Source organism: Rutidosis leptorrhynchoides, chromosome 9, assembly GCF_046630445.1.
Source record: "Rutidosis leptorrhynchoides isolate AG116_Rl617_1_P2 chromosome 9, CSIRO_AGI_Rlap_v1, whole genome shotgun sequence".
NCBI classification, from domain to species: domain Eukaryota; kingdom Viridiplantae; phylum Streptophyta; class Magnoliopsida; order Asterales; family Asteraceae; genus Rutidosis; species Rutidosis leptorrhynchoides.
In genome coordinates, this window is record NC_092341.1 from 245,685,588 (window position 1) to 245,757,676 (window position 72,089).

Here is a 72,089-nt window from a genome sequence, read left to right on the forward strand (position 1 = left end):
TAGCGAGTAGTTATATTTTGTGCATGTTGTGATGTAGTTGTTACGCTGTCTGAATATACAAAAATTGTGTAATGAGATATTGTTGAGATGATTTCCGAGTATGATTAAACTCAATCTCTTTTTCGACTAATAGAACGTGGTTATCGGCTCTGTGATTGGGAAGTCGCGAAACCTGATTCAGAGTACACTATCTGTGTCACCCCTTGGTAAGACACCTCTGCCGGATACATAGGGTGTTTGTCAGAGGCACAACGGTTGTAGTTAGGAAATCTACCTGACGGATTCCGACAGAGGTTCTTTCGTAATCGAAACCCTAATTAATACTAGGAGTACAAGGCCGGCCTCAGGCTATGCTAGAGTAGTCACTACGCATGTAAACATAGTATGTATATCGAGGAGGCACAACAGTTGTAGTACTCTAGACCTCTGCTATGTATGGCCATGGAAACGACCTCACTGTTGAAGAGTACATTACACCATAACGCGGATTGGAACCGTTTGAGGGAGTCTTTAGTAATAGGAACCGTTTGTTTGAACCCATAAAGGATTGGAACCGTTACAATAACCGAACATTTACATGGAGACTACTGCCTGGCCATGAAGTTCCTTTATGGTTGATTTCTTTTAAATAAGAACCTAACTGATCTTTATAAACCAATCATTAACGAAAGCATCGGAAACATATAATGTCTCTCAGATAAGGGATACCCTCTACTTTAGCTTATGTTTAAGAAAGTTTGGGCCAAGTGGATAGATTAATACGCTGCCTTATAAGGTCGCTCATAATAAAAGAGCCGTCTAGTGTTAACAAGTAGTTGTGTTACTCTAGCGTCGAGGGAAGAGGCGTTGCTGCCAATTCAGAATCTTCAAGCCTAACATTATGCCCAGTGACATGTCAGTCCTCTGACAGGGGCGGTAGGACCAATACAACGGGTAAAGGGTTATCAACTATTCATGAGCCATCATTACACAACTCAGTAATGTAACTAATGAAATCATAGCATGTACATCTTTAACCTTATTTGAAATACAATTTTAACCTATCTGTATTTATTTTATCCTGTAGAAAATTAGAAAACTCAAAATAGAAACGCAACTACTCCTTGTTAGTTATTTTTGTCAGGTTTTAGGTTCGATTCTGTAGGCTTCCTTAAAAACGACCCTAGGTCATACTTCCCTTACTCACCCTAAGGAGTAGTAGATTTTGGCCCCGACCTTATAAATTTAAAACACGGGTACATCCCCGCTGGGAGACCTCGACTGACGGAGTGCGGCCCGACGACACTGCACACTAAAACATAACCGTCTGTTTTGGCCACATCACTCTCCATATAAATAGAAAGACTTGGAGAACTTTGAAGACTTGGACCTCTTGCACGCTACAACTCAAAATCATCAGAGAATCACAAGAACATAACATTCATACATATGTTTGTGATTAGCAAGAGAAGTTTTATAATCTCATTGATTATAAAAGGGGTGTTTGTAAACTTACTTTCAAATTCTAATCTTTGTAAGTTTGCATAGTGTTGTAATAATCCTTATAATTGTCTTAGGATTGTCATCACTAGAAAAGGGTGAGTCTTTGTACTTTATAAGTAGCTTAGCTATTTACTTCCTCAAAGGGAACTAGGAATTTGATTAATCTCATTGGAGATTAATACTTGTCCAAGTTGAAGACAAGTTGATCTAAGTTGGAGGAAATCTTTCAAAGGGATGGAAGTATTAGGTTTGTTGTCTAAGAAGAAGTACAACGCTTGTAAATTGGATCTCCACCGAATCTGGAGAAAGGTGCTTAGTGAAGCAAGAAATCTCGATTAGTGAATCGGGGAGTGGAATAGGTGGATTAGTGAACATCCAGCCGAACATCTATAAATCCTTCTGTCTATTCACTTTACTTTACATTCCGCACTATTACAAACATAAACACACCACACATTGGTTTGAGTTGATTAAGGTGATTGATATCTACCACAATGACATGGCCGAAATGGACAGTTTTTATCTATGCGGTGTTGTTTGGTCGCACAGCATCAGAACTAGCTGATCAGGGTAGCAATCAAATAGTTTTAAATTTAAATTTAGCGGGGCCTAAATCGTACTACTCCTTATTATGAGTAAGGGAAGTATGACCTAGAGTCGTATTTTTAAGATATCAGTAGAATCGAACCTATAAGTAACGCTTAACATAATCCTAAAGTAAAGGAGTAGTGGTTGTTACCTAATCTTGGGTTTTCTAATTTATAAGATGAGTAAGGTATATACGATAAAATTTGTAATTCAGATAAGGTTAAAACAAGCGCATACTATGATTTCATCAGTTATTTTGTCGAGATTATGGAATGTTGGCTCATGAATAGGTATTGACCTTGTATTCATTACATTGGTCCTAAACGCCCCTGTCATAAGACATGTCAGTAGGTAATGTGTTAGGCTTGAAGATTCTGAATAGACAGCAATGTCCCTTACCCACGACGCCCGTGCAGTCTGACTACAGGCATACACGTTCAGATGGCTCATCTAATTGAGCGACTCGGTTGGGTGACATATTAACATTCCACAAAGGTATAAACTTTCTTAAGCATAATAGAATACAGGGTTTGCCATATCCGATAGACGTGATGTGCTTTGATGGTTTCTTTAATGATTGGGTTTAAAAGATAGTTAGGACCTTAAAAGAGTTCAACCATAAATAACACCATGGCCAAGTCAGGTTTATCTTTCATGAACACGTTCGGTTATCCTAACGGTCCAATCCTTTATGTATTTAAACAAACAGGTCCTTAATTTACCAAGAATCCCTCAAGCGGGGTGCAATGCTTGAGACCGCGTTATGGTGCAGTGTACTAATCAACACTAACCGGGTTCCATGACCTTACTTAGCAGAGGTACAGCTTACAACAACCATTGTGCTGCAGCACGCACGTACGAAGTTTATATGCTTGGTGACTACATTAGCATGGTCGAGGACCGACAATGTACTAGGGGTCAAGTCAGATGTTCCACTACGAAAGAGTACTCAGTCAGAATTCAAGGCTTGGTGGACTTACTACAAGTGTTGTGCCTCAGGTCAAATTTACATTATATCTGATAGACTTCTCTTACCAAGGAGTGACACATATAGTGTACTCTGAATTGGGGTTCGTGACTTCCCAATAACAGAGCCGATAACTACGTTCTATTAGTTGGAAAAGTGATTGAGTTTAAAGCATAATCGAAAAGCATCTCAACAACATACACAAACCATAACTGACTACATCATAGCATACACTAAAGGTAACTACTCGCTAATCATGGCAACAATATCACAAAGCATAATAATGGAAGACATTATATAAAGACAAAGGATAGAAGTACCAGTAGATTAAAGGAGTTCCGAATACAAAAGTGACAACTTCAAACTCCAGACCGCTCCTAATACAATCATTGGCGTTCTTCTCCGGGTACTAGGTTTCCCGCACAGAGTCGAAGACCTTGAAAGTATGACTAATATTGTAGAAAGAGAGAGAAAGAAGTGAATTGAAGTGTGTGTTGGAATGGATGACAAAGACCCTTTAAATAGAAGTGAAATTGGCCTGCAAACAGCTGGCAGGCCGTTTGACAGGCCGTTTGCAGGGGCCGTTTATCCAGGCCGCCTGTTTCTTGTGCCCATTTACCTGGGCCATATGGCAGGCCTTTTTCCCTTATGGCAGGCCATTTGGCTTGCTGGTTTGCTGGAACGTAACTTGATTTGTTGTCTTTCACCGTTTTCGCTCTAGAATCTTGGTTTTAGCTCCGATTTGGTTGATTCTTTTTGCTCCATCTTCGTATTCACTTGTTCTTCAATTTTAACCGACGAAGCATGTATTTTGGTGATAAAGCTCAGAACTTTATTGTTTTTGGGCCTCAATACCGGGGTGAAAACGTGACTTTTTAGCCGATGTCAAATATTCCACACTTAGACTTTGCTTGTCCTCAAGCAAACTTCTCATTTTTACCTCGGGAAATTTTTTCGAAGTTTCTTTTCCAATAGCCTAAGCGGTTTACTTTTTATTATCAGAGCGAAAAATAAGGTGAGTTATCTTTGTTAGGGTTGAAACTATCTCTGCAAGCATGCGAGGAGATTACATGACTTAGGCTAACTTTCACGGGTCACTCAAATCACACATGTGCAGGGTTCCCTATAGATCTAAGAAATGAATTCACTCATAGCCATTCATTTTGCACCTATCGTCATAGGCTTGATAAAGACTCAAATCCTTGCTACTAAGGTGATAACGGTAATAACCATAGCTTCTAGATCATTTGTCAATTTGGAATGATGGAAAGGAATTTTGGAGTAGTGGTGAAGTTGTTTTGAAAGGGGGTGAGAAAAGGATAATATAGTCTTTTCAAAGAATTTTATTCGAAATTTCGGAAATATAAGATAGATAGGAGTGCTGATATTTTTGAGAAGCACTTTGACTTTTTCTCCTTTGGAGTGATAGGCGTTTATGGTCAAGTTCTTCTTCGGCGTTTCTCTTTATAAGTTATGCTCCTTTTTCAGAACTTTGAAAATACACTTTTTTTTTGAGATTTCATCTTGAGAAACTTTTTGCCGGTAAACTTTTTCAACACCTTTGTCGTGATACTTGATAGGTTTCTAACATCGGGTTTTCGGAAGGATTCTCATTTTCTAGATTTTTCGAGTGATAGTAAAGATGATGTGGATGAGTTAGTGTGGTAGAAGTAGTGGAGGTGTGAAAGGCTTATTTTTGACATATGGCTAGCTCTTCTAATTATACACGAATCACATTTTATTACTTGAAAATGCAGATCTAGAGCAAGTTCTGATTCTGAGTACAACTATCGGCACTCTCAATGGAAAATAGCGAAGCATTAAAGATGAATGCTGGTCTTATTTGGGTGTCTCACCATAATCAATTTAGGTCGATAATGCCTAGTCATGGAATGCTCTATTAGAGATTCGGTTTGTCTTAACAAGATTTCTACCTTACTTAAGTCTTAGTTTTATTTACAAACGTTTTAGGTTTTCGAAAATACTTTTTCGGAAAGGCGTTGTCTTGTTAAAATTTGAAATTTGGCTTAAGAGCTCGGAATCTTTGTAATGGGTTATTTAAATATAGCATAAAAAGATTATACCAACATCACACACTTAGATGAACATTATCCTCAATGTTCCTAGTGTATCCCACACTTAGGAGTTTTAGTTGAAGGTTTGGGAATATTTGTCTAGTGTTTATTTGGGTTGGAATCCCACACTTAGTGATAAGCTAGGATGTGGCATAATTAAAATTTGCGCTAGTAATGGGAAGAAAGGAGTACCCCTAGCGGATGAAGATAGGTTGTTTTAGCAATCTTGGAAGTTACGCCCTTTATTGATTGGCTCATTTGTCATCCTTTATTCTTCTATTCTACTTTATTGCATGGGTTGCCTCCCGAGAAGCGCTTTTGTTTAAGTTCGTTGGCTCGACTGTAATGATTCCTAAAAAGTAGACATTCCCTTCTGGTAGTTGTAATCGTGGTCTTCTCGAGGGAATGTGAGTCTTGGTGGATAAATCCTGAGAAAGTGTAGGACCAAAAGTGGTAGAAGATCCGGTACTTCTCTTGAAGATCGTCCGAAAGATAGGTAATGTGCAATTTTGGCTCGTGACAAATCTTGAAGTCTGATGAGAATATGATCCACGGCTCTGTTGATTGATCCATGAGCGTCAATAATCCAGGCAGTACTGGTGGTGATTATTTCTCTGATAGGATGCTCATTTCAGAGGTCTTCAAATAATGTCAGAAATTGTATTTTCAGTATCTTAAAATCTTCTAGAACGGTGATCTCCACAGTAAGAGTCTGTAGCCTTGCACAGATTTACTAAGAGGCGAAGCTGAAAAGAAGTGAAGAGCAGCCCTGACCCAAGCATTAATGTCACCGTCTTTGAGTATATCTCCCGACATCCCGCTTTGAATGTGAAACTAGGATCCGTGGATTCGTGGAAGATACGTGTTATATGCTTGGTAACATAGGTGGCAATGTTGACTCGGTCTGGTTCAAGATGTGAAAATGGATTGTTGCGTCTTCCTTCTTTTGCTACTACGTCTTGTAATTCCTTGATAATTAAAACAGCGTGGAGATCAATTGTTACGTAAATCAGTAGCCTCTCTGGTGTGCTTTCGAAATTATCTCTTTCCAAGAGAGCGAAGAAGCTGTGAATATCTTGGATCATTTGCAAATCAGAGTGATAAGTCAGGCGTCCAGTGGAGAGATCCATGTGCTTCCTAATGAGAGTCAGTAGTGTTCGTTGATTTGCTGAGAACGGATGTGCAGATCCGGCTAAGGCATTGTAAACCTTAGAGTAAATGATCTTCTGATCTCGATAATATCTTGTCTTGAGAATTGTGTGAACCACTGAATTGTGCTCTCGTTGCCTTTCTTCGTGGTAGATATGATCGTGAAGAGTGTTGATAAAGTCTTGAATGCGCCCTTGTAAGATTTCAAGATTATCGTCTTCTCTCTGGAGATAGAGGTTGTACTCGTCTCTGATAGCCGTGATCCGTTCTGTTAAGCGTAGTGTGAAATCAATTGTTGATTTACGGATGGCTTCGAGAATATCTTCAAATTCATCGGTGTTATTGATGAATGTTATCATGCCGGCGTGAGTAGATATGACCGGAATCCAATATGAAAAATAGTTCGGCTCCTCCTGATCTGGTTCGGTTGGAGAATATGAGTCATCCAGAATGTCTTCGTGTTGCTCTTTCTCGTCATCATTGGTATAATATTCTGCTGAGGATTTGTTTGATGAACTGGCTTCTTCAGTATTCTGGTTCTTCACTTTGACACTTGCAGGGTCAATCTCTATAACTTTAATTTCAGCCTTCTCAATTTTCTTCTTGAAACGAATAATTAAACTATGATCCTCCGCCTCAAGCCTCATTAATTCTTCGTGGCATTCCAGGCTTAGAGAGCGTATCATCGATGTTTCTTTTACGTATCCCATTTCCTCTTTCTCCTCAGATTCTTCCTCTTCCTCTATTTCTTCACTGAGATCCTCTTCTTCCATTTCTGGGTCGTCAGCAGACTGTGATTCGACACCCATCTTGATATCATCGGCTGGTGGTGGGGACTCATCATCGAAAGTGATCCGTCTAGTGGAAATAGCAAACATCTCTGCCTGTCCAGAAAGATCGGTAGGTCGGTTAATTTTGAAGGTGACGCTCTCCCCATGTGATCACAAGATCAAGGTTTGATTGTACACATCAATGACAGTCCTAGCCGTATTCATGGAAGGTCTTCCTAACACTATTGGTGTGTGTATGTCTTCCCTAATGTCCATTACTACGAAATCCGTAGGAGACAAGAATGTATCGACTTTCACCAAGACGTTCTCAACTATGCCCTTAGGATATCGAATTGTGTGATCGGCAAGCTGGATTGTCATTTTGGTTGGTGACAAGTCTCCTAGTTCTAATCTCTTGTAGAGAGAGAGAGAGTAGGGGATTAGGTTGATACTTGCTCCTAAATCTGCTAGCGCATGAATGGTTCCAGACTGGTAAATTGAACACGGGAAAATGAATCGGCCTGTATCTCTTAGCTTTTGAGGTAGAGAGTTTCTGAGTAATGCCAAGCATTCTTCACTAAGTGAAATTTTTTTGGAATCTGGTATCCTCTCCTTTGTAGAGAGAAGCCTTCGGATGTATCTCTTCTGATTGGGAACTTTGGACATGGTGTCCAGGAATCTTCCATCAAGTTTGAAGGAATCAAGCTTGGATGGTTCCTCATGTAGGCTTCCAGGGTAAGGTACACGAGCTGGGTATTGAACGTAACAAAATGAACCGTCAGGGTTTTTGTGCTCAACTTGATATTCTTCAGTGGGTTACAGGTTGGTACAATTAACACAAGCCTAAGCCTAGTTAACCTGCTGCGGCTGCGTCTTGAATTCTCCGAGTTGCTTGGCAAGAGATTCCATCTTATCCGTGAGGGATTTGATGGCCTCCGTTTGATTATTAAGTGCGGAGATTGGGGCAGATGATGAAGTTGTTTCACCACTGTTCCAGTCATGATGATGCATTGTCATGTTCTCGAGCAACTCCCATGCTTCGTCTGCAGTTTGATTCATTAGATTTCCTTGAGTTGTTGCATCGATCATCATCCTATGATTTACCGTAAGAACATTGTAGAAGGTACATATTTAGGTTGACCATTTTAACTGGTGATTAGGGCATTTCTTCAGCAGGGTTTTGAATCGCTCGAATGCGGTGTAAAGAGATTCATCATAACTTTGTTTAAAGTTAATGATGTAATTCTTGAGCTTGGTTTGTTTAGAAGGAGGGAAATATTTGGTTAGGAATTTAGTAGCCATCTCCGTCAAGGACGTGATGGAATCTTTTTCCAATCCTTCAAACCATGTTTGCGCATGATGAGTGAGAGAATAGGGGAACAAGTATGGCCGGACTATATCTTGTCCGATCCCTGGCTGTTTGTAGGAGTTTGAAAGAGATATGAATTTATCAAGGTGAGAATTAGGATCATCATTCGGTAATCCATGAAATTGATAGCCATTTTGGATGAGCTGTATGATGTGATGCTTTAACTCGAACGAGTGTCCTTGAATCTCCGGAAATCTGATCGGTCCTCCTCGACCTTCAATCGAGGGTTTGGTGTTTTCTGCTAAAGTAACGCTTAACGCCATTTGATTTCTGATTCATTCTTCTTTGCGTGCTTTAGAGATTATTGCGTCTGGATCAGGTACGAATAACAACGGCCCTGGTCTAGATCGGGTTTAGGTCGTACACTGGGTATGCCTTTAAAATTTTTAAGTTTTAAGTAGATAAGCTAAGTTCCTAATTTAATCTAACGCAATCTAACTAAGGTAATCTAAAGTAATCTAAGGTAGTCTAACTTATCCTAAGGTAATCTAAGGTAATCTAATCTAATTATCCTAAGTTTAATTATGTTTTTGGTTCTTGCTACTGATTCCCTGGTATTTCGATAACAGAGCTTCGCACGAACTATTCAACAAAACAAGTGGTCAGGCCGACTACGGAGAGGCATGATCCTTTTGGTTCATATATAATTGGAGACAATTTGGAAAATCCAACAACCAAGTCCGTGTATAATTGTCTTTCTTAGACACTACTGAATGCTTGTGAATAAGTTTGATAAAAGCAGTATTGTCTGATACCAGTTCCCCGGCAGTGGCGCCAAAAACTCTAATATCTACCACAATGACATGGCCAAAACGGACGGTTTTTATATATGCGGTGTCGTTAGGTCGCACAGCGTCAGCACCAGCTGATCAGGGTAGCAATCAAATAGTTTTAAATTAATATTTAGCGGGGCCTAAATCGTACTACTCCTTATTATGAGTAAAAACTATTGTACTCCTTACTACTCTGTATTTTTAAGATATCAATAGAATCGAACCTATAAGTGAAGCTTAAGATAATCTTAAAGTAAAGGAGTAGGGGTTGTTACCTAATTTTGGGTTTTCTAATTTATAAGACGAGTAAAGTAAATATCTAATTTATAAGACGAGTAAAGTAAATACGATAAAATTTGTAATTCAGATAAGGTTAAAACAAGCACTGATATGCGTAAAACACACCTAATCTTATTGTAATATGATTACGAATTCGTTCACAGGGAGCAGTGTTTAAGATTCAAACAACTAATAGTTATTCTAAGAAATTGGGGTTTTTGATTTGAATTTAAGTAAATCAAAATAGTAGCAAAAGAAAATTAATGAATAAACCAGATGGGAAGTAGTGTCCACTTTAATGCTCAACAAATGACTAGGATTGTTCTTTTATTAAACCATTTATTAAAGGTCTAGGTAATTAGTTCATATCGGTCTCACGAAATCAATGAACTAAAGGCATAATGAATTCAATTTACTCACATAAATTATCATGCAAAGGTCCAATTTACCATGTAAAATTAATATAGACTTTCTTTTAGTTAAACTCACGTAAAACCTAGGCTAATGGGATTACTCGGAAAAGCCTACACGATCGTGTTATCACAATATCAATTTAATTACCAATTGCACTCACATACAATTGTCTAGATCTAAAAGATGAAGTACAAGTATACGAATATTGATAAACTCACATAAATCATATTCAATAACCTGTATAATCAAATAAACGATATATAGATGAACACAACAATGGATCTTTCAAGAAAGCACAATTAATTAAATATAAACCTTAATAAATCACAAGATAGAACAATCCCAATTCATAAGTCTTACATCAAAGTGAACACAATAAAATTTTAGTCTAGCATGGCAAAAGAAAGAACAATTAAACAATTGGAACAAATAGTGTTCATTATAAAATCACTAAAATAATGAAGAACTAGGGTACCAATGATTAATGATTGATCTAATCTTCAACCTTGATGTTATGATCTTCAAAATTGGTGAAGAGTGACTCAAAAACCTTCAAAAATGGCCCTTCTAGCCTCTGGATTCTTCAAACAATCGATACCCTCAAGTTGGGGTTAAATGGGGTATTTATAAGGCTGAATTTCTGAATGCTGACAGACCCCGCATTGCGGGCGCGATTCGGTTATCACGGTCGTGATTCGATTACGGCCGAAATTCTGTTACGGCCGCGATCCCGCTATTACAGTCACGATTGATGCTGTTTCGAAAAATGCTGATTTCTGTTAATGTATCACGGCCAGGATCCACTCTATTACGGCCGGGATCGACTCCAGACTCAGTAAAACTTCATTTTCTCGCGTTCAATCATACTTTAAGCTCAAATATCACCAATACTTAGCAAAAAACAACCAAAACATCAACCCAAAGACCTTTGGAGCTATATTCATCATTTTATCTCAATTAATCACCAAAGTCTTCACATTTCTTCAAATAAACAACAATAAAGAACCAATATCGCAATGTCAAATATGTATAATTTGAGCGATATCAAATCCCCCACACTTGAACCTTGCTTATACTCAAGTAAGTCTATCTTCAAATAATATAAACTTATGTAGAAACAAACACACTCGAACAAGTCTTCATAAATTAGAAAATCAAGACATACCGATATCATTCTTCAAGAGCAATAATTCCATATCGTGTAGTCTTCAACATAACAAGCACAAGTTTCAAGCCTTCAATCAAATACCATCTTCAAAACAAATCATGTGATTACCAAATAGCTTCATAACCAGAATCAAGAGCACCACGTACGGAACCAAGAAAAATTTGGCCTTAGGGAAAACAAGACCTTAAGAAAACCATTTTATATTTTAAGAACGGGAAAACTAGCTAAGGTTTTAAACAAAACCAGCTTTCCGGAAATTTTGATTTTTAAGGTTATGTGCTTTCAAAGCCATCTCGGTTTTGAGACAGCCGCACGGACAATTGTTACCCCGGTATATTATCTAGGATAAACTACTTTTCGGTGCAAAATCGATGAGATAACAATTGTCTTAGGCTCAAAAAGGCGGTGTGCATACAAGCCTTCCCGGTTGTGGGATAGCCGCACGGGTAGTTGCCAACCTGGTATATCACCGAAGTGAACTACCTTCTGGTTCGAAGGCGATGAGAAAGCAACTACCTTGGGTGTAAATTTTTCGGTGGTTCTATTGCACGAAACCTGAAAGACTTTACTTTCAATCAATGGTCTTTTGAAACAAACTTAACTTGCAAGACTTTAATTACAAGGTTCGGAAGACTTTACTTCCTAAAAACAACATGGGAGGACTCGATTCTCCCGGAAGTGTTTAAACATTTGGTAAATTTTATCTAAGGTCCTTGGACCCCACTTCCCACGCATCTAGCTTTTATGATAGTTTTAAGAAAATGTAGAAAGCATATACTACATTTTCGTATTTTAAGGGTTACCATGGATTTTGATCATGGCGTACGTCGTCTAAGAAAAAGCTAGCATGAAGCCATTGCTCTTACATAAAAAGATAGCACGGTTGAAGCTCAAGGCTCCTCTTCTCACAGTACGATACATCGGTGTTACACATCATGAAATGAAGTATTAACCAATGTCAGTATGAAATGATGTAGATTAAGAAGTCTCCTACACCAAGTAAGATGGGCATTCGGAAGACTTGACTTCCTTTATGGATGCACTTGAATCATCCTACAATTTGGATTTTTTTAAATCCTGGAAGACTTTACTTCCTTATTACACACACACTTACGCAAAAGAAAATAAAAAACACCAACACCATTGAGGTACCTGCACAATTTAACTTACAATGGTGATAACAGTTGCTTCATAAAACAATCACACTTGGCTTTTGAATGAGTCAAAAATTAAAATTTCCCAATTTTTCAACAATTTTAGTCAAAAATAAGACTCAAGCCAAGTGTATTACATCCGCGAGAATTTATATCTCTCCCCCCACACTTAAGATCATGTAATGTCCTCATTTACATGAAATCAGATAAATAAGTATAAATTCGAGAGGACAATAGAGTTAATGGGAAAAACATAACCGGATGTAGAGCAATATAATCGCGAAACGGAGTAACAGATGGCTCTGCACTGAAGGCCGTTCCTCGATTGTCATCACATTTGCTACCTGCAATGATTAAACAAAAAACAAAAACACAAAAAGAAAAATATTTTTAGATTTTTGTGTTTTTCAAATTTTTAGGTTTTTTTTTAGTTTTAAAACACACTCTATATACAAATTATACATTGTGAAAATTTATTAACGAGTCTTTCCCGGATGGTATGCGGTTCCATCCTTCAACCCATAGGAACCACAACTAACACTACCATCACCAATCATGCTTAACAACCAGTCATCCGCTACTTTCGACTCCCTAGTCAGTTCCCTCAACTTTTCCTTCTCTTTTTCAGATAATTAGAAAATAATCGGAGTCGTAACTGTTCATCTTTCTCATTTATCGCTTTCTTAACCCGCCCGAATAACCTTCTCATAGACCTATCAACAACACTATCATCGGGCGGTTTAACCACATGTTTTTCTTTAACAACTCCACCCCCACACTTAGGCTTTTTACTAGTCTCAGTTTTAACATTATTATTTTCACTAGCAAGAACATTCACAAAATCAATGTGTGTGGGTGGTGGTTTAACACTAAACTTGGTTTGAAAACTCAAAGTTTTACCTCTATCCCTCAAAATCAACTTACAAGTCCTCCAGTCTGTCAATGCACCTGCAGTTGCTAAAAATGGTCTACCTAAAACAACGGGTACAACCTTATCCTCTGGCATATCAACAACCACAAAGTCAGCTGGGAACTCTAATTCACCTATTTTAACCACCAAATTTTCACCAATCACTATAGGTTTACTAATCGACTGGTTAACCAATCTAACTCCAGTATTAGTCGACTTAAGCTCATTCAAACCCAAACGTGAATAAACAGACAAGGGTATAAGATTAATACTCGCACCTGAATCAGTTAAACACCTAAAAATTTTAGAGTCATCAATCCTACTTGGCACTTTGAATAGCCCGGGATCACCTAACTTTGGTGGCACATCACTCTTTTCCAAAATAGAAGCACATTTCACTTCAAGAAACGTGGAGAATGCCTGTGCATGCTCACCCTTCTTCGCCATCAAATCTTTTAAAAATTTCCCATAATTGGGCAAACCTGCAAGAACATCAACCAAAGATACATGCACACAAATATTATGATTAGTATTAATAGACTTACAAACAGTGTCCTTTGGTTGCTCAGATTGAATAGCTCTCGGATACGGAATAGGCGGCTTGTAAACTTTCAATTTAGGTGAAGGTTTCTGATGTGTGCGAGGTGTATATGAAATAGTATTATTTTTTACTAGGAAATACTATTAAATACGATACAATTTTACACAAGATATTTATTTATTTATAGAATGGATATACCTAAACCTTGCTACAACACTTATAGGTAGTGTACCTAATCGTATAGTAGTGTAGATTTTAGTAAGTCCGGTTCGTTCCACAGGGAAATCTTTTAAACAAAGCTTAACGCTATATTAGTTTTAATTTATAAAAATACAAATATATGTAAGTACTATTATTATTATAAAAAGGGGGGTTTTTACCGTTTAATGACCGGTTTGTCGATTTTTAACACTTTTAGTCGCAGTTAAAACCTAATGTAAAATATTAAATAAATAAAAGACTTAATTTAAAGTGTAAAGTAAATAACGATAATGAAATTGCGATAAATAATAGTGCGATAAAATAAACTTGCGATAATTAAAAAGTACGATAATTAAAAGTGCAATTAAATGCAATGAGAATAAATAAAAGTGCGATAATTAGAAGTGCAATTAAATATGAAAATAAAGGAATTATGCTTATTTAAACTTCCATAATCATGATGTTTGACGTGTTGATTTTAGTTTATTCCCATGGGTTAATTGTTCTTTGTCCTGGATTATTTAATATGTCCGTCTGGTTTTTGTCCATAACAGTCCATCAGTCATAAATATAAAGTGCGAGTGTCCTCGTCAAATTATCCTTATCTCCGAAGTCAAATATTCCAACTAATTGGGGACTTAAACTGTAACAAGGTCTTAATACTTTGTTATCAATTATGCCAAGTGTCCTTGTACATAATTTCACCCCTGTTTTAATAATTCCATAGACTCTTAATCCATTCCCGTGTCCGGTTAAATGAACGATTATTCGTACATATAAATATCCCGCCCATCGTGTCCGATCGAGTGTATATGGTTATTTATAGGGACGTCCAATTGTAAATCTTTATATTAAAATTAACAAACTATCATTTAGTTAAACAAATATAAAGCCCATTAATAGCCCATAGTCTAATTTCCACAAGTGTCGTTCTTTTGTCCAAACCCCAATTATGGTACAAAGCCCAATTACCCAAATTTAAATATTTAGCCCAACATCATGATTACTTTGTTTTAAATAGGCATAATAATAACTTAGCTACGAGACATTAATGTAAAAAGGTTGAACATAACTTATAATGATTAAAAATAGCGTAGCGTTACACGGACAGAATTTCGACTTACACCCTTACAACATTCGCTAACATACCCTTATTATTAGAATTAAAATTAAACTTAAAATTAAAATTATAATATATATATATATATATATATATATATATATATATATATATATATATATATATATATATATATATATATATATATATATATATATATATATATATATCGTATGATAGAGAGAAAGAAAAAGATGTGTTTGATGTTCACCAAAACCGCGATTTTTATAGGCATGTCAGCTGCTACAGGGGCTCATGTGATCGCATGAGCTTTACTCCTCTAGGCCATGCGATCGCATGGCCAGCTGGAGAGGCTCACATGTCTTTATTTTTTCTACCGACGGATTTATAATATAATATAATATATATATTAATTTTAAGAATTAATTATATATTATATTATATTCATGTGCATAGTTGACTTGTAATTTTTAGTCCGTTGCGTCGAGCGTTGAGAGTTGACTCTGGTCCTGGTTCCGGATTTTCGAACGTCCTTGCGTATAATTTAATATCTTGTATTTTGCGTTTTGCTTCATGTACTCTTGTAATTTTGAGACGTTTCTTATCACTAATTGGAACCACTTTGATTGTATTTTGTACTTTTGAGCTTTTTTGGTCTTTTGCATCTTCAATTCGTCGAATCTGTCTTTTGTCTTCACCTTTTATTATTCAAACGAATATCACTTGTAAATAGAACAATTGCAACTAAAAGCTTGTCTTTCTTGAGGGATAATGCTATGAAATATATGTTCGTTTTTAGCATTATCAAATATTCCCACACTTGAGCGTTGCTTGTCCTCAAGCAATATAGTCTTGAAATATACAAGAATCACTTCTTTATTCTTCACACTTTGTACATCAGTGATTTCTATACGGTGGTATAAACAATGGTAGTAACGATGTGGTTTACAGTCCCACATGACTATAAAAGTTTAGATCCATTAAGGAAATTGGATCTTTATGAAAACATTTGATCTTTTGAAAATTAAATCTAGCTTTTACCCTAGATAAGTTTTCCGGGATAACCCTTCACCGGTGTTTGCAAATTCTTTTTGTGGGTTTGGTGGGTTTCATATTTGAAATTTTTAGCTCAAAACTTAAGGTTTTGCGTCACCCACTTGCTATCCTTGTATTAGGAAAGCAACACGTCCAGTATACTTGCTCCGTATATTACCTTTTGGTAAACTACCGTCCGGTTGTAAAGGAAAGCGTTGAACAAGCAACTGTTAAGGCAATGTTCCCTGACATGCTTTTAATTATGGTCTATAACGTATCGGATGCAATTACTATCCTTTGGAGGAGCAATAGTAAAGCTCACCCTTATAATTTTCTGGTCTGGCACAAGGTCCTGTCTTTGACCATGCTATGCAACCACCGTTCTTACGGTTGACACCCGATTTGGTTCAGGTGACCTAATGAATTCCAGGTGAATTCCTAGGATTTTACGTTCAATGGTAATGAACGCATTGAAAATGGGTTTTCAGAAAACAAATCGGTTTGCAATTTTGATCAAAATATTTTCTCGTTCAAGCTCGAGTTTAGATATCATCGAATTCCATGAGTTTGTAATTCTCAATCTTTAAGGTCAATCTCTAGGATTGAGTAATATCAGGCTTAAAAGCTGATTTTTGATCTTTAAAGGAGATTATCCTTTCTGGGGGTCTGATTCATTATTCTTATCAAGCTAATTTGCACAGTGTCCTCTCCATTTTACGAGACAGATCCTCTCATGGTTAGGATAAGTCTGACCACTTGGTGACCCTGTTTGATGCTGAGGTCCGCGGATTTCCTGCCAATTTTAGAGATGACTTTTCTAGATTTTTTGTCAACCTACAGCTGGTCTGGACGACAACTTCATGACCTAAATCAAGAAGCGCGTGTCTTTTTCGGAAGACTTTACTTCCTTTTAATGATGGAATTGATTCATCGTGTAGATCCATCTTTCTTTCAAATATATTACAGTAAATCGGGTAAAACCGATTAAAATCGTCCAAAACAAAAGTATCTTCAGTTATTTGTTACAAAAATATGTAACTTATGTTTTAAATAACCTGGTAAAATTTCCCACACTTGGCTTTTATTTTCTTTTATTTGCCTTTTTATTGTCCTCTATTCCATTTTAAATGAATTCTAACATTTTGATTTGTTTCTCAATTTATGTCCTTTCCAAGGTAACAATAATTTCGGTGTTAACACCTAGTTTTATCGTTCATAAATATGTATAAACATGATTTTGAATTCATTTAATTGAAAATTTTGAAAAATTTTACTAGAATTGGGTAGTCAGTATATAAGACTAGGGCTGTTCTTTATTATCAGAGAGCACTAGATTCTAATACAACTACTGCGTTACTAGTATTTTTAATGGTAACCAAGTGTATAAGTTAAAAATTTTAAAAATCCGAAAGAATTTAACCCCTTCCCACACTTAAGATCTTGCAATGCCCTCATTTGCAAGAAATTAGTAACAATTTAAATTATTGAGGGTGATTAGCGTAGAAAAATAATTAAATTTTACCAAAGTTTCCAAACATATTGGCGTTTGTTTGCTGAATGATAAATGGTGCACATCATTTGTTCATTCCGTCTTGTTGTTACATCACATTTGTTTTTCGTTTTGTCGTCAAAAGTACTAGCTTTTGCTGAACTTAATGCCAGTCTTTGAAAATGCGCTGTTTTACCCTGTTTTATACAATCGACAATATACATACAATACAAATATAAACATGCATGGTAATTTGAAATGGGACTTAAAATCCCACTTTCATACTTTCAAATCCTAAATGGGAAATATTAGTACACAATATTAATAAAAATGATAAAAATTACACAAATATATCCAATAACATAAGTTTAAACATGAATAAGTAAAAAAGATAAAAACATAAAAATCATAAAAATAACTAATGGAACCAAATCAGTCTGGATAGGGGTTCCAGTTCATTTCGTCAGGTGGGTTCCATTGTTGGTTATAGGTGTTCTGATAGGCTTGGTTATAGTCATACCGGTTAAAGGGTGGTCAGATGTCGGGGTTGTGTGGCGGAAAATGAGCAGGTCGAGTAGGCACGTAATTATTTGGTACCTGATATGATAGCTGGCTCATGATTTGGTGCTGATGAACTAACCAGCTATCGTGTTGGAGTCGCCTATAATCCTCGTATACTCGCTCGGAGTTCCACTGCTCATACATACTATGTCTGGCCGCGTTCGTCATTGCTTCCTCATCTATACGAACGTGGATGTCAAGAATAGTATCTAAAAAGACATCCCTAATGTCTTCCGCTTCCTCCATTTCCTCATCTGAGCCTCTCTCTACCTGAGGATGATTACCTTCATAGGGAACTGCCTGGTTGCCTCTACTCTTCAATACCTTAGCACCCGCATAAACCCGCAATCCTATGGTCTCATCCTGTTCTCTACAAACCTGTAATGGACCCCCTTGGTTCCTATCAACACCTAAATACTCTCCAATGAGAGTAACAAAAATACCTCCTCCTATTATACTCCCGTCCTGCATTCCTTCTACCATTTTAGATAAATAAAAACCAACACAGTAAGGGATATTAACAAAGCTTCTCGGGTCTCGAATACACTTTAGGTAAAATAAATCATGTAAGGTCATTTTCTCCTTATTGTGATCTCTCTGTGTAATCGAGTTAGCCAAAAATCCATGAATTACACGAAGCTCAACTTTGTTAATATGTAAGTAGGAGTGTTTTCCTCCCAGTGTAAAAACATTATAGTTTGACATACGCCTCCAAACGGCGTTATCGTCAAAATTCCTATCTACCCTTTCACCACGATAAATCAAATTCATACAATCGGGTAGTAGCAATTCACTAGGAGTGTAAATCTGTAATGCCTTGGCCATGTCCATCATTGACATTCTGCACATCCTACCGCCAAGGATAAGTCTAAGAAAACTTCTATCATCTAACCTATCTACATCTACATTTAACGCTATATTACTCATCAAATCAACACACCATTCCTTATATACAGGTCTACGAATGGTGAAAAGACGTTCCCAATCTGTAAAAGAAGAACTGCCATACCTTTGAATCAAATGCTGTCTAACACGGTCAGCTAGATGGACCGTTTCCAAAGGATTCCAATCAATTACCCTCGGCACCTCTACCTATTTTGTTACCAATTTAAATTTATTACTTTGATATGCTGGGTAATCTCTCCATCGTCTATCGAATCTCAGATTAGGATGCAACGTGTGTTCAGGAATCGTTGGGTATTCTACAGGTGGATTCATCGGAAATACTATGAATTCATTAACAAACTGTAGCGGATCATAATAAGGTATATGTTGATCAGGCTGTTGTTGTGGTTCCTGTTGTGGTACTTGTTCGGGTTCATATTGCATTTCTGGTTCTGGTTCTGGAGCTGGAGCAAGTTGTCTAGATGATGATGATCCTGAACCTCCAGTATCGGCTCTCTGCAAAACACATTAAACACAAAATTTGTGCATCCAAATATGCATTAGTGTTAGCAAAATAACAACTTAAATTAACCACAATAACATGTTAAATCAACTTAAACTTATACACATTTTCACAATTTTTACAATTCTACACTTTTTCAAATAAGCACATATGAAAATGTAGACAAAGTTCATAAGCATTTAACTCAAATAACATGTCAAAATAGTCAATACTAACAATTAAACAAGTCTCAAATGGCAATTATATCAAATTAATCATGTTCATGAATTTTGTACCTAAAAAGTCCACTTTAATCTTCAAAAATCATGTTTAGGATCAATGTTTGGATCATTTAGCTACCTAAACATGTTACACTACTCAATTTAGCAATAATTCATGACAAAAATCGGCCATAACCTGTTTATATCAAAAAGCCCCAAATTGCTCAAGAACACAAACCCTAGATTTCTAAAAATTTTGAAGTTTTTGGCTTCAAATCATGTTAAATAGCATCAATCTAGGTTATACATGCATAAAATACTACCAATTTAACACTAATTACACTAGAAATTAACAAAATTGCATTAGGTAAAATATTGGTAATTATCACAAAAACTGAAAAATTTATGAGTTTAGGGGTGTAATTTTTACCTTCTTTGAAAAGCTTCTGAACAATTTCATGATTAGAGCGAGAAATTTGACGAATTACGGTGAAAAATTGCGAATTTTAGAGGTGATTTGGGAGTAGGTTCGTATATGTGTGTGTGTTTTGTGGACAGAACAGCGAGCTGTTCTTTTTATCAATCTGGCCTGAAATCCAGCGCCATGCGATCGTATGAGGTTGAGTGTAAACCCCATGCGATCGCATGGGGGTCCGGGTACAGTGTTTTGGCCCTTTTTTTTTAAAAAAAAAAAACTATAACTTATAAAACATATAATTAATAAAATTTTAAAAATTTGTTTCTTTTTAGGATGAGGGCGTTTCGGATCGTTGTCCTAGTCCGTCCATCGACAAAATTTTAAAATTTGTCAATTTTTAAACGCGGTTTTAAAAGTAAAGATTTTTAGATTTTTTAAATGTTTTTGGCATACTTTAATTCAATAAGATTAAAAATAATGATAATAAAAGTTCTCGTCCCTCCCTTCGGTAGAGCAATTTCGGTTCAATGACCTAGTCTTCAACTCACGACGAATTTTAAAAATCATATTTTTAACTTATCGAAATAAAGTAAATTTTTGTTTTTAAATTCACACCAAACTTAAATTTAAAAGGCATAAAATTAAAAATTCATATTATGAATTCACACCAAACTTAAATTATATTTTTGTTTTTATACATACAAATTTATATTAAAAATATTAATTCTTCAAATATTTACAATTTAAAGAAGTTTACAATATTAATTTAATATTTGTATATTAATTTTAAAAACAAAGTAAAAATAAAATTAAAAATCTTTTTGATCTTTCATCCCACTTTAATCAATCAAATATTATCAAAAATATACGCCCCTCTTTTCAGTAAAGTAATTTCGGTTCATAACCTAGTTTAACTCATGACGAATTTTTGAAATATTTTGGGTTGATTGATTAAAGATATTTATACCTTAAGAATAAACGGTAAATTTCGCAGTGATGTAATAAATTTTTGTATGATATCAATAATTTCGGTTGCAAGACCTAATTTTATTGAATACCAATTTAATACTTTATAGCGAACAATTTAGCGTTTATTATCAAAAGGTTAAAAATAAAAATAAAAATAAAAACTGTACATACTTACCTGTGAAATAGATTTCTTAGTGATATGCTCTAGCTCACTCATAAGATAGTCGGACTAATTGGTTTTCCATGGCTACATAGGCGTAACCTCGAGCATTCAACGTTTTTTCTTCTAAACATATGAACGGTCTGTCTCTGCATAGAGTAACAAATTCGGAATTGGAATATGTCTGATTCGTCGAGCATTTTCCTTCGTGTGACCATTTTCCGCATTTGTGACATCTTTCAAGGTGTCGTGCTCTTCTTTTCGCTGCGGATTTTGATTTTCCTTTACCAAATTGTAACTTATTATTTTCGCATCTGGATTCTTTTCTTACTCCGTCCAATTTACCTATGATTAATGATACTATTTCACTTGGAAGGGTGTCATTATTACGTTTAGTGATCAAAGCGTGTAGCATTAGACCATGGTTTAATTCACAGGAAGTCTTCATTTCGTAAAACCTAAAAAAAATAAAAATTCAGAATGGGGGGAGAAGACTAGTTCTTTAGGGTCTGCTAGGGAAAGACCATTCGGGTTCCATTCTCGAGAACTACACGAAAACAGAACATCTAACTCTAACAGAAATACATATTATCCTTAAAAGACTTGATTCTCCCTAAACTTAGTTAGCTGTGGTATCGAAATTGTGATTAACTTCGTTGTCGACTTCCATTGGACTATCTATGTAATGTTTAACTCTGTGACCATTAACCTTAAATTCAATCCCATTTGAATTTATTAATTCTACAGTTCCGTATGGGAAAACTCTTTTGACTATGAATGGTCCAGAGCATCTTGATTTCAATTTTCCAGGAAATAGCTTGAATCGTGAATTGAAAAGAAGAACTCTGTCTCCTTCTTTAAATTCTTTTGAACTTCTGATTCTTTTATCATGCCATTTCTTCGTTCTTTCTTTATAGATTAACGAATTTTCGTATGCTTCATGTCTCAATTCTTCTAATTCGTTTAATTGACTTAACCGTAGACATCCAGCTTCATGTAAATCAAGATTACATGTCTTCAAAGCCCAAAATGCTTTGTGTTCAATTTCTACTGGAAGATGACATGCTTTTCCGTAAACGAGTTTAAAAGGTGTGGTTCCAATTGGAATTTTGTAGGCTGTTCTAAAAGCCCAGAGTGCATCCTCTAATTTCATGGACCATTCCTTCAGATTTGATCCTACGGTTTTCTCTAGAATACGTTTTAAAGCTCGGTTGGTATTTTCAACTTGTCCACTTGTTTGTGGATGATAAGCAGTGGAGATTTTATGAGTTACTCCATATCTTTTAAGAACCTTCTCAAGTTGATTATTACAGAAATGAGTTCCCCGATCACTTATTAAAGCTTTCGGTGTTCCAAACCTTGCAAAAAGACGTTTTAAAAAGTTGACTACAACTCGTGCATCGTTAGTTGGGAGACCTTGTGCTTCCGCCCATTTAGATACATAATCAATGGCTACGAGAATATATAGATTATTATGAGATTTTGGAAATGGACCCATAAAGTTAATACCCCAAATGTCAAATACTTCACATACTTGAATGACATTTTGTGGCATTTCATCACGTTGACTTATTTTTCCGGCCCTTTCACATGCATCACAGGATTTGCAAAGAAGGTGTGCGTCTTTGAAAATTGTAGGCCAATAGAATCCAGCATCGTAAACTTTTCTTGCTGTTAGTTGAGGCCCATAATACCCTCCTGTTGGTCCTGTGTGACAATAGTTTAAGATTTTACTAGCTTCATCTCCGAATACACATCGGCATATTATTCCATCGGGACAACTTTTAAACAAATGTGGATCTTCTCAGAAATAGTGTTTTATATCACTAAAGAATTTCTTTCTTTTTTGGTACGATAATCCTTTTTCAAGGAATTCACATACTACGTAGTTTGCATAGTCTGCAAACCATAGAATTTCATTATAATCTATCTTCAATAGATATTCATCAGGAAAGTTGTCTTGTATGGCTGATTCATTTAGAACTTCTAATTCAGGATTTTCAAGACGAGAAAGATGATCAGCGGCGAGATTTTATGCTCCCTTTTTATCTCGGATTTCAATATCGAACTCTTGTAAGAGTAAGATCCAACGGATTAATCTTGGTTTGGCATCTTGTTTCAAAAACAGGTATCTAAGAGCAGAATGGTCGGTATAGACCACCATTTTAGCCAGAACGAGATATGAACGAAATTTGTCAAAAGCAAAGACAATAGCAAGGAGTTCTTTTTCAGTAGTTGTGTAATTTGTTTGTGATCCTTGTAACGTCTTACTAGCATAATATATAGGTTGAAATCTTTTTTCAATCGTTTGTCCTAAAACGGCTCCCATTGCAAAATCACTTGCATCGAACATAAGTTCAAACGGTAGATTCCAATTTGGAGTTATCATGATTGGTGCATTAGTGAGTTTTTCTTTAAGAATATTAAAAGATTTGATACATTCATCTGAAAAGATAAATGGAGCATTCTTTTCTAGGAGTTTATTCATAGGAGTGGCAATTTTAGAAAAATCTTTTATGAAACGTCGGTAAAAACCGGCATGCCCTAGAAAACTCCTAACTCCTCTAACATTGGTGGGATGTGGAAGTTTAGCAATTACATCTACTTTAGCTCTATCCACTTCAATTCCTTCCTTTGAGATTTTATGACCAAAAACGATGCCTTCTTTAACCATGAAATGGCATTTCTCCCAATTAAGTACTAGATTTGATTGTTCGCATCTAATAACCATTCGTTCAAGATTAACTAGACATGATTCAAATGTATCACCGAAGACTGAAAAGTCATCCATGAAAACTTCCATGCATTCTTCTATCATGTCGTGAAAAATCGCCATCATTCACCTTTGAAAGGTTGCAGGGGCATTGCAAAGTCCAAATGGCATGCGTTTGTAAGCAAAAGTACCATAAGGGCATGTGAATGTGGTTTTCTCTTGGTCTTCGGGTGCTATTGGAATTTGAAAATATCCGAAAAAACCGTCAAGAAAACAATAGCAACTATTTCCGGCTAATCTTTCCAACATTTGATCAATGAAAGGTAAGGGAAAGTCATCTTTTCTGGTGGCGTCATTTAATTTTCTATAATCAATACAAACACGCCATCCTGTTACAGTCCTAGTAGGAATAAGCTCATCTTTCTCATTTGTAATGACAGTCATGCCACCCTTCTTAGGCACGCATTGAACTGGGCTTACCCATGGACTATCAGAAATTGGATAAATTAAACCTGCATCTAGCAGTTTAATAATTTCTTTCTTAACAACATCTTGCATATTAGGATTTAGTCTTCGTTGACGTTGCACATACGTTTTATGACCTTCTTCCATAAGGATTTTATGTGTGCAATACGAAGGACTTATTCCTTTAATATCATAAATTTTCCATGCAATGGCTGGTTTATGAGCTTTTAGCACAGAAATGAGCTGAGATTTTTCATTTTCAGTAAGAGAAGATGATATTATTACAGGTAATTCAGATTCAACATGTAAATAAGCGTATTCCAAATGGTTTGGAAGTGGCTTTAACTCTAATGTCGGTGGTTCTTCTATCGATGATTTATATCGATATATGTCTTCTTCTTTTAGAATTTGAATTTCTTCTGTTGTTGGTTCATATCCATTAGCCATAAGTGTAGCTAACATTTCAGTTTCATCAATTGGTTCAGTTCCTTCTCCTAAAGAACATTCTTCTGTTCCTTGTAATTCTAGAAATTCTTCTAACAATTCTGCATGTGATTCTATAGTTTGAATATAATAACATGTATCATCTGCAGATTGCGGTTGTTGCATAGCTTTATCAACTGAAAAGGTAACACTCTCGTCCTCTATACTTAGAGTCAGTTTCTTACCAAACACGTCTATTATTGCTTTAGCCGTGTTTAAAAATGGTCTTTCTAATATGAGAGGAACTCGAGAATCTTCTTCCATGTCCAGAACAACAAAATCTACTGGAAATACTAAAGTACCAACTTTAACTAGCATGTTCTCCATTATCCCTCTAGGATATTTTACTGATCGATCGGCTAGTTGTATGCTTATTCGTGTTGGTTTCAATTCTCCAAGGTCTAGTTTAGCGTATAGTGAATACGGCATTAGATTTATACTAGCACCTAAGTCTGCCAATGCTTCTATTGAACTAAGACTATCCAGAAAACATGGAATTGTGAAACTTCCTGGATCTGATAATTTTTCTAGTATCTTATTCAACAGCACTGCAGAACAATTAACATTCATAGTAACAGCCGAGAGTTCTTCCATTTTCTTTCTATTTGTGATTAGATCTTTCAAAAATTTAGCATATCTAGGCATTCCTGAAATCACATCAATGAAAGGAAGATTAACATTTATTTGTTTAAACATATCCAAAAATTTCGATTGCTCGGCTTCAAGTCTCTCTTTTCTCATTTTACTCGGGTAAGGAAGTGGTGGTTGGTATAGTTTAACATAAGGTTTATCCTTAACTGTGTTATCTTTATTAACCTTTTTAACTACCGATTCTTTTTCCTTATCTTGTTCAGGTTGTGGTTCTTGTGGAGTAGGAATAGCTTCATCAGAAATTACAGGTATTTCAGGTGGTTTAAGTGTAATACCACTTCTTGTGGTAATAGCTTTAGCTGTTTCATTCAGGGGGTTAGCATTTGTATCACTAGGTAGACTTCCCGGTTTTCTTTCACCTATCAACCTTGCTAGGTTACTTACTTCTTGTTCCAAATTTTGAATAGAAGCTTGTTGATTTCTAAATGCTTGAGCATTTTGTTTATTGGTTTGTTTCTGAGATGTGAAAAACTGTGTTTGAGATTCAACTAGCTTCATCATCATATCTTCTAAATTTGGCTTTTTATCATTGGTTTGTGGTGGTTTGTTTTGAAAATTAGGTCTTTGCTGATTGTAAGTATTATTGGATACTTGTTGATTACTAGGACCTTGTTGGTTGTTGTATGGAACATTTCGGTTATAATTCTGGTTTTGATTGTAGATCGGTCTTGGCGGTTGATAATTATTCTGATAATTATTTCCAGGCCTTTGGTTTAGATATGAAACATTCTCTCTTTGTTCCATTGTTAGTTCAATACTGAGACAATCTTTTGTCAAATATGGTCCTCCACACTGCTCACAACTAATTCGTATTGAGTGAATATCTTTAGTCATCTTTTCCATTCGTCTCTCGACAGCATCTATCTTTGCGGAAATGGAATCTAAGTCATGGCTAGAATCGGCTCTAGCTGCTTTAGATGATCTAACGATATCTTTTTCTTGGTGCCACTCATGTGAGTGGGAAGCAGTGTTATCAATAATTTTATAAGCATCAGTTTATGTTTTCTTCATAATAGAACCACCAGCTGCTATATCTATGTCTTTTCTTGTAGTGATGTCGCATCCTTGGTAGAATATTTGTATTATTTGACAGGTGTCTAAACCATGTTGCGGACATCCTCTCCATAACTTTCCAAATCTTGTCCATGCCTCATATAGAGTTTCATTTGTCTTCTGTGTGAACGTAACAATTTCTCCTTGAAGTCTTACGGCTTTAGATGCCGGAAAGAATTGTTTAAGAAAATTTTCAACTAAAACGTCCCATGTATCAATCGCCCCTTCAGGTAATGATTCCAACCAATCTTTGGCTTCTCCCTTTAAAGTCCAGGGAAATAACATGAGATATATCTGTTCATCCTCCACTTCTCTTATTTTAAATATAGTGCAGATCCTATTAAAGGTACGAAGATGTTCATTTGGATCTTCCTTCGGTGCACCACTAAATTGGCATTGATTAGTCACCATGTGTAGAATTTGTCCTTTGATTTCATAATCTGGCGCATTAATGTCAGGTTGAGTAATTGCGTGACCTTGGCCAGTGCTTTTAGCTCGCATTCGGTCTTCCATACTTAGAGGTTCCAGATTCTCCATGATTGAATTTGTTGAATCTGAATCACTAGAGGATTCTGATTTAATGGTTGGTTCCTCAACAATCTCTGTTTGAATGATTGGTGGTTCCGGAGGAAAGATTAATGGTTCAGGATTTATGAATTGTCCCTGAATATTCTCCGGATTCTCAATTGTGAGGTCGGGTTCAAAAAATGGATTATCGGAAATTTGAATTGGAGTACTTGGTCGACTGGATGACGATTCTAAAGAAAAATTAACGGCGACAATATTTGCTAGATGTCTTGATCGAGTTACAGGTGGTGAACGTACAAAAGGTGGTGAACGTTTTGCTCGGTGCATTCACTGAATATCCTATTAGTTATAAAAATAAGAAAAATTATATAAGTTATCAAATTAATAGACTTTTCTGATTTTTTCCCACGTTTCGAATAGCCAAAAGATGCAGCAGAAGGGCAGGATTCGTTTGGTCTCAATATAATTGAGTACTGTTTGACTCCAATAACCCGGTCCACGTACAAATCCAACTATTGCTACGAACCAGAAAATTTTGATGTCTATCAATTTAACCGCTTAAAATAAATTTTTGTAATTTAAAGAAATTTAGAGAAGAAGTAGAAAATAAAATCTAAGTCCTAAAACTAGAATGGCGAGAAATAAGAAAGAAAAAGAGCGCGTCGAAAAACGTCGAAAAAATAAAAGATTTAAAAATAATAGGCGTCGAAAAATGAAAATAAGAAAGTAGCGCGTCGAAAAAATAAAAGATTGAAACATAATAGGCGTCGAAAAATAAAAATAAGAAAGTAGCGCGTCGAAACTTAAAAAGGAACTAAAAACTAAAAATTAAAAGTTGAGTCTAAAAATATTAAAGCTTAAAAGAAATACTATATCCCAAATGACAATAACTTAAAAAGGTACTAAAATATAAAAAAAAAACGGCGTCGCAAAATTCTAAAGCACCTATATCTTAGTCTAAAGAAAAAGCACTTAAGGAATTTTACGGCAAAGCCTAAAAATCTAGAAATAAAAATAACTATGGCAAAAACTATGACTTAAAAATAAATACGAGCGAAAAATAGAAATATTACGCTAAAACGAATAAAAAGGGACAAAATATAAAAATATACTAAAAATATTATTTTTATATTATTTATTTTATAAAACTATTAATTTTATAATTTAATTAAACTAACTATAACTTAAATTACAAATTAAATAAAAACTAAAACTAAATAATAAATTAATTATAACCTAATTACGGTTTTATAATAATAATTAAATATACACCGTAATTAATGCTGAATTAGGGTTGTTTGTGGCTTGTCAGAAGACCTCATGCGATCGCATGAGTTTTTGCCTTCGGACTCATGCGATCGCATGAGCTAGGTTTCTGGGCCACGGTCTGGGCTGCTACAGTACCAGGCCGAGAGTTTTTATATTTTTTTCTGTTTTAATGATTTATATATTTATAATATATTTATATAAATTAAATAAAACTTATATTTTTATAAAATAAAGATAAAGAAACTTTTATAGAACTTATATATTTAACAAACTCTTAAAAATATTTATATTTTTGTTTTTCTTTTTATATTTTTGCAATTTAAAACGTATTTTTACAAAAGGAAACTAAAAATTAATAAAAATCTTTTATATATATATATATATATATATATATATATATATATATATATATATATATATATATATATATATATATATATATATATATATATATAGCGTTACGCTTCCGGCGTTTAAGCAGAATTGTTCCCCGGCAGCGGCGCCAAAAATACTTGATGTGTGCGAGGTGTATATGAATTAGTATTATTTTTTACTAGGAAATACAATTAAATACGATATAATTTTACACAAGATATTTATTTATTTATAGAATGGATATACCTAAACCTTGCTACAACACTTATAGGTAGTGTACCTAATCGTACAGTAGTGTAGTTTTTAATAAGTCCGGTTCGTTCCACAGGGAAATCTTTTAAACAAAGCTTAACGCTATATTAGTTTTAATTTATAAAAATACAAATATATATAATTAATATTATTATTATAAAAAAGGGGGTTTTTACCGTTTAATGACCGGTTTGTCAATTTTTAAAACTTTTAGTCGCAGTTAAAACCTAATGTAAAATATTAAATAAATAAAAGACTTAATTTAAAGCGTAAAGTAAATAACGATAATGAAATTGCGATAAATAATAGTGCGATAAAATAAACTTGCGATAATTAAAAAGTACGATAATTAAAAGTGCAATTAAATGCAATGAGAATAAATAAAAGTGCGATAATTAGAAGTGCAATTAAATATGAAAATAAAGGAATTATGCTTATTTAAACTTCCATAATCATGATGTTTGACGTGTTGATTTTAGTTTATTCCCATGGGTTAATTGTTCTTTGTCCTGGATTATTTAATATGTCCGTCTGGTTTTTGTCCATAACAGTCCATCAGTCATAAATATAAAGTGCGAGTGTCCTCGTCAAATTATCCTTATATCCGAAGTCAAATATTCCAACTAATTGGGGACTTAAACTGTAACAAGGTCTTAATACTTTGTTATCAATTATGCCAAGTGTCCTTGTACATAATTTCACCCATGTTTTAATAATTCCATAGACTATTAATCCATTCCCGTGTCCGGTTAAATGAACGATTATTCGTACATATAAATATCTCGCCCATCGTGTCCGATCGAGTGTATATGGTTATTTATAGGGACGTCCAATTGTAAATCTTTATATTAAAATTAACAAACTATCATTTAGTTAAACAAATATAAAGCCCATTAATAGCCCATAGTCTAATTTCCACAAGTGTCGTTCTTTTGTCCAAACCCCAATTATGGTACAAAGCCCAATTACCCAAATTTAAATATTTAGCCCAACATCATGATTACTTTGTTTTAAATAAGCATAATAATAACTTAGCTACGAGACATTAATGTAAAAAGGTTGAACATAACTTACAATGATTAAAAATAGCGTAGCGTTACACGGATAGAATTTCGACTTACACCCTTACAACATTCGCTAACATACCCTTATTATTAGAATTAAAATTAAAATTAAAATTAAAATATATATATATATATATATATATATATATATATATATATATATATATATATATATATATATATATATATATATATATATATATATATATCGTATGATAGAGAGAGAAAAAGATGTGTTTGATGTTCACCAAAAACACGATTTTTATAGGCATGTCAGCGGCTATAGGGGCTCATGCGATCGTATGAGCTTTGCTCCTCTAGGCCATGCGATCGCATGGCTAGCTGGAGAGGCTCACATGTCTTTGTTTTTTCTGCCGACGGCTTTTATAATATAATATAATATATATATTAATTTTAAGAATTAATTATATATTATATTATATTCATGTGCATAGTTGACTTGTAATTTTTAGTCCGTTGCATCGAGCGTTGAGAGTTGACTCTGGTCCCGGTTCCGAATTTTCGAACGTCCTTGCGTATAATTTAATATCTTGTATTTTGCGTTTTGCTTCTTGTACTCTTATAATTTTGAGACGTTTCTTATCACTAATTGGAACCACTTTGATTGTATTTTGTACTTTTGAGCTTTTTTGGTCTTTTGCGTCTTCAATTCGTCGAATCTGTCTTTTGTCTTCACCTTTTATTATTCAAACGAATATAACTTGTAAATAGAACAATTGCAACTAAAAGCTTGTCTTTCTTGAGGGATAATGCTATGAAATATATGTTCATTTTTAGCATTATCAGTTTCACCTCTTCTTCCACTTTAATCCCATCAATACTAACCTCAGAAGACTCGGTAGTCTCCACACTTTTTACTTCCGACTCTTGATTACCCGAACTTGAAGAACTTCCCTTCATCAAACTCATCAAGTAATTACCATAAGCGGGAGTAATATCACTAACTCGAATCCAACCATCTACACCATTATGAGTATAAGTCGGTATAACCTCAACAGAACTATAGCCTTCAACACCAGAAATAGCATCAACTTGCGAATAATTAGAAACTTGAGGCTCTTTATTCTTCACATCATTTCGGTGGTTATTAGTCAAGATTGTTCGGGGTGGCCCATTGACATTCGGATTAATTTGCGTATTCGAAGGAAGAGCACCCGGTGGTCTCTCTATTAGAGATTGAGCTATACGCCCCACATCCCATTCCAAATTCTGAATCGAGGCCTGCTGACTTCGCACTTGCTGTTTTATTGATTCACTATCTTTCCTCAACGTCGTGATGCTTTCATCTGTATTTATAATAAAAACCCGCAATAACTCCTCTAGTGAAGGACCCTTATCTACATACGACTGATTTTGATTTCCATTAACGAACCCCGGTGGTCTGTTCATTTGATAACTCGAACTACCTCCTTGATACTGATTATTGTATTGATTACCCAAGTAGTTCACCTGCTCTTCCATCGTTGACTGATTACAATCCTTTGTAAGATGTGGTCCCTGACACAACTCACAACCAACTTTCATAGCGTACATCTCTTTAGTTATAGATTCCATCTGTCGTTTCATGGTTGCAAGTTGTGCTTTAACAGATGCGAGTTCATCACTAGTTTCGGTACTAGCGACATGAGATAATCGAGAAACATCCATCTCTTGATGCCAATTGTATGAATGTGGTGCTGTTTTGGAGATGATGTCATAAGCTTCATCCAGAGTCTTTTTCATTAACGAACCACCTGCAGCAATATCGATTTCTTTCCTAGTCGGCACACTAACACCCTTATAAAATATCTGAACCTTGTTAAAATTGTTCAACCCGTGTTGAGGACAATTTCGAAGTATTTCACCGAATCGGGTCCAAGAATCATAGAGTGTCTCGGTTGACTTCTGAACAAAGTGATTGACGTCACTTTGTAATTTCGCTGCTTTTGAATCTGGGAAGAAACGATGCAGAAACTTATCTTCCATCGTAGTCCAACTATCAATCTCACCCTCAGGCAATGATTCCAACCAATCCTTGGCATCGTCTTTTAAGGACCAAGGAAAAACTCTCAAATAGATAACCGTATCTGCAACTTGGGCAATCTTGAACAAATTACAGATACTTTTGAAAGAACAAAGATGCTTGAATGCATCCTCTTTCGGTGTACCCCTGAACTAGCATTGGAGAGTTATCATATTAAGAATCTGTCCTTTGACCTCAAAATCCGTATTGACTGTCGGTTGCCTAATGGCATGCCCATTACCAGCCCTCATGGCTTTCATCAAGGCTTCCATGGATTGACCTTTCGTTGGTTCACCCATTTTAACCTCTTTCTTAATATACTCAAAATCCGAAATATAAAAAGGTAATTCTAAGAAACCTTCGGAGATTTCTTGCTCAACTTTAGCTTTGATGTGTGTATGGTAAAGTCTATATGGTTCCAAAGTTATAAGTACCTAACCTGCGTTCACAACACCACAAAACCAAAGCGTAAAACTGAAAAATAAAAATACGAAAAGTAACTTCCGTGAAAACAAGTTTCCACGAAAGGATCGAATAACTAAAAGCTTTTAAAATCCTAAGACACACCGCTCCCCGGCAGTGGCGCCAAAAATTTGATATGAGTAAAACACACCTAATCTTATTGTAATATGATTACAAATTCGTTCACAGGGAGCAGCGTTTAAGATTCAAATAACTGATAGTTATTCTAAGAATTGGGGGTTTTTTATTTGAATTTAAGTAAATCAAAATAGTAGCAAAAGAAAATGAACGAATAAACCAGATATGGGGAAGTAGTGTCCACTTTAATGCTCAACAAATGACTAGGATTGTTCTTCTATTAAACCATTTATTAAAGGTCTAGGAAAGTAGTTCATATCGGTCTCACGAAATCAATAAACTAAAGGCATAATGAATTCATTTTACTCACATAAACTATCATTCAGAGGTCCAATTTACCATGTAAAATTAATATACACTTTCTCTTGGTTAAACTCACGTAGGACCTAGGCTAATGGGATCACTCGGAAAAGATTACACGATTGTGTTATCACAATATCAATTTAATTACCAATTGCACTCACATACAATTGTCTAGATCTTAAAGATGAAGTACAAGCATACGAATATTGATAAACTCACATAAATCATATTCAATAACATGTATAATCAAATAAACGATATATAGATGAACACAACAATGGATCTTTCAAGAAAGCACAATTAATTAAATATAAACCTTAATAAATCACAAGATAGAACAATCTCAATTCATAAGTCTTACATCAAAGTGAACACAATAAAAGTTTAGCCTAGCATGGCAAAAGAAAGAACAATTAAACAATTGGAACAAATAGTGTTCATTATAAAATCACTAAAATAATGAAGAACTAGGGTACCAATGATTAATGATTGATCTAATCTTCAACCTTGATGTTATGATCTTCAAAATTGGTGAAGAGTGGCTCAAAAACCTTCAAAAACGGCCCTTCTAGCCTCTGGATTCGTCAAACAATCGATACCCTCAAGTTGGGGTTAAATAGGGTATTTATAAGGCTAAATTTTGAAATGCTGACAGACCCCGCATTGCGGTCGCAATTCGGCTATCACAGTCGCTATTCGATTACGGCCGTGATTCTATTACGACCGCGATCTCACTATTACGGCCGCAATTGATGTTGTTTAAAAAAAGATGATTTCTGTTAATGTATCACGGCCGGGATCCACTCTATTGCAACCTCGATCAACTCCAGACTCGGTAAAACTTCATTTTTCGCGTCCAATCATACTTTAAGCTCAAATATCACCAATACTTAGCAAGAAACAACCAAAACATTAACCCGAAGACCTCTGGAGCTGTATTCATCATTTTATCTCAATTGATCACCAAAGTCTTCACATTTCTTCAAATAAACAACAATAAAGAACCAATATCGCGATATAAAATAGGTATAATTTGAGCGATATGAAGCGCATACTATGATTTCATCAGTTATTTTCCCGAAATTATGGAATGCTGGCTCATGAATAGGTATTGACCTTGTATTCATTACACTGGTCCTAAATACCCCTGTCATAAGACATGCCACTGGGTAATGCATTAGGCTTGAGGATTCTGAATAGACAGCAATGTCTCTTACCCCCGATGCCCGTGCAGTCTGACTACAGGCATACATGTAACGACCCGACTTTTTCGACTTATATTTTTGTGCTCTATACTTTCACGAAACTGTGCATTTGTGCGTACTGTGTTTGATTATATTCTGGGATCATCATTATTCATGTTAATTACTTTCGTTAATATCTTACAACATGCTATTAAGTGCTTAATCACTTAACTTGATCCCCGAATGCTTTTATGACCGTTAGTGTCACTTGACATTTAAAGCGAGCTACGTACTTGGTACACGTTTAACTTTTGTCATAATTGGAATATTATGACTACGTAATACTAATTGTTATTTTCAAATGACAATTACTTGACTTATTGGTTGCTTAATTACGCTTAGTGTTTTACTAATGCACGCTAGTTAGTCTTAATGGACTTTTTACCTTAATGGACTTAGACCCACCCTACTCTAGTTAATGGACCATTAAATTAGCCCAACTTTAATGGATTTATGATCCATTAAGATGTAGAACAAAAACCCATTAATATGAACCAACATATTAGCATTTTTGTTAACTATTACTACACATGTTGCATGGGATCCCAAAAATAAGCACCACCTTTAGACCACCACTATGCAAAAAGCAAAAAGTTATTCCCTTGTCCCCCCATGATACCTACGGCCTAGATACCTTTCATGACCAGTCCTAATCCATAAGGACGAATACATTACATTTGGTTACATCGCGAGGTACTTGACCTCTATATGATACATTTTATAAACATTGCATTCGTTTTTGAAAAGACAATCTTTCATTACATCGAAAGTTGACGGAATGCATAGCATTTCATAGTATATCCAACTATGATTGACTTAATAATAATCTTGATGAACTCAACGACTCGAATGCAACGTCTTTTGAAATATGTCATGAATGACTCCAAGTAGTATCTCTAAAATGAGCAAATGCACAGCGAAAGATTTCTTTAATACCTGAGAATAAACATGCTTTCAAGTGTCAACCAAAAGGTTGGTGAGTTCATTAGTTTAACATAAATATTTATTTCCATCATTTTAATAGACCACAAGATTTTTATTTCTCATAAATATACGTCACATGCATAGAGACAAAAAATAATCATTCATATGGATTGAACACCTGGTAACCGACATTAACAAGATACATATAGAATATCCCCATCATTCCGGGACACCCATCGGACATGATAAAATCGAAGTACTAAAGCATTCCAAATTCCAGAATGGGGCTTGTTGGGCCCGATAGATCTATCTTTGGGATTCGCGTCAATTTGGGGGTCTTTTCCCAAATTCTTAGGCTACCAAGCTAAAAAGGGGCATATTCGGCTTCGATCATTCAACCATATAATGTAGTTTCGATTACTTGTGTCTATTTCGTAAAACATTTATAAAAGCGCATGTATTCTCAGTCCCAAAAATAGATATTGCAAAAGCATTTAAAAAGGGAGTAATGAAACTCACCTAATGTATTTTGTAGTAAAAATACATATGACTATATTGAACAATGCAGGGTTGGCCTCGGATTCACGAACCTATATCATTTGTATATATATTTAAATGTATACTGGTAATCACATAGTTTCATTTATTAGTTACATAGTATTTATATATATTTGTAGTTATTTAGGATTTATTCTAATCTTTATTAGAAACATATTCTTTATTTATGTATATCATATCTTAACTTGTATGTTATCTATATTTATTATATATATATATATATATATATATATATATATATATATATATATATATATATATATATATATATATATATATATATATATATATATATATATATATATATATATATATATATATATATATATATATATATATATATATCATTACCACAATTAATATTTATACTTTTAGTTATATTAATATCTATATATATCTTATATACATATATGTTTAGTATTATATTTTTTTTTTAAATCAATATTGTATAAGTTTTTCAAATGTTAGTCTGCTTGATATATAGCTAGCTATATGTGACATTAATATCATTATTGTATATGTAATAAGTATATTCATTTATTTGTTATAATGATACTCATAATACAATATTAATCATAATAATAGTAATAATAGTAATAATGTTAATAATCGTAATACTTTTTTTTTAAAAAAAATTTCATAACCCTAATTATTTTTATATCATAACCATATTCATGATATAGTTCAAATTATTGCCTATGAATTTATTGATCATATTTTTATAACAAGAATCTTCGCAATACATCTATTAACTTTACATTCATGTTCTAAATCTTAAACATTTTATAATCTTTTATAACATCACATACAACCTTAATTATATTCGTAATCCAATCATATTGCTTATAATCTTATATTATCACAATCTCATTCATAATATTACAATTTTACTTAGTCAATTCCTAATAGAGTTATTATCATTTTATAATAACAATAATAATTGTAGTAATAATAAAAAAAATGATACTTAATAATACTTATATTGTTAATCTTAATACTAATAATAATACTAATAACAATAATACTTAGATAATAATAACAATACTTAATAATGAATAATAGGTAATAATAATATCTATATTACTTGTAACAATAACACTAGTAATAATATCAACAATTATAACAATAATAATAATAATAATAATAATAATAATAATAAAAGAAGTAGGATACCTTCCATAAAATCGCCCAAAAAAAAATTTACTGCCTCACCAGAGGCTCGAACCCAAGACCCCTCGCTAACCCGCACACCCATCAAACCATTCCTCCAACTCTGCTTATCTGATTTATTTCAAGTTTAATTTCACATAACCTATTTTTTTTATACGATCATCTTCATCTCCTCCTTCTGACCAACTGATCAACCAGGAAACTACTCAATCTCATAATAATTATTTTCCTATGTTGATTTATGACTTGAATTAATACAGGAAAATCCATTGCTGCTGAATTTTGATTAAACAGAAAAGATAAAATTGGCAGCTGCAACGTTTTGAAGACACAAGAACACAATACGTGATTTTGAATTCTATGATGTTTTAGACAAGGTTTTGAACACGAAATATATTTAAAATTACTCCTAGAAACTTTACAAATCACTAATTTAACTGAAAACAAAACAACGATTTCGAATTTGGTTGATGAACAAAAATTGACTTTTCGAATTCTGAAGTTTGACTTTTAAAATTTGGATTCGATATTAAAAATTGGAAGTCCAATCTTTACTGAAAGATCATTTAATAGATTCCTAACACATCTACATTTATACATTTCACAATTAAATTTGAATCAAAGCTTTTTTAAAAAAAAAATTATACGCGAACAGGGTATAGGGAGCTGTTTCGCTATATTTCTATTTTAAAATCCTACACACAGCAGCCGATGATATTTGATATGGAGCTCGAGTGTTGTTCAGAAAATTGGGGAAATCGATTAATATACAGCATATATGAATCGGCAGTTTATCACATGTATACAGAAAATAATTAAAATAGAATAAGGAATTGATAGTGATTGAAATCTGATTTCGTACGTTTTTGATTTTTGACCACTAACCCATTTGTTTTTATCTGATTACAACTGTATTATAATTAATTTTATAGATAAAATTCAGTAATTAAATAAGTGATAATAATAATAGGGATACTAATATTAACATTAATAATGATAATATCAAATAAATTCTAATAATAAAATTAATATCAAAAAATAATGATATTTTATAAGAATGATCATTTTGAAATAATTAACTAATAATCATATTAATCCAAATAATAATACTACTAATAAAATTGATAATTTTTGGAAATAATAATAATCAAATATATCAAATTTCTTATCTGTATATTATATAATAATATTATTAATACTTATATAATAATGCTAATGACAATAATATAATATTTATACATATGTAGTAATAATAATTATAACACTAATAATTATATTAGTAATAATAATAATACTAATAGTTGTTAATAGTAATGCCTAATAATAATATAATTAATAATTAAAATATGATAAGTCACATATTTCCATTCTTATATAATAGTTTTAATAATACAATTATTGACATTAGGAATAACAAAAGTAATGATAATGATATAACAATAATGATATTTTTAAATTATAATTATATATAATATGTTGAATATTTAACACTTTTACATTTTTCACTTATTACGATATAATAATAATTATTAATGGGAATGTATATATGTGGAAATATAGATTCATAATAATATCATATTTATTTTTATATATACTTTTTAGTAATACTTAATTATTCTGTTTATTATTTTTAAATTCCAATTAGTTAAGGCGTATGTTATTTATAAAAAAATAATATTACATAAACATATTTATAAATATATATATATATATATATATATATATATATATATATATATATATATATATATATATATATATATATATATATTTTTATTTTTATTTACACACAATTGTTCGTGAATCGTCGGGAATATTCAAAGGTTATCTGAAACCATGTAAACAGTTCTAAAGTTTTGAGACTCAATATTACAGACTTAGCTTATCGTGTTAAAATCATAGTAAGATTTAAGTTTAAATTTGGTTGGAAATTTCCGGGTCGTCACAGTACCTACCCGTTAAAGAAATTTCGTCCCGAAATTTGAGTGAGGTTGTCATGACTAACAATAAAAATGTTTTCATGACGAATATGATTTGATAAATAGAGTTTTATCATCATTGAGTAATATGGATAAAACAATTCGATTATTCAAAAAGTACGAATGAAGCTAATACAAATGATTGAGATGAGTAAATGCAGATTTGTCTTAACAGGTGACGTAGTCATGGTTAATTTCTGAAAGGACCCGTCCTAATCCATCCAGACGAAGTCCATATTGATTATAAACGATTCACAACAGTTGATTACATCGCGAGGTATTTGACCTCTATATGATACATTTTGCAAACATTGCATTCGTTTTTGAAAAGACAATCTTTCATTACAACGAAAGTTGACGGCATGCATACCATTTTATAATATATCTAACTATAACTGATTTAATAATAATTTTGATGATCTCAACGACTCGAATGCAACGTCTTTTGAAATATGTCATGAATGACTCCAAGTAATATCTTTAAAATGAGCAATTACACAGCGGAAGATTTCTTTCGTACCTGAGAATAAACATGCTTTAAAGTGTCAACCAAAAGGTTGGTGAGTTCATTAGTTTAACATAAATAATCATTTCATAATTTTAATAGACCACAAGATTTCATATTTCCATTTCTCGTAAACATACGTTCCATGCATAGAGACAAAAATATCGTTCATATGGATTGAACACCTGGTAACCGACATTCACAATATGCAAATAAGAATATCCCCATCATTCCGGGATCCTCCTTCGGACATGATATAAATTTCGAAGTACTAAAGCATCCGGTACTTTGGATGGGGCTTGTTGGACCCGATAGATCTATCTTTAGAGTTCGTGTCAATTAGGGTGTCTGTTCCCTAATTCTTAGATTACCAGACTATATAAAAAGGGACATATCCGATTTCGATCATTCAACCATATAATGTAGTTTCAATTACTTGTGTCTATTTCGTAAAACAGTTATAAAAACAGCGCATGTATTCTCAGTCCCAAAAATATATATTGCAAAAGCATTTAAAAGGGGATTAATGAAACTCACGCATGTAAATATTGTAAAACAGTTAATAAAACATTTGCATGTATTCTCAGCCCAAAAACGTAAAGAGTAAAAAGGGAATAATGAAACTCACCATACTGTATTTTGTAGTAAAAATACATATAACGACATTGAACAACTGAACAAATGCAGGGTTGACCTCGGATTCACGAACCTCATAAGCTTTTCCAAAAACAAAATGCCCCAGACAGGGTCGAACTCGAGACCTCTCATTTAAACCATACACTCCTAGCCATCTGCTCTGCTGTTACATTTCTTGAATCATCTTACCCTTAAATTTATTTAACACATTCAAATCTGTTTATTTGTATTTTTTTTTTTAACAACATCATTGATTCGTATATGATTATGATCATCTTATCATGATCCTCACCTCATCTAGGCATCATTATCATCGTAACATATTCTTATAACCATTATCAAATATCATGCATCTTCATCATTTTAATTATCATCGTCACCTAATCACATCATGATACCCTACCATTACCACATCATCTATCTTCCTATCATATGTATCATCATATTCCTAATCATGTTTCTAATATCACCACCCATTCTTATATCATTCGACTAGGAGTAGGAAGGAAGGAACCGAACTCGTACAGTTTAGCAAAAGAAATAGCCGATGGTTTCTTACGGTCCAATATTAGCCCATCGTCCTAACTGAAAATAATTCACGGCCCAGAATAAAGTGGATAGCCATGGTGGCCCAACAACTCAAAGGTTGATACGGTCCTCTTGTCTAGTTCAAAAATATATATCTCGGTCCAATTAAAAATAAGAGGAAGTTTTGGTTTTGTATAATCTCAACCATAAAAAGATGGAACGAGTGATTCAATGGGAGGTGGGGTTCGTTTGGGATTAAAGTAACTACACAATCATCAAAGTTAATTTTAATGGAACGTACCCTTTCTTTGATTGACTAAATTTGTCGGCCAATATGCTGACTTGTTCCATGGTGTATTAAATAATGGGTTATCTAATAGGAGTATTACTATATAACCAAGTTGATAAGTTACACTGTAATTCCGTTCTCTCTTTTTTTTTTATTCGAACAAAGTAGAAATGGAGAGCATATAGCGAACAGTAGCGGTTAGTGAATATGGTTTCAAAGAGTGTGGTGGTGATTCAAGGTGACTTGCATAGGCCGGAACAGTAGCAGCTTTAATTTCGATGGGATGTTAAAAAGGAAGTAACTGAAACAATAACAAAAAAAAAAAATTATGGTATTCGGTTTAAATTGATGATCGAAACATGATGAAAAAAAAATGGTGGTGGCCTAGTGAAAAAAAAAATGGGTGATTGAGGTGATGGTTGTCGAAGGTGATCTTGGTGTTGGAGTATGCTCATGGTTGTAAATGGACAAAGGTGGTGAAGGTGGTGAAGTTTGTTGATGGTTACAAGGTTGGTGTTCTTAATAGATTTAAATATGAGAAGATGAGATTAGATGACGAGAGGTTTGATGATCTATGAAAATATGTATATGAGAAAGATAGATCTAGATGATGGTGATATAGGAAGATCGATGTATGTATGATATGTAATATAAGTTTAAATTGTTGAAAGAGAACAAAAGGTGTTGGTAAATGGTTCAGTGGTGGGGTTTCAATCATAAACAAAATAGACAGAAAATGTAACAAACACGGGTGTTATAATGCATATGTACATCCAAAAATTGAGATAGACAAAATAAAGAGAATAGAGTCTGGGATGATGTTTTTGGATGCAAATGGAAAGGTGATTAGACAGGAAACGGAAGACTATAACTAAATTCAAATATTGTGATTTCTCAAATCACGGGTATATATATATATATATATATATATATATATATATATATATATATATATATATATATATTCAATAACTTAAAGTAATAATATAATTTTAATAATCTCAGTCATAATAATAATGATATAAATGTTGATATTAATATAACAAATTATGCGTATCAAACTTCATGTCTATATATTAAAACTGATACTAATATTATCATAAATTTCAATATTAATAACAATTATAATGATAGTAATAATAATAATATTAGTATAGAAATTGTATTTTTATTTGTAATTATTTACATATAAATAAATATTATAAATTTCTACATATAATGTTTATTACATTTATATATAGAGATTATAAGTTCGATTTAAACTTACCTAATATCATTCGAAACATTAAACTAATATTACAATCATTTAATATTTATTTTACTTATTATTATTATTATTATTTTTTTATATACATTATTTATATATAGTTATGATTTAAATAATAAATTATTATAATATCATTTTTCATTTTATTTTACATGATTACTTTTAATAACAACAACATTTAATATTTCAAATTATACATTCAATTATTATTTATATATATACACACATATATGTTTACAAATAGTTGTTCGTGAATCGTCGGGAATGGTCAAAGGTCAATTGAATATATGAAATAGTTCAAACTTTTCGAGACTCAACATTACAGACTTTGCTTATCGTGTCGGAAACATATCAAGATTAGGTTTAAATTTGATCGAAAATTTCCGGGTCATCACAGTACCTACTCGTTAAAGAAATTTCGTCCCGAAATTTGAGTGAGGTTGTCATGGCTAACAATAAAAATATTTTCGTGATGAATATGAGCTGATAGAATAAAGTTTTATCATTATTGAGTAATATAGATAAAACAATTCGATTACTCGAAGAGTACGAGTGAAGCTACCATAAAAGATTGAAAGGAGTAAATGCAGGTTTGTCTTAACTGGTGACGTAGTCAGGGTTGAATTCCAGAATTCAAGGGATTTAAAAGAAAATCTTGAAGACCTATAAGATCTGATTCTTCGGAATTTATGGAAATTAAGATCTCTTTAATTAAATACAGTGATCTGCCCCGATTACTACGTCTGATATTTCTTTTATAAATTTACCTTTTCCGTTCCATTATTCTCACCATTCCTATACTTTCTTTCTCGTTTCATACATCCAAAAGATTCTGAAAATGCTTAATCCAGTTCTGATCCTTGTCCTCATCCTTACTATCGCAACAATCATTCTCATTTTCCAACTTCCACCAGAGGAATCTGTTTTCTTCTACCTTGCCCTTGGGGTTATAGTGTTTTTAATTCTCCCGTGTCTTTATGTTGCGATAAATATTTATATACACGGTTTGTAATTTATGTGTTATTATCAGGCTTTACATTATCCCTTATATTTCAAAGCTCTATGCTTTTGTTTTCTCTTCCCGACTTCAAGTCAAGCGAAAAATGGCCCAGAATTTGTAGATATAGAGTTTCGAATGATTATAATGTTCTAAGCAGGAAGGAACGTGATAGTACGATTTGATTTTTCAAATTTATCAACATCTCAGAAGATAGAACCATCAAGAATACATTTTCTTGATTTATTCAGGAGTTAAGTAGAATGAAAAAGTTATGTAACATGGCACATGATGACGTTATGATCTGTGAATCATCACGTCCCATTAGAAACTCAGCATGACTTACTGTAATATAATCACGTTGATCAAGTGTCATTATATTATACTAACTCATGCATCAGTTCCCAACATTACTTCAATAACATTCATATTTTAAGCTCGAAGTTTACAGAATATAGAAACTAACGGTTTCTATATGATGTAATACTGATAGCACGAAGAGATTAATGATTTCAGATAGGAATAGTTATAAAATATCTCCAGAAATATGGAGGATATTTATAATGAAAGATACGATAATATCTCGGAATATCTAAGATCATAGGATGATAGAAACTATTGTCCGTAAGGGTTTAGAGTAAGGAGTAAGATATTCACTAAAGACTTTAGCAGACATTGAATCATTTGGATTCTTTGAAGTCAAACTTATTCTTTGTGATTTGTCCACGGCTTTCTTCATAGTTTCTCATAATCTGCTTTTCGGTACGAAATTTTCTCTTGAATGTTTTCAATATAATGATACACAGGAAGCACGAAGAAGTATATAATTTTGAACGAGAATATTTATGAAAATATCCTCAGAAATATCGAAGATATTGATGATGATATTTTGGAATTTCTAAGTTCGATGGTTGATGGAGAAAGATTTTCCGCAAGATTTTAGCATGACTTCGGAGCAAGATATTCTCTAAAGATTTCAACGGATCCAGAATTATCTGGATTCTTTGAATATAGGGTATGGTCCTTGTATTTGTCCTTGGTCTCCTTCGTGGTTAGCTCAATCCGTTTTCCAGTTCCAATTTTTCTGGGCTTTTCCAACATACTATCCTTTATCATTAAACTTCCGACGATTAAGGTCGTTTACGGTTGTCTACAGTTTCTGCTGCTTCATTCAGCTTTTTCAACATTCAGAATATTGATTTGTAGACTGAGTGCTGTTCAGAATTTCAGAATGAAAGACCATAATTCTAAAAGATAAATGTTATACATATAACTGTTGATGTAGATATGCTGTGAGTTTTTAAAGTACTGATTGCTGATTTCCGGTAATTGTTATGGCAGTTCTCGTTACAAGATGCGGATGAGTATATGATAGGGTTTCAATGAATAAATATAATGATTTGTCAAAGAGATTTATGCCAAGGAGCGACGAGGTTGCTGGTACGTCTGCTGGTAATATGGTGGAATATAAAAGAATTCTCCGGTATCAAAAGGGTAATAGTATATATCAGGATTATAGTAAGGCTACTTCGAATGACAAGTCAAGGTTGACTTGCTAGAGCTGTGACAAAATTGGCTACTTTGAAAAGGGATCGCAAAGTTATTTTTGCAAATAAGTGCCAAAGGATCTGACGCGGCTACGTGTTAAACTTTTACTTAGTTGCCGAGAGTTTCTCAGGTGCATAATTATATGCATAAATATTTCCTTCCGTAGATGAAGCTCGTTTGATTCATCCTATCGATTGAGGTGTTTTCAAGAATCATGAAAGGTTTGAACGCAGATTGTAATCGTCAAGATACAAATGAGGTTTAAGATGAAAATCAAGTGGCAAACTTGAAGAATTGTTTAGTTTCATATATTATAATCAATATTTTAATTCATTTTAATTGTCCAGTGTTGGTAGTCCACAGTTGATAGTCCACAGTAACAGTTCAGTAATTCATATATAGTTTAATATATAATATTTGAATTAATTAATACGTATCGTGACCCTTATACGTCTCAGACTCGATCACAACTCAAACTATATATATATATATATATATATATATATATATATATATATATATATATATATATATATATATATATATATATATATATATATATATATATATATAGATGGGTCGATATGATATGTCAAAACATTGTATACGTGTCCCGATATTTAAAATATATAAATATCATAATGACGATAAATAAAGTGCGTAAAATAAATAACAGAAATTAAATGACGATAAATAAAATTGCGAGAATGTAAATTGCGATAATTAAATTGTGATAAATAAAATGTAACCAGTTAGCAAGGAACAGTTTAGCTAGGATCTTATTAGCGTGGTTTCTTAACAAAATTTCATATTGTTAATTAATATGTTTCTAATCAAATTTTTTTTTTTTGTGTCCATTATTTCTTCATTATGCCACTTGTTGGATTCTGATAGGTCAAAATCTAAATTTAAAATTGAATGAAAATGGTTATTCTGCGGTGACGGATACGGATACCGGTGGATGTAAGTAGGATAGTGAATAACTGTTGAATCAGATTCGAAGAATGTACAGTGTAACTTATTAATGCGAAATCTAAATATTCCTCGGGTATTACCTACCTGTTAAAATATTTTCACAATTAACACTTTGTACGAAAGAATTTTTAATTACAATCTTTATGAAAAACATATATACATATACATTTTCTTCAGATGTAATCATGGATTCATTGAGTTAATATGATATTAAACTCATTTAATTTTTGGTTGGAACTAGAATAAAAAATCTCTAAAACTTTATAGATTACATATTCTCCATGTCAAGCGAAGATAGATGAGGTAGAATGATAGGTAGAACGAAGATCATACTCGAAGTACAGATAGTGATATTGAAGCGTGGATTGTTGATGGTACTGGTGCTGTTACTGATGGTACTGTTGATGCCAGTGATGTTGCTGAAGCTGGTACATTTTGCACCATATTTTCCAAATTGATTTTTCGATCACGAAGTTCATTGACTTATTACTCCAGGATGATTGTCGGTCAGAACGAGCGGATGAATAAGGTTCAGAATTGTGGATAGAATATAATCTTGTCGAGTTACCCTGGAAATGAGACTGAAAATGGTGTCTTGAACAGGTTCGCCGGTAAACGCTTCAGGTTCATTGTCAAAAGGTGAATTCGGTTGGTGGAAGGGATTACCTTCTGCGCGTTTCCATTAATTAAGTCGACTACGAACCCATCAGATAAATTGATAATGGCTGATTGGTTGATTCATGCCGATGACGCTGTTTTCGGAGCTTAGGTGAACATCTATGTCGGAATAGCTGTCGGAATAACTATCGGAATATGAGGGACTCGAACTGGTTGCAGGATTCATCTCGTACGATCAGATGAAGGATTTTCGATAAGAAATAGATTATAGGATGTAGATTAGTACCCTGCAATACATAATTTACATATGCATATATAATACTAAAATCCCATAAGTTACGGAGGAATCTACGGAAGCTGTCAGGCAAAGGTAACAATAACAGATACACTAAGATATGAATTCATCTATACACTGTCTATGTAATAGAGGCAGTAAGACATGTCTAGACTAAGAATGATAAGCAGGTAATTTTCTAAGGATGATAAGCAGATGATTTCCGACTAGAAATGATAAGCAAAACTTTTGACATGCAGACACGGTCGAAGTCCAGACTCACTAAAGCATCTAGACAACTATCAGTTAGACACACTAATGCAAGACCTGGTTCGCTAAGACCACCGCTTTGATACCAACTGAAAGGACCCGTCCTAATCCATCCGGACGAAGTCCATATTGATTATAAACGATTCACAACAGTTGATTACATCGCGAGGTATTTGACCTCTATATGATACATTTTGCAAACATTGCATTCGTTTTTGAAAAGACAATCTTTCATTACAGCGAAAGTTGACGGCATGCATACCATTTTATAATATATCTAACTATAACTGATTTAATAATAATCTTGATGATCTCAACGACTCGAATGCAACGTCTTTTGAAATATGTCATGAATGACTCCAAGTAATATCTTTAAAATGAGCAATTACACAGCGGAAGATTTATTTCGTACCTGAGAATAAACATGCTTTAAAGTGTCAACCAAAAGGTTGGTGAGTTCATTAGTTTAACATAAATAATCATTTCATAATTTTAATAGACCACAAGATTTCATATTTCCATTTCTCGTAAACATACGTTCCATGCATAGAGACAAAAATATCGTTCATATGGATTGAACACCTGGTAACCGACATTCACAATATGCAAATAAGAATATCCCCATCATTCCGGGATCCTCCTTCGGACATGATATAAATTTCGAAGTACTAAAGCATCCGGTACTTTGGATGGGGCTTGTTGGGCCCGATAGATCTATCTTTAGAGTTCGTGTCAATTAGGGTGTCTGTTCCCTAATTCTTAGATTACCAGACTATATAAAAAGGGGCATATCCGATTTCGATCATTCAACCATATAATGTAGTTTCAATTACTTGTGTCTATTTTGTAAAACAGTTATAAAAACAGCGCATGTATTCTCAGTCCCAAAAATATATATTGCAAAAGCATTTAAAAAGGGATTAATGAAACTCACGCATGTAAATATTGTAAAACAGTTAATAAAACATTTGCATGTATTCTCAGCCCAAAAATGTAAAGAGTAAAAAGGGAATAATGAAACTCACCATACTGTATTTTGTAGTAAAAATACATATAACGACATTGAACAACTGAACAAATGCAGGGTTGACCTCGGATTCACGAACCTCATAAGCTTTTCCAAAAACAAAATGCCCCAGACAGGGCTCGAACTCGAGACCTCTCATTTAAACCATACACTCCTAGCCATCTGCTCCGCTGTTACATTTCTTGAATCATCTTACCCTTAAATTTATTTAACACATTCAAATCTGTTTATTTGTATTTTTTTTTTTTAACAACATCATTGATTCGTTTATGATTATGATCATCTTATCATGATCCTCACCTCATCTAGGCATCATTATCATCGTAACATATTCTTATAACCATTATCAAATATCATGCATCTTCATCATTTTAATTATCATCGTCACCTAATCACATCATGATACCCTACCATTACCACATCATCTATCTTCCTATCATATGTATCATCATATTCCTAATCATGTTTCTAATATCACCACCCATTCTTATATCATTCAACTAGGAGTAGGAAGGAAGGAACCGAACTCGTACAGTTTAGCAAAAGAAATAGCCGATGGTTTCTTACGGTCCAATATTAGCCCATCGTCCTAACTGAAAATAATTCACGGCCCAGAATAAAGTGGATAGCCATGGTGGCCCAACAACTCAAAGGTTGATACGGTCCTCTTGTCTAGTTCAAAAATATATATCTCGGTCCAATTAAAAATAAGAGGAAGTTTTGGTTTTGTATAATCTCAACCATAAAAAGATGGAACGAGTGATTCAATGGGAGGTGGGGTTCGTTTGGGATTAAAGTAACTACACAATCATCAAAGTTAATTTTAATGGAACGTACCCTTTCTTTGATTGACTAAATTTGTCGGCCAATATGCTGATTTGTTCCATGGTGTATTAAATAATGGGTTATCTAATAGGAGTATTACTATATAACCAAGTTGATAAGTTACACTGTAATCCCGTTCTCTCTTTTTTTTTATTCGAACAAAGTAGAAATGGAGAGCATATAGCGAACAGAAGCGGTTAGTGAATATGGTTTCAAAGAGTGTGGTGGTGATTCAAGGTGACTTGCACAGGCCGGAACAGTAGCAGCTTTAATTTCGATGGGATGTTAAAACGGAAGTAACTGAAACAATAACAAAAAAAAAATATGGTATTCGGTTTAAATTGATGATCGAAACATGATAAAAAAAATGGTGGTGGCTTAGTGAAAAAAAAAAATGGGTGATTGAGGTGATGGTTGTCGAAGGTGATCTTGGTGTTGGAGTATGCTCATGGTTGTAAATGGACAAAGATGGTGACGGTGGTGAAGTTTGTTGATGGTTACAAGGTTGGTGTTCTTAATAGATTTAAATATGAGAAGATGAGATTAGATGACGAGAGGTTTGATGATCTATGAAAATATGTATATGAGAAAGATAGATCTAGATGATGGTGATATAGGAAGATCGATGTATGTATGATATGTAATATAAGTTTAAATTGTTGAAAGAGAACAAAAGGTGTTGGTAAATGGTTCAGTGGTGGGGTTTCAATCATAAACAAAATAGACAGAAAATGTAACAAACACGGGTGTTATAATGCATATGTACATCCAAAAATTGAGATAGACAAAATAAAGAGAATAGAGTCTGAGATGATGTTTTTGGATGCAAATGGAAAGGTGATTAGACAGGAAACGGAAGACTATAACTAAATTCAAATATTGTGATTTCTCAAATCACGGGTATATATATATATATATATATATATATATATATATATATATATATATATATATATATATTCAATAACTTAAAGTAATAATATAATTTTAATAATCTCAGTCATAATAATAATGATATAAATGTTGATATTAATATAACAAATTATGCGTATCAAACTTCATGCCTATATATTAAAACTGATACTAATATTATCATAAATTTCAATATTAATAACAATTATAATGATAGTAATAATAATAATATTAGAATAGAAATTGTATTTTTATTTGTAATTATTTACATATAAATAAATATTATAAATTTCTACATATAATGTTTATTACATTTATATATAGAGATTATAAGTTCGATTTAAACTTACCTAATATCATTCGAAACATCAAACTAATATTACAATCATTTAATATTTATTTTACTTATTATTATTATTATTATTATTTTATATACATTATTTATATATAGTTATGATTTAAATAATAAATTATTATAATATCATTTTTCATTTTATTTTACATGATTACTTTTAATAACAACAACATTTAATATTTCAAATTATACATTCAATTATTATTTATATATATACACACATATATGTTTACAAATAGTTGTTCGTGAATCGTCGGGAATGGTCAAAGGTCAATTGAATATATGAAATAGTTCAAGCTTTTCGAGACTCAACATTACAGATTTTGCTTATCGTGTCGGAAACATATCAAGATTAGGTTTAAATTTGATCGAAAATTTCCGGGTCATCACAATTTCCGGAATTCAAGGGATTCAAAAGAAAATCTTGGAAATCTATAAGATATGATTCTCTGGAGAATAAGGAAAGTAAGGTTTCTATAATTAAACACGGTGATCTGCCTCGATTACTCTGTCTGACATTTCCATTATAGATTGAACTCTTCCGTTCCATTATTAACATCATTCCTATACTTTCTTTCTTAGTTCATACATCCAAAAGATTGTGAAAATGCTTAATCCCGTTCTAATCCTTGATATTTTTCTAATTATCACTTCTGTCATCCTTCTTTTCAATCTTCCACCAGCAAAATCTGTTTACTTCTACTATTACCTTGAGTGATACTATTCTTAATTATACCGTGTCTTTATATTACTATTTGTAGTAATATCCACGGTTTGTAACCTCCGTGTTGTTATTGGGCTTTATATCTTCTCTTATATTTTGGAGCTCTTTGCCTTATTATTTTTCCTCCCGGCCTCTAGTAAGGCGAGTAACGGTCCAGAAATTCGTAAGTATGGAGTTTCGAATGAACTTAATGTTCTAAACAAGAAAGAACGTAATAACACGATTTGATTTGTCAAATAACCAGAATCACTGAGAATAGAACTATCAAGAATATATTTTCTTGATATGTTCAGAAGTTAAGCAAAATGAATGAGTTATGTAACATAGCACATGATGGCGTTATAATCTGTGAATCATCACGTCCCATTAGAAACTCAGCATGACTTACTGTAATATAATCACGTTGATCAAGTGTCATTATATTATACTAACTCATGCTTCAGTTCCCAACACTACTTCAGATTTCATTCATAGTTTATACTTAGATTTTACAGAAATTTCCAATATAATGTATTACAGATAGCACGAAGAGGTATATAATTTCGGACGAGAATATTTATGAAAATATCTTCAGAAATATCGAAGATATTTATGATGATATTTTGGAATTTCTTAGTTCGATAGTTGATGAAGAAAGATTTTCCGCAAGATTTTAACATGATCTCAGAGCAAGATATTCTCTAAAGATTTCATCGGATCCAGAATTCCTGGATTCTTTGAATATATGGTATGGTCCTTGTATTTGGTCTTCGTCTCCTTTACGGTTTGCTAAATCTGTTTTTCGGTACCAAATTTTCTATCGAGCGTTCCTAACACTCCCTTCTTTATCATCAAACTTTTGGCCGTTTAGACCATCTACAATTTTTCTGTTTCCTCTGCATTTAATGCTACGATATCTGAATCATCGGTTATCAATTCGAGGGTTTCAAGAGGATTGTGTTTTTAGATGATTAAACGCTGATGGTAATATGGTGGAATATAAAAGGTTCCTCGGTAACAATAAAAGAGCACGCGTATATATCAAGGTTATAATTAGGTTGTTTTGAATGAAAAGTCGAAGTTGTCTTGCTGGAGCTGTGACAAAATTGGCTATCATAAAAAAGAACTGCAAAGTTATTTTGGGTAATAATAACACTAGAATTAGCACAGCTACATGTTAAACGTTTACTCAATTTCCGAGAGTTTTTTTTTCAGGTGCATAACTATATGAATAAATCTTTCCTTTCGTAGATGAAGTGCGGTTGGTTCATCCTCTCGATTGAGGTGTTTTCAAGAATCATGAAAGGTTTGAACGCGGATTGTAATCGTCAAGATACAAATGAGGTTTAAGATGAAATCAAGTGGCAACTTGAAGAAATGTTTAGTTTCATATGTTATAATGAATATATTAGTTCATTTCATCTGTCCAATGTTATTTGTCCACAGTCGATAGTCCACAGTTAACAGTCCAATAATTCATATATAGTTTAATATATAATATTCGAATTAATTAATATGTATCGTGACCCGTGTAAGTGTCTCAGACTCGATCACAACTCAAAGTATATATATTATTATAGAATAAACCTCAACCCTGTATAGCTAACTCCAGCATTACTGCATATAGAGTATCTATGGTTATTCCAAATAATATATATAGATGCGTCGATATGATATGTCAAAACCTTGTATACGTGTCCCGATATTTAAAGTACATAAAATAAATGCAGAAATTAAATGACGATAAATAAAATTGCGAGAATATAAATTGCGATAAATAAATTGTGATAAATAAAATGTAATAAGGATTTAACAGTTAGCTATGAACAGTTAGCTAGGATTTCATTAGCGTGATTTCTTAACAAATTTTCTCATAGTTAATTTGTTTGTTTCTAACAAATTTTCTTTTGTCAAATGTTTTCTTCATTATGCCACTCGTTGGATTCTGATAAGTCAAAATCCAAATATGAAATTGAATGAAAATGGTTATTCTGTGGTGAATGGATTCGTATGTCTGTGGATGTAAGTAGGATAGTAAATGACTATTGAATCAGATTCGAAGAATGTACAGTGTAACTTATTAATGTGAAATCTAAATATTCCTCGGGTATTACCTACCCGTTAAAATATTTTCACCATTAACAGTTTGTACGAAAGAATTTTAATTACAATCTTTATGAAAATATATATACATATATATTTTCTTCAGATGTAATCATGGATTTAATGAGTTAATATAATATTAGTCTCATTTGATTTACCGTTAGAACTAGAATACATAATCTCTAAAACATTAGGGATTACATAATCGCCATGAAGAACGAAGGTAAATGATGTAGAACGATACGCAGAATGATGATTATACTCAAGGTACAGAATGAGATGTTGAGGCATGGATTGTTGATGGTACTGGTGCTGTTACTGCTGGTACTGTTGGTGCCGGTGATGTTGCTGAAGCTAGTAAGTTTTGCACCATATTCTCCAAAGTCACTACCCGAGCGCGAAATTCGTTGACTTCTTCTATTATTCCGGGATGATTGTTGGTTGGAACGAGCGGATGAATAAGATCTAGAATTTGAGATAGTATATAATCATGAAGAGATACTCTGGATATGAGAGAGAAAATGGTGTCTCGAACAGGTTCGCCGGTAAGCGCTTCAGGTTCATCGTCAAGAGGTGAATTCAGTTGGTGGAAGGGATCGCCTTCTTCGCGTCTCCATTGATTAATTCATCTACGAACCCATCAGATGAATTGGGGATGGATGATTTGTTGATTCATTCTGGTGACACTGCTTTCGGAGCTTATGTGAAACTCCATATCGGAATAGCTGTCGGAATCCAAGGAATTCGAACTGGTTGAGGAATTCATCTCGTACGATCAGATGATGGATTTTCGATAAGAAATAGATTATATAATGTAGATTAGTATCCTGCAATACATAATTTACATGTGCATATATAATACTAAAATCACATAAGTTACGGAGGAATCTACGGAAACTGTCAGGCAAAATCTATAGTAACAGATACGCTAAGATATGAATTTTGTCTGTACACTATCGATGCACTAACTGCAGTAAGATGTGTCTAGACTAAGAATGATAAGCAGGTAATTTCCTAAGGATGATAAGTAGGTAATTTTCGACATGAAATGATAAGCAAAACTTTTGACATGCAGACACGGTCGAAGTCCAGACTCACTAATGCATCTAAACAACTATCTGTTAGACACACTAATGCAAGACCTGGTTCGCTAAGACCACCGCTCTGATATCAACTTTCATGACCCGTCCGAATCCATAAGGACGAATACATTACATTTGGTTACATCGCGAGGTACTTGACCTCTATATGATACATTTTATAAACATTGCATTCGTTTTTGAAAAGACAATCTTTCATTACATCGAAAGTTGACGGCATGCATAACATTTCATAGTATATCCAACTATGATTGACTTAATAATAATCTTGATGAACTCAACGACTCGAATGCAATGTCTTTTGAAATATATCATGAATGACTCCAAGTAGTATCTCTAAAATGAGCAAATGCACAGCGGAAGATCTCTTTAATACCTGAGAATAAACATGCTTTCAAGTGTCAACCAAAAGGTTGGTGAGTTCATTAGTTTAACATAAATATTCATTTCCATCATTTTAATAGACCACAAGATTTTCATTTCTCATAAATATACGTCCCATGCATAGAGACAAAAAAAATAATCATTCATATGGATTGAACACTTGGTAACCGACATTAACAAGATGCATATAAAATATCCCCATCATTCCAGGACACCCATCGGACATGATAAAATCGAAGTACTAAAGCGTTCCAAATTCCAGAATGGGGCTTGTTGGGCCCGATAGATCTATCTTTAGGATTCGCGTCAATTTGGGGGTCTGTTCCCAAATTCTTAGGCTACCAAGCTAAAAAGGAGCATATTCGGCTTCGATCATTCAACCATATAATGTAGTTTCGATTACTTTTGTCTATTTCGTAAAACATTTATAAAAGCGCATGTATTCTCAGTCCCAAAAATATATATTGCAAAAGCATTTAAAAAGGGAGTAATGAAACTCACCTAATGTATTTTGTAGTAAAAATACATATGACTATATTGAACAATGCAGGGTTGGCCTCGGATTCACGAACCTGTATCATTTGTATATATATTAAAATGTATACTGGTAATCACATTTATTTTAACTATATTCTTTATTTATGTATATCATATCTTAACTTGTATGTTATCTATATTTATTTTATATATATATATATATATATATATATATATATATATATATATATATATATATATATATATATATATATATATATCATTACCATAATTAATATTTATACTTTTAGTTATATTAATATCTATATATATCTTATATACATATATGTTTAGTATTATATATTTTTTTTTAAATCAATATTGTATAAGTTTTTCAAATGTTAGTCTGCTTGATATATAGCTATATGTGACATTAATATCATTATTGTATATGTAATAAGTATATTCATTTATTTGTTATAATGATACTCATAATACAATATTAATCATAATAATAGTAATAATAGTAATAATGTTAATAATCGTAATACTTTGTTTTTAAAAAAAATTTCATAACCCTAATTATTTTTATATCATAACCATATTCATGATAGAGTTCAAATTATTGCCTATGAATTTATTGATCATCTTTTTATAACAAGAATCTTCGCAATACATCTATTAACTTTACATTCATGTTCTAAATCTTAAACATTTTATAATCTTTTATAACATCACATATAGTCTTAATTATATTCGTAATCCAATCATATTGCTTATAATCTTATATTATCACAATCTCGTTCATAATATTACAATTTTACTTAGTCAATTCCTAATAGAGTTATTATCATTTTATAATAACAATAATAATTGTAGTAATAATAAAAAAAATGATACTTAATAATACTTATATTGTTAATCTTAATACTAATAATAATACTAATAACAATAATACTTAGATAATAATAACAATACTTAATAATAAATGATAGGTAATAATAATATCTATATTACTTGTAACAATAACACTAGTAATAATATCAACAATTATATCAATAATAATAATAATAATAATAAAAGAAGTAGGATACCTTCCATAAAATTGCCCAAAAAAATTACTGCCTCACCAGAGGCTCGAACCCAAGACCCCTCGCTAACCCGCACACCCATTAAACCATTCCTCCAACTCTGCTTATCTGATTTATTTCAAGTTTAATTTCACATAACCTATTTTTTTTATACGATCATCTTCATCTCCTCCTTCTGACCAATTGATCGACCAGGAAACTACTCAATCTCATAATAATTATTTTCCTATCTTGATTTATGACTTGAATTAATACAGGAAAAATCCATTGCTGCTGAATTTTGATTAAACAGAGAAGATAAAATTGGCAGCAGCAACGTTTTGAAGACACAAGAACACAATACGTGATTTTGAATTCTATGATGTTTTAGACAAAGTTTTGAACACGAAATATATTTAAAATTACTCCTAGAAACTTTACAAATCACTAATTTAACGGAAAACAAAACAACGATTTCGAATTTGGTTGATGAACAAAAATTGACTTTTCGAATTCTGAAGTTTGACTCTTAAAATTTGGATTCGATATTAAAAATTGGAAGTCCAATCTTTACAGAAAGATCATTTAATAGATTCCTAACACATCTACATTTATACATTTCACAATTAAATTCAAATCAAAGCTTTTTTTAAAAAAAAATATACGCGAACAGGGTATAGGGAGCTGTTTCGCTATATTTCTGTTTTAAAATCCTACACACAGCAGCCATTGATATTTGATACGGAGCTCGAGTGTTGTTCAGCAAATTGGGGAAATCGATTAATATACAGCATATTGAATCGGCAGTTTATCACATGTATACAGAAAATAATTAAAATAGAATAAGGAATTGATAGTGATTGAAATCTGATTTCGTACGTTTTTGATTTTTGATCACTAACCCATTTGTTTTTATCTGATTACAGCTGTATTATAATTAATTTTATAGATAAAATTAAGTAATTAAATAAGTGATAATAATAATAGGGATACTAATATTAACATTAATAATGATAATATCAAATAAATTCTAATAATAAAATTAATATCCAAAAATAATGATATTTTATAAGAATGATCATTTTGAAATAATTAACTAATAATCATATTAATCCTAATAATAATACTACTAATAAAATTGATAATTTTTGGTAATAATAATAATCAAAAATATCAAATTTCTTATCTATATATTATATAATAATATTATTAATACTTATATAATAATGCTAATGACAATAATTATAATATTTATACATATGTAGTAATAATAATTATAACACTAATAATTATATTAGTAATAATAATAATACTAATAGTTGTTAATAGTAATGCCTAATAATAATATAATTAATAATTAAAATATGATAAGTCACATATTTCCATTCTTATATAATAGTTTTAATAATACAATTATTGACATTAGGAATAACAAAAGTAATGATAATGATATAACAACAATGATATTTTTAAATTACAATTATATATAATATGTTGAATATTTAACACTTTTACATTTTTCACTTATTACGATATAATAATAATTATTAATGGGAATGTATATATGTGGAAATATAGATACATAATAATATCATATTTATTTTTATATATACTTTTTAGTAATACTTAATTATTCTGTTTATTATTTTTAAATTCCAATTAGTTAAGGCGTATGTTATTTATAAAAAAATAATATTACATAAACACATTTATATATATATATATATATATATATATATATATATATATATATATATATATATATATATATATATATATATATATATTTTACATTTTTATTTACACACAATTGTTCATGAATCGTCGGGAATAGTCAAAGGTTATATGAAACCATGTAAACAGTTCTAAAGTTTTGAGACTCAATATTACAGACTTAGCTTATCGTGTCAAAATCATAGTAAGATTTAAGTTTAAATTTGGTTGGAAATTTTCGTGTCGTCACAATACCCTCACCACCACTATAAATATCAAGCCTCATTCACTCATTTCACACTTGATCTCATTCTAATTTTACACATACTTGCTCTCTAATTTTCTCTCTAGTCTTTCTCACACTAAAATTGTAAGTTTTAAATTTTCTTCTTCTTCTTTTTCTCTTCATAAACACGACATCGTCATCATCATCATCTAAAGATCAAGCTTTTTAGCTTTTTGATCTTGTTATATCTTGTAGATTCAAACTTTGATTTGAAATCTTCAAGAACATGAAAGATTTAAGCTTTTTAGCTTTGAATCTTCATTACTTTGTTGGATCTAAGTTTTGAAGCTTAAGATCACTTTATTTTGTTAAAAGATCAAAACTTGTGTTTATGATCTTCATGTTGTGACGACCCAGAAATTTCCGACTAAATTTAAACTTAATCTTTATATGAGTTCGATACGATAAGCAAAGTATGTAATGTTGAGTCTAGAAAAATTTTGGAACGATGTTCATATATTCAATTGACCTTCGATTGCTCTCGACGATTCACGAACAATTAATTATAAATAGATATGTGTGTATGTATATATAAATAATAATTCAAAATATAATTTGAAGTATTATATGTTGTTGTTATTAAAAGTTAATAAAATAAAAATAGGATATTATAATATTTATTATTTAAAATATATCTCTATATATAAATAAAGTATATTAAAAATAAATATTAAATGATAGTAAAACTCGTTTGATGTTTCGATTGATATTAAGCAAGTTAAATTTAAGCTTATATGATTTTAAAATAAACGATGATCCGAAAATGAGTTTTAGAAATTTTAGGCTTATTAATAATATATTTAGAAGTTGTTTGTCAATTTTTAAAACTTTTTATATTTTACTTGGGGGTTGGGAGTGAATAATTAATGTAATTTTTATTTAATAATTTATGAATGAATTTTATACCATAATGACCAAAATAAATAAATATAGTTAATTTAAAAATATGGAATTTTTCTGAAGACTTTTATCCGCCACTAATCATCAACGGAGCACGATATACTCTCCGTGAAAACCGTTGATAACATAAAATCAAATAACATTCACGGAAGATTTTATTATTACTGTTAGTAATACTATATTATTACTTTAGTTATTATTATATCATATATATATTTATGTTATATATACACATGCATGTATCAATATCATAACCATCAACTTGTTGCTTTCTTGTGTTCTATTTTTCTAGCTGTTAACCACCACGCCAATCATTTCACTTTATGTCTCTTATTTTTGATTAGATATTTTCTCTATATGCATATATACCTCTGTATCTATCTATATTCAATTCAATTGTTGGCTTCTAAATTCGTCTTTCTTCATTCAACTAATTTCATGTTTTCACCTCAACTTGACGATTCATGATTGATTAACAAACTTTACTTCTCAAAATGTTGTAGTTAGTTTACGACTAGAGAAGTGGTCTTAGCGTTTTGACTAGTCAACTGGCACGGAACCTCGTTGAATATAGCCAATATGGCCACCGGATGACCCATTGATGAAACATCATTTCATGTGCAACTGCACTTATGTAAGTACACATAATACCTTATTTACTTAGCATGAAAACTTGAGAATTGTTCTTAAAAAAATAGACTGTCGAGCTTGATTGTGAAGTGGGTCTTATTCGATAACCCTTTCTATCTCTCACCACCCAACCACCTTGAACATCACTAAGAAAACCCATTTATTGTGGTTCGGTTTTTTTGTAGATTGAAAACCAACCAAACTGCCACCCCACCAACGAACCTACATACTTCTGCTACTATTGTTTTTCCACCACAACCACCATAACAAACAATCACCACCCTTTTATCGATTACCATTTTAATCGGCCAGAACTTGACAACCATCATCCACAATAATTTCTTGTTTATGTCAATCGAAGTCATACCATTCAGTTTCTTTCTGCCGTACCTGCAGCCAAACCGACACCACTACAACACAAACCACCATCATTTAACCCGTTATTGTAACTTCTGTTTTATGTGTTCAATTCATACAAAACCACCTTCATTTGCCACCCTTAACCGCCCAAAAACAATATTCACACAACGAACTACTGCAACCCGTTCTTCTTTTACTAGTACGTGTACTTTCTGACGCAACCACCACAAAACCCATTTGAATATAATTGCAACTGCTATCCTAGTGTCTATTTTTCTGTATGATTCGAAGACCAAAACAACCATCATTGATGCATTTTTTTTTAAACCGAACAATCACCATTACCATGGCGTCTTATTTCTTGCCTTCTTCTTTTCTGTCCCATGCTCGAAAACCAACCATCACAAGAACTGCAGTAGCTCACTTCTGTTACGATTCAGCAATAAGGAAAAATAATAATAATAATATAATAAATAAATAAATGATGATGGTAACCTGTGTTCATATTCTTTTTTTTTTTCTCTTCTCTTTTTGTTGAAAATGGCTGTCGAAGAATAGGGAACCAGAAGACAATAGAAACCCTTTTAAATTGTTAAATATAATGCAACTTGAACCAAATAATTTTGTGCATCGGGCTACTGATTGGATCAATGGTTTTTAGATGGTTTTACAGTTGGGCCGTAACCCTTGAGGCCAAGATAACATGCAGTTGGGCCGAGTTTAGTATTGGGCCGTGTATTGTTTTAAGTTGGGCCGAGACCCAGCTCCTAATTTCTGTGGACAGTAAAAATCGATGGAAGTATGTGGTATTATGAGTTAAATGGAATTAAAGTGTGAAAGATACAAGGTAGAGAAATGGTTAAGGGTATTGGTGTTAAGAGAGAGGTCTTGAGTTCGAGTCCGGTTCTTGGCATTTTTTTAGGAAAGCTTTTTGAGGTAGTTCTCTACATTAAAAGTTTTATTATTGTGATTATTATTATTATTATTATTATTATTATTATTATTATTATTATTATTATTATTATTATTATTATTATTATTATTATTATTATTATTATTATTATTATTATTATTATTATTATTATTATTATTATCATTGTGATTTTGTTTATGATATAAAAGATGCTTAATTTATGAAAGGGAAAAAAATGAATATGTTTATGGTTACAATAATGGATATAGTTAAGGTATGTATATATATGTATAACCAAGAAATATAACTATAAGTATGATTAGGTTTACGACAATATAAGATAAGGTTATAATTATAAATATCATTAAGCCATGATTAAACGAATTATCATTATCATTAAAAGTATCATTTTTATTAAAATTATCATTTTTATTAATATTATCATTATTATTGAAATTATCATCATTATTATTTTTAACATTAAAATCATTATTTTTAACATTATTATTATTATTATCATTAATTGTATTACTAATATTACCATTAGTATTATTATTATTATTACAACAAATATTATTTATATAAAATATAACTATTACATATAACATAATTATATTAATAGTTTTATAATAGATACTAACTATTTATCTAAAGTATATAAAATAAATATAGATAATTAAAATTATTAATGAAACATATAATTCACTATAATAACAATTAATAATAATATATATACATTTGCTCGATTACAATTATATGTGTTAATATATATATAAATGATATAGGTTCGTGAATTCGAGGCCAACCCTATACTTGTTCAATGTCGTCATATGTATTTTTACTACAAAATACAGTACGGTGAGTTTCATTTGATCCCTTTTACTCTTTACATTTTTGGGACTGAGAATACATGCGCTGTTTTTACAACTGCTTTATTAAATGCTTTTGAAATATATTTTGAACTGCGAATACATGAAATGCTTTTATAAATGTTTGACGAGATAGACACAAGCAAAACATTCCTCGAATGAATTATTATGCAGACAGAAGTTTCGCGGATTATTATTGAATTATGTGGACATGATAATTGCCACCATTGAATTATGTGGACATGATAATTGCCACCATTGAATTATGTGGACATGATAATTGCCACCAGTTGATGTGAATGTTATATATCGAGAGAATGATTTTATACACAGGTTATGTGTATGTTATTTTTGTGCACAAGATATGTGTACGGTTACTATGATTTATGAAAATGGTTTTGTACACGAGAAAGATGTACTGTATTTAAAAGATATAGCATGTACATTACAGGTGGGTATAGGATTCAGGCCCATTTGTACCATGCAGGATTTAAATCTTGTGGTCTATCAAAATGATGAATTTTATTATTTTATGATAAACTTATGAACTCACCAACCTTTTGGTTGATACTTTAAAGCATGTTTATTCTCAGGTATTAAGGAAACCTTCCGCTGTGCATTTGCTCATTTTAAAGACATTATTTGGAGTCGATCATCGGAATTGGAATTAGATGTTGGTGACTTCGTCCAGATGGATTAGGACGGGGTATGACATGTGGTATCAGAGCGGTGGTCTTAGCGAACCAGGTCTTGGATTAGTGTGTCTAACTGATAGTTGTTTAGATGCATTAGTGAGTCTGGACTTCGACCGTGTCTGCATATCAAAAGTTTTGCTTATCATTTTCAGTCGAAAATCATCTGATTATCATCCTTAGGAAATTACCTGCTTATCATTCTTAGTCTAGACATGTCTTACTGCCTCTATTGCATAGACAGTGTATAGATAAATTCATATCTTAGCGTATCTGTTATTGTTACCTTTTCCTGACAGCTTCCATAGATTCCTCCGTAACTTATGGGATTTTAGTATTATATATGCATATGTAAATTATGTATTGCAGAGTACTAATCTACATCCTATAATCTATTTTTTATCGAAAAATCCTTCATTTAATCGTACGAGATGAATCCCTCAACCAGTTCGAGTCCCTCAGATTTCGATAGCTATTCCGATAGTTATTCCGACAGCTATTCCGACATGGATATTGTCACCAGAATGAATCAATCAATCAGCCATCCCCAATTCATCTGATGGGTTTGTAGTCGACTTAATCAATGGAGATTCCAAGAAGGCGATCCTTTTCACCAACCAAATTGCCCTCTTGGCGAAGAACCTGAAGCACTTACCGGCGAATCTATCCGAAACATCATTTTCAGCTTCATTTCCAGAGTAGTTCGCCACGATTATATTCTATCCACAATTCTAAACCTTATTCATCCGCTCGTTCTGACCGACAATCATCCCGGAATAATAGAAGAAATTAACGAACTTCGCGCCCGAGTTGTAGCCTTGGAAAATATGGTGCAAAACATACCAGCTTCAGCAACATCATCGGCACCACCAGTACCATCAACAATTCATGCCTTAACATCTCATTCTGTACCTCCAGTATAATCATCGTTCTACATGATGTCCTACACCATTTATCTTCGTTCCACATGATGGTTATGTAACCTCTAATGTTTTAGAGATTATGTACTCTAGTTCTAACCGTAAACCAAATGAGTTTAATATTATATTAACTCATTAAATCCATGATTATATCTGAAGAAAATATATAAATGTATATATATTTTCATAAAGATTGTAATTAAAAATTCTTTTGTACAAACTGTTAATGGCGAAAATATTTTAACGAGTAGGTAATACCTTAGGAATATTTAGATTTCACATTAATAAGTTACACTGTACATTCTTCGAATCTGATTCAACATTCATTTACTATCCTACTTACATTCACAGATATATAAATCCATTCACTACAGAAAAACCATTTTCATTCAATTTCATATTTGAATTTTGACCTATCAGAATCCAACAAGTGGCATAATGAAGAAAACATTGGACAAAATAAAAATTAGTTAGGAACAAACAAATTAACTATGAGAAATTTTGTTAAGAATCCACGCTAACAAAATCCTAGCTAACTGTTCCTAGCTAACTGTTAATTCCGTATTACATTTTAATTATCGCAATTTATTTTATCGCAATTTTAATTCTCGCAATTTTATTTATCGTCATTTAATTTCTGTTATTTACTTTACGCACTTTATTTATCGTAATTTAATTTCTGTTATTTATTTTACGCACTTTAAATATCGGGACACGTATACAAGGTTTTGACATATCATATCGACGCATCTATATATATTATTTGGAATAACCATAGACACTCTATATGCAGTAATGCTGGAGTTAGCTATACATGATTGAGGTTGATTCTATAATAATATATAGTTTGAGTTGTGATCGAGTCTGAGACATGTACACGGGTCACGATACGTATTAATTAATTCGAATATTATATATTAAATTATATATGAATTATTGGACTGTTAACTGTGGACTATTGACTGTGGACTAATGACATTGGACAATTAAAATGAATTAAAATATTGATTATAACATATGAAACTAAACATTTCTTCAAGTTTGCCACTTGATTTCATCTTAAACCTCATTTGTATCTTGACGATTACAATCTATGTTCAAACCTTTCACGATTCTTGAAAACACCTCAATCGAGAGGATGAACCAACCGCACTCCATCTATGGAAGAAAAGATAGATGCATATAGTTTTGCACCTGAAAAAACTCAGAACCTGAGTAAACGTTTAACACGTATCTGTACTAGCTCCTTTGGCGTTGTTATTACTGAAAATAACTTTGCAATCTTTTTTTTCAAAGTAGCCAATTATATCACAGCTTCAGCAAACCAATTTCAACTTTTCATTTGAATAAACCTTATTATAACTTTGATATATAAGTTTACTGATGTCGTAGGGGGTGTATACAAAATAGTATTATTTTTAGTGCAAAATACTATTAAATATGCTACAATTTTACACAAGTTATTTATTTATTTATCGAGTGGATATACTTAAACCTTGCTACAACACTTATAGGCAGTGTACCTAATCGTATTATAGTATAGTTTTTAGTAAGTCCGGTTCGTTCCACAGGGAAAGCTCGAGAAGTTTAACGCATAAAAAATAGAAAAATAGAAAAATATATATCTATAAAGTAGTAGTATTATTATTATAAAAAAGGGGAATTTTTACCGTTTAATGACCGGTTTGTCGATTTTAAAACTTTAGTCGCAGTTAAAACCAAATGTAAAATATTAAAAATAAATACAAGACTTAAATTAAAGCATAAAGTAAATAACGATAATGAAATTGCGATAAATAAAAGTACGATAAAATAAAATTGCGATAATTAAAAAGTACGATAATTGAAAGTGCAATTAAATACAATAACAATAAAAATGCGATAATTAGAAGTGCAATTAAATATAAAATAAATGAAATTAAATATGAAATAAAAGAATTATGCTTATTTAAACTTCCGTAATCATGATGTTTGACGTGTTGATTTTAGTTTTATGCCCATGAGTTAATTGTCCTTTGTCCTGGATTATTTAATATGTCCGTCTGGTTTTTGTCCATAACAGTCCATCAGTCATAAATATAAAGTGCGAGTGTCCTCGTCAAATTTTAATTATACCCGAAGTTAAATATTCCAACTAATTGGGGACTTAAACTGTAACAAGATTTTAATACTTTGTTTAATAATTACACCAGGATGTCGACTGAGTGTAACCCAAGGTTTTAATATTTTGTTATCAATTATACCAAGTGTCCTTGTACATAATTTCACCCCTGGTTTAATTATTCTAGTGGCTATTAATCCATTCCCGTGTCCGGTTAGATGAACGATTATTCGTACATATAAATACCCCGCCCATCGTGTCCGATTGAGTGTATATGGTAATTTATAGGGACGCCCAATTGTAAATCTTTATATTAACATTAACAAATTATCATTTAGTTAAACAAATATAAAGCCCATTAATAGCCCAAAGTCTAATTTCACAAGTGTCTTTCTTTTGTCCAAACCCCAATTATGGTACAAAGCCCAATTACCCAATTTTAGTAATTAGCCCAACATCATGATTACTTCGGATTAAATAAGCATAATAATAACTTAGCTACGAGACATTAATGTAAAAAGGTTGAACATAACTTACAATGATTAAAAATAGCGTAGCGTTACACGGACAGAATTTCGACTTACACACTCAAACGATCTCTATCATAAATCTTATTATTATCATAATTTAAAATTAAAATTAAGATTATTGTTATATCTTATTAAGTTAACATTATGATAGAGACATAGAATATAGATATTGGATATTAGATATAGATATTTGATCGATATATAGATAAAAAGAGGATAGAAAAGGGTGTATTTACATTGACGACTTACATGGCCTTTTATAGGCGAAATATGAAATTGAATTTTCATTTACGACCCCTGAACTATGCTCAATTAACAACTTTTTATTATTTAATATTATTCTTATTATGAATTATTTAAATATTATATTTTATTCTTGTGCATAGTTGACTCGTAATTTTTACACCGTTGCATCGAGCGCTGAAAGTTGGTTCATGCCTCGGTTCCGGATTTTCGAACGCCCTTTCGTACAATTTTATATCGTGTACTTTGCGTTTTGTAACTTGTACTCTTGTCATTTTTAGACGTTCTTCATCAATAATTTGAACCTTTTTGATTGTATCTTGTACTTTTGAGCTTTTTGGACCTTTGTGTCTTCAATTCGTCGTTTTCGCCTTTTGTCTTCGCACTTATTTAATATAAACGAATATTACTTGAAAATGGAACAATTGCAACTAAAATCTTGTCTTTCTTGGGGGATAATGCTATGAAATATGTGTTCATTTTTAGCCTTATCATTTACCTTTCGTCATCGTTATCAGGAAACCGTTTATATTCCACCACATTACCATCAGCGTTTAATCATTTAAAAACACAATTCTCTTGAAACCACCTCGGATTAATAACCGATGATTCAGATATCGTAGCATTAAATGCAGAGGAAACAGAAAAATTGTAGATGGTCGAAACGGCCAAAAGTTTGATGATAAAGAAAGGAGTGTTAGGAACGCTCGATAGAAAATTTGGTGCTGAAAAACAGATTGAGCAAACTATGAAGGAGACCAAGGCCAAATACAAGGGCTATACCCTATATTCAAAGAACCCAGGTAATTCTGGATCCGATGAGACCTTCAACGAATATCTTGCTCCGTACTCATGTTAAAATGTTGCAGAAATTTTTTTTCATCAACCTTCGATCTTAGAAGTTCCAAAATATCGTCATAAATATCTTCGATATTTCTGAAGATATTTTCATAACTATCCTTATCTGAAATCAGTTATCTTTTCACGTTATCTGTATTATATCATAAAAGGAAACTGTTTTAGTTTCTATATTCTGTGAACCTTCGAATTTAAAAAATGAATGTTTTTGAAGTAGTGTTGGGAACTGATGCATGAGTTAGTATAATATAATGACACTTGATCAACGTGATTATATTACTGTAAGTCATGCTGAGTTTCTAAATGGAACGTGATGATTCACAGACCATACCATCATCATGTACCATGTTACACGACTCCTACATTCTGTCTAATCTATAAACATATCAAGAACATATTTTTATTGATAGTCCTATCTTTCCCTTGAATTCTGGTAATTTGACAATTCAGATTGTGCTATTACCGTTTCTTTCCTATAACATTAACTGTGTTCATTCCGAACTTCATATCTACAAATTCTGGACCATTATTCTCTTGACTTAAAGTCGGGAAGAGAAAACAAAAGTATGAAACTCCGAAATATAAGGGAGAATATAAAGCCCGATAACAACACATAAATTACAAACCGTGCATATCAATGTTTATCGCAACATAAAGACACGGGAGAATTAAAAACACTATAACCCCAAGGGCAAAGTAGAAGAAAACAGATTCCTCCGGTGGAAGTTGGAAAAGGAGAATGATTGTTGCGATAGTAAGGATAAGGACAAGGATCAGAACTGGATTAAGCAATTTCACAATCTCTTGGATGTATGAAATAAGAAAGAAAGTATAGGAATGGTGAGAATAATGGAACGGAAGAGCTTAATTTATAATGAACAATCAGACGTAACAATCGAGATAGTTAACCGCATTTAATTAAAGAGATCCTGATTCCCTTAAATCCCGAAGAATCAGTTCTTTTAGATTTCGGAGATTTTCTTTAAATCCCTTGAATTCTGGAATTCAACCGGGACTACGTCAATAGTTTTGCCGAACTTTATTTCCTTATTTCACTCTTTTGTAATAGCTTCATCCATACGCTTCAAGTAACAGAATCGTTTTATCTACATTACTCATTAATGATAAAGCTCTATTTATCAACTCATATTTATCATGAAAACATTTTTATGGTTAACGATGACGACCTTACTCAAATTTCAGGACGAAATTTCTTTAACGGGTAGGTACTGTGACGACCCGGAAATTTCCGACTAAATTTAAACTTAATCTTTATATGAGTTCGATACGATAAGCAAAGTATGTAATGTTGAGTCTAGAAAAATTTTGGAACGATGTTCATATATTCAATTGACCTTCGATTGCTCTCGACGATTCACGAACAATTAATTGTAAATAGATATATGTGTATGTATATATAAATAATAATTCAAAATATAATTTGAAGTATTATATGTTGTTGTTATTAAAAGTTAATAAAATAAAAATAGGATATTATAATATTTATTATTTAAAATATATCTCTATATATAAATAAAGTATATTAAAAATAAATATTAAATGATAGTTAAACTCGTTTGATGTTTCGATTGATATTAAGCAAGTTAAATTTAAACTTATATGATTTTAAAATAAACGATGATCCGAAAATGAGTTTTAGAAATTTTAGGCTTATTAATAATATATTTAGAAGTTGTTTGTCAATTTTTAAAACTTTTTATATTTTACTTGGGGGTTGGGAGTGAATAATTAATGTAATTTTTATTTAATAATTTATGAATGAATTTTATACCATAATGACCAAAATAAATAAATATAGTTAATTTAAAAATATGGAATTTTTCTGAAGACTTTTATCCGCCACTAATCATCAACGGAGCACGATATACTCTCCGTGAAAACCGTTGATAACATAAAATCAAATAACATTCACGCATGATTTTATTACTACTGTTAGTAATACTATATTATTACTTTAGTTATTATTATATCATATATATTTATGTTATATATACACATGCATGTATCAAGATCATAACCATCAACTTGTTGCTTTCTTGTGTTCTATTTTTCTAGCTGTTAACCACCACACCAATCATTTCACTTTGTGTCTCTTATTTTTGATTCGATATTTTCTCTATATGCATATATACCTTTGTATCTATCTATATTCAATTCAATTGTTGGCTTCTAAATTTGTCTTTCTTCATTCAACTAATTTCATGTTTTCACCTCAAATTGACGATTCATGATTGATTAACAAACTTTACTTCTCAAAATGTTGTAGTTAGTTTACGACTAGAGAAGTGGTCTTAGCGTTTTGACTAGTCAACTGGCACAGAACCTCATTGTATATAGCCAATATGGCCACCGGATGACCCATTGATGAAACATCATTTCATGTGCAACTGCACTTATGTTAGTATACATAATACCTTATTTACTTAGCATGAAAACTTGAGAATTGTTCTTAAAAAAAATAGACTGTCGAGCTTGATTGTGAAGTGGGTCTTATTCGATAACCCTTTCTATCTCTCACCACCTAACCACCATGAACATCACTAAGAAAACCCATTTATTGTGGTTCGGTTTTTTTGTAGATTGAAAACCAACCAAACCGCCACCCCACCAACGAACCTACATACTTCTGCTACTATTGTTTTTCCACCACAACCACCATAACAAACAATCACCACCCTTTTATCGATTACCATTTTAATCGACCAGAACTTGACAACCATCATCCACTATAATTTCTTGTTTATGTCAATCGAAGTCATACCATTCAGTTTCTTTCTGCCGTACCTGCAGCCAAACCGACACCACTACAACACAAACCACCATCATTTAACCCGTTATTGTAACTTCTATTTTTTGTGTTCAATTCATACAAAACCACCTTCATTCGCCACCCTTAACTGCCCAAAAACAATATTCACACAACGAACTACTGCAACCCATTCTTCTTTTACTAGTACGTGTACTTTCTGACGCAACCACCACAAAACCCATTTGAATATAATTGCAACTGCTATCCTAGTGTCTGGTTTTCCATATGATTCGAAGACCAAAACAACCATCATTGATTCATTTTTTTTTAAACCGAAGAATCACCATTACCATGGCGTCTTATTTCTTGCCTTCTTCTTTTCTGTCCCATGCTCGAAAACCAACCATCACAAGAACTGCAGCAGCTCACTTCTGTTACGATTCAGCAATAAGGAATAATAATAATAATAATATAATAAATAAATAAATAAATGATGATGGTAACCTGTGTTCATATTCTTTTTTTTTGTGCTCTTCTCTTTTTGTTGAAAATGGCTGTCGAAGAATAGGGAACCAGAAGACAATAGAAACCCTTTTAAATTGTTAAATATAATGCAACTTGAACCAAATAATTTTGTGCATCGGGCTACTGATTGGATCAATGGTTTTTAGATGGTTTTACAGTTGGGCCGTAACCCTTGAGGCCAAGATAACATGCAGTTGGGCCGAGTTTAGTATTGGGCCGTGTATTGTTTTCAGTTGGGCAGAGACCCAGCTACTAATTTCTGTGGACAGTAAAAGTCGATGGAAGTATGTGGTATTATGAGTTAAATGGAATTAAAGAGTGAAAGATACAAGGTAGAGAAATGGTTAAGGGTATTGGTGTTAAGCGAGAGGTCTTGAGTTCGAGTCCGATTCTTGGCATTTTTTTTAGGAAAGCTTTTTGAGGTAGTTCTCTACATTAAAAGTTTTATTATTGTGATTATTATTATTATTATTATTATCATTGTGATTTTGTTTATGATATAAAAGATGCTTAATTTATGAAAGGGAAAAAAATGAATATGTTTATGGTTACAATAATGGATATAGTTAAGGTATGTATATATATGTATAACCAAGAAATATAACTATAAGTATGATTAGGTTTACGACAATATAAGATAAGGTTATAATTATAAATATCATTAAGCCATGATTAAACGAATTATCATTATCATTAAAAGTATCATTTTTATTAAAATTATCATTATTATTGAAATTATCATCATTATTATTTTTAACATTAAAATCATTATTTTTAACATTATTATTATTATTATTATCATTAATTGTATTACTAATATTACCATTAGTATTATTATTATTATTATTACAACAAATATTATTTATATAAAATATAACTATTACATATAACATAATTATATTAATAGTTTTATAATAGATACTAACTATTTATCTAAAGTATATAAAATAAATATAGATAATTAAAATTATTAATGAAACATATAATTCACTATAATAATAATTAATAATAATATATATACATTTGCTCGATTACAATTATATGTGTTAATATATATATAAATGATATAGGTTCGTGAATCCGAGGCTAACCCTATACTTGTTCAATGTCGTCATATGTATTTTTACTACAAAATACAGTATGGTGAGTTTCATTTGATCCCTTTTACTCTTTACATTTTTGGGACTGTGAATACATGCGCTGTTTTTACAACTGCTTTATTAAATGCTTTTGAAATATATTTTGAACTGCGAATACATGAAATGCTTTTATAAATGTTTGACGAGATAGACACAAGCAAAATATTCCTCGAATGAATTATTATGCAGACAGAAGTTCTGCGGATTATTATTGAATTATGTGGACATGATAATTGCCACCATTGAATTATGTGGACATGATAATTGCCACCATTGAATTATGTGGACATGATAATTACCACCATTGAATTATGTGGACATGATAATTGCCACCAGTTGATGTGAATGTTATATATCGAGAGAATGATTTTATACACAGGTTATGTGTATGTTATTTTTGTGCACAAGATATGTGTACGGTTACTATGATTTATGAAAATGGTTTTGTACACGAGAAATATGTACTGTATTTAAAAGATATAGCATGTACATTACAGGTGGGTATAGGATTAGAGCCCATTTGTACCATGCAGGATTTAAATCTTGTGGTCTATCAAAATGATGAATTTTATTGTTTTATGATAAACTTATGAACTCACCAACCTTTTGATTGACACTTTAAAGCATGTTTATTCTCAGGTATTAAGGAAACCTTCCGTTGTGCATTTGCTCATTTTAAAGACATTATTTGGAGTCGATCATCGCAATGGGACTAGATGTTGGTGACTTCGTCCAGATGGATTAGGACGGGGTATGACACATGTAACTTGTAGATCTGGCTTTTTGCTTTAAGGATCTTCAAGAACATTAAATATCCAAGCTTTCTAGCTTAGGGTTTCATTATTTTGTTGAAGATCTAAGCTTTTTAAGTTTATGATCTCATTACTTTTACTAGATCTTAGCTTTCTAGCTTATGGTCTCGTTAATCTTGTAAAAATCCAAGCTTTCTAGCTTAGGGTTTC

General features: G+C 32.3%; 1 protein-coding gene and 1 non-coding gene across 2 annotated transcripts; one reads left to right on the forward strand and one right to left on the reverse strand.

Moving 5' to 3' along the window:
* Positions 1–10,022: 10,022 nt before the first annotated feature.
* Positions 10,023–32,336, reverse strand: LOC139868648 (uncharacterized). The gene is made up of 7 exons (XM_071856979.1): positions 32,232–32,336; positions 31,677–32,117; positions 30,828–31,589; positions 13,644–13,728; positions 12,798–13,580; positions 12,447–12,532; positions 10,023–10,103 (listed from the first exon to the last, which is right to left on the reverse strand). Exons 1-7 carry the CDS (start codon positions 32,334–32,336, stop codon positions 10,023–10,025), a joined length of 2,343 nt encoding a protein of 780 aa, XP_071713080.1.
* Positions 26,573–26,679, forward strand: LOC139869752 (small nucleolar RNA R71). Its single transcript, XR_011766333.1, has one exon. It is a non-coding gene; the product is annotated as a small nucleolar RNA R71 (small nucleolar RNA).
* Positions 32,337–72,089: the final 39,753 nt, after the last annotated feature.

Coding starts and splice junctions, on each gene's coding strand:
- LOC139868648 (XM_071856979.1), bottom strand. CDS start 32,336: ATGGGTGAACCAACGAAAGGTCAATCCATGGAAGCCTTGATGAAAGCC. Junction 32,118..32,231: donor CAGTCAATACGGATTTTGAG/GTCAAAGGACAG, acceptor AATTTGTTCAAG/ATTGCCCAAGTTGCAGATAC. Junction 10,104..12,446: donor ATTATATTGCTCTACATCCG/GTTATGTTTTTC, acceptor TTGATTATACAG/GTTATTGAATATGATTTATG.